We start from the raw sequence: 70,046 nt of genomic DNA, 5'->3' as shown, positions 1-70,046 counted from the left end.
GGGAGGCGGCGCCCGCGGCCCGCGCCGCTCCGCCCACACACGGCCCGGGAAGCGGAGGGGAGGACGGAAGGGGGACGGCAAAGGAACGGAGCGGGCAGAGGGGAAAGGGGAGAGAGGGGAAAGGGAGGGGGAGAAGTGAAGGGAGAAAGAAAAGGGACGTGGGGGAGAAAGTGGGCAGGAAAAGAGGGGAATGAAGGGGAGAAGGCCAAGTGTGTGAAGGAAGACAGGAAATAAAGGGAAAAGGACAGGGAACGAGATAGGAAAAATGAAGGGGAGGAGAAGGGGGGGGAAAAAAAGAGAAAGGGGCAGGAAAAGAATCAGAGGAAAGGACAGAGGGAAAAATAAAAAGGGGAAGTCCAGGCTCCTGAACTGGCAGCTCCAGCAGCGCCGGGTATGGGTATGACAGGACGCAGCGGACAGGCCCCGTTGTGGCGAGGCAGCAGCAGCAGCACGCTGGGGACTGCCTGTCCTGTCCCAGCCTGTCCCAGCACATCCCGTCCTGTCCCAGCATGGCGCCTCCGCGGCCCGGCCCGGCTGTGCCGCCCGTATGTGCCGGCAGCACAGAGGGACGCGGCGCCCACGGCCCGCGCAGCAGCAGCTGCACATGGAGGGGAAGCGACGCGCGGGCCGAGAGCCAGCGTGCGGCCGGGCTCCAGCGCACCCGGATTTCAGGAACACCCCCGCTGCTGTGAGCGCAGGGTCCCCGGGACCTGCTGAAATCATTTCCACCTGCATCATTATTTCCCTTTTTCACCACAACTTTCCCTCACATTCTACACTAGATCCTCATGGCAGAGCATCTTGCCTTCCCATTCCCACCTCATCCAACGTGCATCCAACTGTTACTGCTGTAGCAGTACTCCTGCTGGGGCTGAAAGGCAGGCAGTGATGGAGATGCCCACAGGCAGAGTTTAGCCCCGTGTCAAAACTATGGAAAAGTGGAATTGAGTCGTTTATACCCTGGAATAAGACGGACTCTTCCAGCTCACGTGGAAGCCAAGTCTCCAAATGGCCTCATGGCGGGAAGGTCACGGAGAGCCCTTTTCCCTCCGTTCCGCTGTGTCCAACTGTTTCACTGCTCCTACAGAGCGGGAGAAGGGGCTGTGCGCCTTGCTGTGGCTTTCTGCCACTTCCCGAGACTGGGAGTTACCAGGACAACAAAGCAGGGTAGGAGGGAAGTGCGGAGATGGGAGCTCTCCAGGGGCAGCCTCGCCAGTGCCCTCCCACGGGAACAGATTGGAAAGCGGCAGCAGTTCTAGGAAGGCCAGACATGGGTTTGAAACAGAATGTGCTGAAAACGCCACGCTGCCACGCTCTGTGCGTGCCTGCAGCCTCTGTGAAAGCATGCGCTGGGCTCCAAATGGCAGCTCCACAAGTACTTTTAACAAAAATAAAGGAAGAAAAATAAAAGCATAGCATAAGAAGTGGCCATTGCTATAGCAAAGCGAGGAAGCCATGGGGTGCTTGGATGGGATGCTAATATCGTGTATCATGTTTTCACGCTTGAGATTCCCTGTGATGAGGCCTATCTTGACAGAAGACAAGCTATCCTGGGCTTACAAATGAAATTTTTTTGCAGGGGAACTTTTATCTTAAAATAAAGCCAGGAAAGGAACAAGTATGGTCACAGCAACAGCCAGGGCTGGATGCAGAATACAGCCTCTCCCTAGCATGAGAATGGTGAACTGGGGCTGCAGAACTGCCTTAAAAGTTGAGATGTTAAAGCATGACAGAGTTCAGGACTGTTCCCCTCTCCTTCTGCAGTTTGACTCCTATTTTCAGTTATTTTCCACCATAAAAACTATGACTAGTTCTAGTTTTTAAATAGAAAAATGATTTCTCAAAAAAAGCTAAAAAAACAAACCAACCAGAAGATGAGCAACTCTGATTTCTGACAGCCCTTCAGTCATTCTGGTATCCGCTCTCTCTCTCTCCATATATAACTGCTCTTAAAACTAGGCTGTTGCAGGAGCCTTATAGAAATACATGACTAATTACTAATAATGGCAAACAACAGGCTAGTTAAATATTTAAACAGGAATGAATGAATTTTCATGCTGACTAGCTAAAAAGCTCTGAAGAGCAGAAATGCTCTCTCTGCTTGTTTAGACCTCCAAAGGGAAAGCACAGCAACAGAGCTGTCACGGGCTCCACTCCTTCTCCCTGCTGTGCATAAAGAAAAACCCAGGAATGCTCAAGGATGCTGTTCCCTGATTCTAGTAAAATGCATCTTCAGAATATATATATATATATATATTTCAGTGTATATATATTTCAAACTTCAATATATATTTCAAACTTCAAACAAGTTAGTAGCAGCTTTTAGATACGTTTCTTTTTACTGTAGAAATTTAAGGGTTATATCAAAGCTTTTTTTAAAAAATAAAAACATTTAAATTCATATGCATTAGTAAAAATGGCAGAATTACTTGAACTCTTTAAGTGAAGCATTTGGATTCTCATCCTGTAAATATGAACTTTGCTTAGGTAAGACCAGAAAGAGACACTGAAAAAGTATCTTTTGTCTACATTAGGATTATTTTTGTCTACATTAGGATATGTGTAAGGACCAATTTATATGATGTATTTGGCAGTATCTCCCTCAATGCTTGTAAAGATAAAAATATTGCAGTATTAAGAACATTTCCCCTTCTGTATTAAAGCAAGACTAAAAATGGCAAGCCCCAGTGTCTAATAATGAAAAAAAGAAAGGCAAACCGGTCCCTACAGCTTAATGGTGTTTAGACAGATTTTCTGTTATTGCTATGTCTACTGACTGTTCATATTTCTCTCAAAATCTTGAGGGAATCTGTTAAACTCAGAATCAAAACACTCCATTTCCAAACTCTCCAGCCAGAACATTAAATTCTTGTTTATCACCCACGTTCTTATTCATGTTACCAACACAAGATTAGGGATGACTACCTGTCCCTCTGGTATTTGGCTTCCTTTTAGAGCACATACTAAATAAGCACATTGTGAGAACAAAATAATGCTCGAGATGCAAGCTGACTTACCTCCACTTTAAGAGGTGCACAGCCTTTTAGGAACTCTTGAATATTACTGATGCAATCAGCTTCATTTTTAGGCTCCGGACAATACTGAAGAAACAAAATCCACCAAGATCCCCACGTTACCTCCTGTGGAGCCTCTGCTCAGAAGGCCTGCACGAATATTGACATGTGCGTTTTATACTGAGTTAGGGAAGCTTCTGAAGGGGGCGGATGGGGGTGGCAGGCAAGCTGTCGAACCAGGAAGAGCCGCCGAGGAAGTGATGCATCGATCGAAATGGTCGGCATCTTGTTTTGAATGTCAACAGATGACAATGTCCCAAGTGACAGGGAGGAACTGATAACTTTTAAGAACGCTCAGCTCCAAGCCATTAGATAAAAACAAGGGATAAGTAGCTAACAAAAGTGCCTTTTGCTTTTTAAATAAAGGCTATTTTACAGGGTGAAGAGCAATCTTTTTTTAATTAAAACATCTTCTGTGTTGCCATTTCCTATCTCTCAACATACTCCTTCCGCTTTCCCCCCCATTACTTCTCACTATTTTGAACCATCTGCATATATATGCAGAAAAAATCACAATACAAGTGCCTCGGATGGCTTTAAAGGCTTCAGTATGAATACACTTGCTGAGTCTGCCGTAGTTCAAACTGGCATGGATGCAAACTTCATTTATTCGAAACTGCACCTCGTTCCAGCAAGGTTTTTTACACTCAAGAATTCTGAATAGATTTAGACTCTTGCAATTTATTTACTTAAATACAGGCAAGCCACAAATCTATTTAAAAATAAGAGGGTTTTATTTGACCTCTGGTAGGCCCACCATTTCCTCTGCCACCCCAGGGCCTGCATAACTCGCCAAACTACTAGCTCTGGGGAACGTTCAAAAGAGAAAATCAAAACCCACAAGCTAGGATCCTAGTTTACCCTCCGTTAGAATTAACCAGTAACTTAAATTATTTGATACTCTTTACTCATGCTGCCTGCTGAAGACATGCATATCCTGAAACGACCAGTGCAGCGTTTTACCAAACCACATTCTAACTTCAGGCCAGGAAAACATATTTGAAAAGTTACCTTCTCTGCAGATCCCGGAAGAAGGCGATTAATGAGTTTACAGAGCACCGTTCCATCTTTCAGAGAAGTTTTCAGGAACTCCTCTGGATCCTCTACCACTTTCTTGGGAGAATTCAGAACTCCCAGTGCAATGAGCCACGTTACGGTTTGCTCCTCAGGATTCATGGCCAAGGGCTGTGCCTGCAGCCGCGCCGCCACGAGCAACTGCCTGGAACCCACATCCGTGATTGCATCTTCCTGCCCCTGCTCGCGCATGCAGAGCTCCACAGTGAAACCGCTTTTTTTTTTTTTCTTTTCACTAAGCACTGAAACACACCTAACTTTATGACCCAGAATTGCAATTATTCTAATGCAGGAAGTACCCTTGCATTATGGCAACTATTTTTTGCTAGCCCTTTTTTTAAAGGGTTATGATGAAAGCAAATTTGCTACTCATTTTCAGCATTCCTGAAAACAAGTATTCTATGTGGATACTTGCATTGTACCAAGGCCTCGATATTTAGAATAAAAAAATTGCATTTCACAGTGAAGATGATTTGGGGGAGAAGATGCCATGTAACTTTTCAATATAATCTAATTTTTAACTTCTTGTGCTAAAAAAAAATCAATTTAAAGTCACTGCCATTTTACAATACTTGCAAGATCTGATTGTGATTCTGATCGTGCATGTTAAAATCTTTTTTATTTTTTCAATTATTTTATAGAAGATATATGATCCAAAATGTTCTTTTTGCAAGTTTATAATCTGCCAAAGAAAATTTTCTTAGGCAACTCTGAAAACTTCATAAACCAAAATCAAGTCTTTTTAATATAAGGCAGAGTGAGAAATTGCAAATATTTTAGTTATCCCATTAAAGCATCCCTTTGTATCAGGTCTCCACAGGATCCACTACAGGAGTAGGGTTTGGGGTTTTTTTTTTGAGTTTTTCATCCTACTTTAGGGTAGAATTAGCCAGCTCTGAATTCTCTGAATGTTCTAAACTATAAATCCATTTGTGGACCTGTTCCTTGAAGTAGCTCATTTCAAGACCAGTTCTTTTGAACTGCTTTGGCTTAAACTTTGAGACATAGCAAGAAAGAGCAAAAGGAGAAGTTACATAAAATATATTTGCTTGTTTTTCTATGTCCACACTTGATTTGGAACACACCTAAGGTTCATTTTTAATAGCTACCCGTAAGACACAAATATCCTCAGCTTTTGGTCAGAGGATGTGAGGATGAGTTATGTTTTACATAATATAGTGTGTGTGTATGTGTATACATACATACATATATATATATATATATAAAAAATAGCAACACCAGCAGCTGCCAGAGCAAACAGTAACGCTGCGTGAAGCTACATCGCCAAACTCTTACTGCCATCTGGTGACGTCCATCTCTAGCTATCCATGTGTGCACAGAACAGTTACTCTTTCTAGTTCTCAAGAGCAGTGCAGGTGTATACTTGCAGTCTCCATTTCTACAGCTTGTCATTTGTCCAGCCTGTAGGAGGCAAAGTAATTGTTAATACTAATGATATACCGGGGGTCACCACTCACAAATGGAAGAAAACCACTACAGCACTCTTAATTAGCATCCATCAGTTTCTGAGGTAGAGCAAGAAAAGTACTTCAAAACAGGGAAAAGATTTGGAAAAAAAAGCAACAGTTTTTCTTGTTTTGTCTTTCCTTGGAAAAGTTCTCTAATTTTAGCTATTTGCTGACAGGGATAAATCAAATGTATTGTCAATCACCTCTTGCAGAATCAATCTTCATCATCAAGTTATCAATAAGCTTTTATTTGCAGCTTGGCTTCGGTAATGACTGATCTGACTACATTATAGAAAAATGGGTGTTATTCTACATCTGATCAGCAGGGTACACTGATGGTATATAGACTGTAACAGGAGAGAACTAGACTAACTTTGGGAAGAGTCTAGAATGCCTTCTGAAGACAAATTTGCTTCTAAACTAGGAACTTTCAAGCATGCAGTAAGTCAGTGCACAGGCTACTGGGAATGCAGCGTATTTCCCATTTTAGGCAGATATATTTTTTAATACAATAGCTCATGTACTGGGATTACATTTTAGACAGGATTATCTGGTGCAGCCTGAACATCTGCAAGACTATTAACTAGTGCTGAAAAGGTGTATTTTAACAGAACAGCATATTACTTATTAAGGCTGCTTTGTAAGAGTAAACTGCAATTACTATGTAATTATGGTGATTTTTTTTCTACCATGTAAGTGTAGCTAAGCAGCACATTTTTTTTAAACATGCCGCTAATACTTTTGTTTAACAATAAGTTTATTAGCTCTTGAAAACAATGCAGTTCTGCCCATCTACTTGACACATACAGGTAGCCTCACTCCTAGAGTCAGCAGTCTATAACTGAAGCTCCAAGTGATATTCTTATCCCAAACTCAGAGGCAGTTTTAAATCCTTTCTGTAAGAAATGCATTCTTCTAAGCTAATCCTTGTAGACTGTGTTGTTTAAATGAAATCAGTTTATGTCTACTGTACAAGAAGTCATTATCAACTTTATTAGCTAATACTGTGCAAGAATTTCCATCAATCAAAACTTAGTTTTCTACATGAAAGAAGTGACATCAGAGGATTACTCTTGTATTGGCATATCGACACACAGCAGGGCACCAATGCACCAGAACATCTTGTTTCTATGAACTGTAAACACATAAGAGGAGGCACTGTTGGCTGGCACTTTCTAAGGATGCCACTGTGGGGATTTATCACAAATGTGGTCTCGTCAATACTTCCTTCCTCTCATCAAAAAGGCTTAAACAATTACACCACCACTAATATAAAAACGCCAGACAACTTTTAGTAGTCTCTTCCTTTGTTAAGGGTACTATTTTCCTTTGTATTTTGGAGGGCTCAAACTCACTTCAATGTAACTTGCTCCTTTTTCAGCATACAGGGAAATCACGCTATGTGAAGACCAAGGCTGGAATGTTCCTCCACAATCCATTGATGCATGGATTGTGTATGAAAATAAAAGGAAAGGGGTTACTCTTAAACTCTTAACCACTTTGAAGTGCTTTGCTACAGTAACTGGTTTCCACTTAGATAAGAGCTTCTTCATCCAAGAGATTATTAGCCTTGCTTTCAAATGCAATTCCCGAATGAAATGCACCACTTCAAAACAAACACTGGTCAACATCACATTCAAAGCCCAGTTTTTATCAGTTGTGTTTTGTTATCCTTCCATTTCCAACACATATCCACAGCTTCATTGTATTCTTCCTGTCACCATAACTGAAAAAAGGAAAGTCAAGTTAGTTCACTCTAAGAACAACTAGACAGTAAAAAAGCCTCAATTATCTTTGGGTTGATCAGTTATATTTTACATATGCAATGCATAAATTTTAAATATATATGAAAATACTCCAATACTTAACTACAATAACCAAAATTTTGCTTGTATTACTCTTGCATAACAGTGACTCCAGGGTAAGCACCAAATAGAGGTTCTGAAATTCCAGTGAACATTCTGCCAAAACCTCCCATCCCGCTGGCACTCAGCCTTTTCAGGATGATATCCAGAAATCCCGTAACAAATTTATATCCATATACACACATCTGTAAATAGTGATGTGCTGGGATTTGAAATACAAATACAATTTTTACTTAAATCAACTTAAGATTAAGAAATTGAAAACAGCTTATTGAATCAATACAATGACATTCTTCTCTTTAGGACAGTATTAGCTTTCCTTTCATGCAGTTAGCTAAATATACATTGTCATTATTCCTGTTTGCAAGTTGCAAAGTAGGCTAAGGAATTGTGCTTTTACCTTGAGTATCTCTACCACAGTGTATTAAGTAATAGTCTGTAGTAAAGCAAATCTAATTTTCTAAAAAGAGAGAAGCTCTTTCACTTGCCAAGGGTAATTTATCCTCTGCTTCCCAGATGACATAGGGAATTGAGAGTTATTGTGGGACATATATTGAAAAGCTGAAAATATTCTGATAAAATATTAAGGGTGATTTGGCAAAACCAGTCACCAAAGGGTGATTTGGCAAAACCAGATGAAGCATATTAAAGACAATATCTCACTTTTTTAATTAGAATATTAATTATCTGGACCAGCCTCAAACTGCAAATTTGAGAGTTTACCAGTTGTTGGGGAAAGAGAAAGTTTCTTTATAGACATACCTTCTCTAATCCAGCATGGCATCAATACTATCGAAATCAATGATTTTTTAATGAAATCAAATTGCTATACAATTTATTCTTCAAAAAGACACTGCAGGTCAAGCTGCATCTTTTCTGGTAGTTTTTATGATTTTAATTCACAGTCATGCTGAAGAATAACAAGGAGGCACTTTTTTGGGTTGAAAATCTATCAATGCTAACAGAAAACAGAGAGTTGATCAGGTAGAAGATATTCTTTTAATGCATTTAGTTTGGTGCTTCCTCTAGCTTTTAGCAAGGAAATGCATATGGTGCTCCCATTGTTTTCTTAGGTAAAATCCAGAACCCTGAAATAAACACGTAACTTTTTCCTCTATGTCAAAGTAACAAGACTAATTTGTCAAGAATTCTCTGACAAAGAGCAATGCAGATATTTAGTTGCTGAGGCTTTAAATCAGAGAATTATCCGATTTAAGATAACTCTCTTTTAAATTACTAAGAATAATCCAAAATGGCAAGGCTGTATTAGATAATACAACCTATCCTCTTCACAATACAGAGTTTCCTAAAAATCAGTAACAGTGTATCAGACGAACACCTGTGAATCAGCTAAAGCTTTTTCTTTTTGCAATTTAAAAAGCTAGTGCTTAAAAGCAGAGCTTGAAATTAACAGCAAATTATGTTCTTGCATTTATAAAGTACTTTGAAAGCTGCTGTTACATAAAAAGACATAGTCTTGCAATACTTTTGTAGATGTACATTTTTTATCCAAATGCCTTGGAAGAGAGATTTGTCATTACCGTTATCTGTAAACTAATTCCTAACACACATTACACACACAAAAAGGTAATTTTGAATCTTTCTGTGACAGTTATTTGGTAGAAGAGTTTTCCAAAAAGTTTTATTAGCATGACAGCATCTACTGCCTTTTTTACTTTTTTTTCTTTCTGGTGAGTACCAGAGTACCAAAATCTGAATCACTCTTTATATAATAAACTCTGAAGACAGTTGTTCCTCTATCTGCTTGTCCCTGCAGTCACACAGAATACTAATGTGGTAATCTTCAAAGCCACGAAACACAGCTGACCTACAAAGCTTTCATTCATTTCTGAGTTGCTTGGAAATCTATTACTTATTCTAAAGAACTTTTTGAAGACGAGATACAAATCTTAATCAAAAACTACACTCCGTCATTTAATTTCACATTCTACCTACTTAATAAGACTGATTAAATATCTGTATAGATATTAACTATTCTAACTCAGATTTTCATTTTTCATTGTCTTACCACAGAATAAGATTCCTAGATTAAGCAAATTTCTGCAGCATGACTGAGATGCATTTGTAGTAATAACTTATAACCTGTAGCACCAAAACTGCATCTGCAGATGCGAAGTCTCAGTCTATCATTCTTAGCTTAATAATTAATAGCCCTGCTTTAGTCTTCTGCTCCTCCAGAATTTGCAGGCAAAAGACAATTAGACTTGAAACTAGAGATTATATCAGGAATTCCTACCCAGGTCTATTAACACACAACCTCCAGAAATCATCTAGTCAGTCAGTTAGTCTAGTTAGATGCTACTAACATGCGAATTACCTTCTATACTGGTATAGCTGTCATCCATCTCTGCCATTAACCCACAGGAGCTGATATCAGTTCAGAGGCTTCAAATCTTCAAATAAAATCAACCTGCAACTAAATAAGATAACAACAAACTGAAAACGGGCATGTTTCAGGGCAAGAGTCAATCTAGAATGTTCCCCCCCTTCCGAAAGAGTCACAAGTTTGGGTTTGCTGATTACTCTGTCGCAAGTTTTACTATTTCTCTTTTTAAGTGGTGGAAGTTTCACTGGCTTGGAATGGACTGGAATGGTTTAGTGATAAGTTGCATGGCTTATGGATTCTCATTCCTTTCCAATGGTGCACTGCCATCATAAATCCATAAGTTGAACGACAAAATTTTATTGAGGACTAAAAAGTAGTACAATGGTTTTGCGCTTTTTTATTTTGAGGTCTTCACGTCTACTACATTCAAGAGCATCTTTTGAACTTCATGGCTTTACCTGAGTCACGACAACTTGCCACAGGTTCTGCCACATGTACTGGAATATCCCTGCAACGGAGTGTCAAACTAAACAGTCAGGCATCCAACTAAACGTCAAGTTTGCAATGGCTTTGCTTCAAAATCCCAATAGTTGAGCTGATATTTGTCAATCTAAACCAATTCCTGATTTCACAAGGTTTTTGTTAAAATATACTACATGCAGCCTGTTTAAGCATCTTCACTGAAAGATTCTGAATACAAAACACCCCCTCCCAACCCTAGTTTGCCTTATTCTATCCACAGTGAGCTGCATTTTTGATGTCTCTAGTTTCAAAATTGGTGCCATAAATGCTTTTATCCAAGAAGAAATGTTGAATTTAGAGAAGTTTGAATGTACTGCAGCATTTTTTTAATCTAGACAGCATCTCCATTGCCATGACGTGCAGCTTGTCTTACTGTATTAGAGGATAACTTGAGTCAATTTTGACTTAGACTGAAAAACTAGTTTGCTTTGCTTACCATCTTTGCTGTTTCACAGGCATTGGATGCTTTAAATCAGTTGTGGAATGCTGAAAGATTCACTTGTTTTTATGAAGCCATAAGCCTTTGAGAGGTTGGAGAAAGACTTCTTTTGCTTATCTGATTTTCTCCTTTGGAATCAAAGCTGTTCCTTTAAAAGTGAGACACTACAGAGTTGCATAAATTTGAAACAGTATGAGTAAGCACCGTTTTGCAGCTTCTTTGATGGAATTGGTCAAACTTTTATTTTACAGTATGCTGTTGCTCACTTACACGTACATGGTTTTATTTGTTTGGGAGATCTTTCCAAACTCCCCAGCAAATAGTAGGAAGGCAAAGAACAGTATTATCCATTTGCTTTTTTCTTTTTGGGGTTAACTGACCAATATGCTGAATTCCTCTTTACACAGACATTTGAAGGCATTTGGTATTGGGGACACCATGTGACTTCATTATCTAGCCAAACTGAACTTCTAGAGTGGAACAGCCCCACCACCCTCCAACTCGCAAGCAACGGCTTTGTTTAAGAATGAGAAGCTGAACATGTAGAACATTCCATCTCCATGATAGATGGCTGGATATTGTGTGGAAGATCTTAAGAACTGCTTGTTCCATTCATGAGGAAAATCAGATGGGAAGTGTGCATTTCAGGGAAACTTTACTTGGAAAATTACAATACTAGTACACAGCTCAAGTTTTATACAATTAACATCTGCTTTTTGAAAGAAATGTTAACAAGTTTGAAATGAAATTAACATTGGTTTAACTTTTCCTCACAAAAGCATAAAAGTCATGGAGGGGAAAACTTAACAGGCAACAATAAAAAAAAAGGTAAAAACAACTTTTCCTTTTAGTAGTCCTCTGGTAGCAAAGATAGAACAACTTCCACTTTTTGTTTGTTTAAGAAGTAATCTGTCTTGGTCCAAAAGTTTAAGAATGTTTTTAGTATCTGCTTCTGCCTCCTCCTCTATCAGATCGGCTTCCACCACGGCCACCACCCCTGGGTGCTCCGCGGCTTGAACTACTGTATGAATCACGAGGAGGCGGGTAGCCCCTTTCCATGGATGGGGGAAGACCCCTGTCTTGTCTTCCAACACGATCACGGCCACTTGAGTAGACATCACTTCTGCTGCTTGAGTAACTTTCTCTGCTTCCATATCCATCTCGTGTGCTGCCGTAATCATCATATCGACTGCTTCCACCATATGATGGCGGGGGCCCTCGTGCAGGTGGAGCACTACGTGAGTTACCTGCAGGGTCAATGGTCAGGTAATATGGCAACACTATAAGTTATATATAACAATTTTCATCTGAATTTACAGAATTGCTGTATTAAGCGTTTACTGTTACTCTTTGATACGTATGGAGAATAATCTGTCACACTAGGGGCTTTTAAAGTGGGGGCTGCATATCAGGCAGTGAGTGGATTTAAAGACTTTGAAGGAATGAAGACGATGTTTATTCAGGCAGGCTCTTTACCGGGTACTCCAGAACAGCTTGTTATTTTAGAGAAGAAACTCAGCCATATTTTCCAGAAATAGTTGCAATTCTGAACTGTAGACTTTGCTTCTTTAGTTACAGCTTACGTGAAAAGATGATCAAATGATAACCAAAAAATGCACTTTCACTGTGGGAGGGGAAGAAAAGGTGTACCATTTTCCCTAAAACATGAGCATTCTAGTAAAAGATTCAGGATGACACCTGTACAAGTTACTACACAATTCTCAAAATGTAATTCTTACCATAGCTCTCATATGAATCTCTGTAGGAGCCTCCACTTGGGTGGTCCGAGTAGTCTCTGTCACGTCCGCCGCCGTATCCATCACGATCGCTGTAAGAGGAAAGGCTACTAAGACTTAGTACAAGTCAGTAGAATCAGAGCAAGAATAAATAATGAGAAAAAAATCCAATGGTAGATACCTATATCCTCTAGAGGGGTACTCATCACGCGAACTGGAATGACCATAATCACGATATGCATAGTCTCGGGGAGGGGGCGCATAGTCCCGTGTATCCCTGGAACTAGGGTAGTCTCTACTTGAGTAACTAGGAAGAAGAGACAGTTATTAGCTGTATGTCACACTAAAAACCACAGGCCTTACCCAGAGAATTACAAACATTAAGTCACACTAAAATGGTAGAAGAATTTACCCATCTTTAGTGCTATAGCCATCATCTCTTGGAGACATGTAGACATCTCTTCTGGATGGCATTGGCTCTCTGCGTGGAGGACCGCCATAGCTGTCTCTTCCACGAGACACAGGAGCTTAAAAGAAGCAGTTCCAATTAAGAAAGTTTATTGGCAACAACCACAGACTCCAAGCCATGTATTAATAGACCATTTACAGTTATTTCAAAACTTAACTACTGTAGTCTGTATTCTTGTTATTTTACAGTTCTGCATGTATGCTTTAAAGCGGCATCAGAGGAATGTGTTCGGCCAAATGAATTAAAATGACATTTTTATGGAGAATTAATAAAAACAACATATCCTCCCCATAGGACATTTAAAGTCATCAATAAATTCATTTGTGCCTAAAGCTAGATTACAGTACTACAAGACTGCAAGAAAATAATTCATCAAGTCCTTACCTCTTCCCCCCATACTACTGCTACGCACTGGTCCTGAAGGTGCAGATCTTTTAGGTGGTGGACCTCCACTTCGTGGAGGTGGACCTCTCTTCATAGGAAGTGGTCCTCGAGAAGATCCTAGGATAAGGTATGCACCAACTGATTACTTGTGATGTTCATTTGTAAGTCTCTAATCTGAACTGTGACAACCTGAAGTGCTGTATCATCACTATGATCAACTTCTAAAATCAGATCTCAAGATTTTTTTTTTTCGTTTGTATTTTGGTCACAGCTAGATGCTACAGGCACAACTGAGAGCATACCAGATTAACACAGTCTAAATTCCTGTCACCATCTGCCTTACACAACTGATCCAGAAAAGCACAGGCTGTGGCACAAAGGGAAAAAGACAACTGATGCTTGCAGATCAGTCACAGCTTAGATGCTCAACAAGTTACACTTCTCAGAAGACAGGAGCCACCTGGAAAGACGAACTACAGAAGATCCTGCCTTAAACAAGGGACAGAGGAACTACACAGTCTGTGGGACTTAGTACACGACTCTTCAAGAACAGAATTTTCAGCATTTCCAGGATTTTTCCACATTTAAACAGCTTTTGAAGTTAGCTTCAGGTGCTGCTCGCCTTTTATTGCATTTTGATACTGAAAAGTCTCTGAGAGAACAGATACATCTTAAAGGATATCCAGTATCAAGCATTGTACAGATCTTCCTACTTCAAAAAGCTTCAGCTCAACACACTATTTATTAAACAACAAGCAAGGCATGCTTCCCAAATTCCAACTAGGACCTGGAAGGATCAATCACTTAAAACTGCTACAATTTAATGAGGTTATCTCTCTTGCTAGTAAGAATGAAAGGCAGTCTCCTCTCCCTGGTAGCAGAATCACTTTTTCGACTTGAATACCAGAAAGCTTCCTTTCTCATGTGCAGGGCAGGAGTTTTGCTTTCCTTTCATAGCAAAAAGTCAAGTGGAGTGTTAGATGTAGAAGGGAATCTTCATATTTGAAAGCTTTTTCTTAAGGTGTGCTTGCCTAATCAAAAATTTGACACAACTGCCAGGATCATATTTCACCATTTAATAAAGAACATTGAGTGCACTATTCAGTTGTTTGATTTTTTTTTTCCAGTAGGATTGTCATCTTCCAATGAGATTGTCTTGTATGTTGTCCAAGTATATAATGAGATAGGTAAATACATACCCAAATGACTCCCTCTTGAAGGTGGTCCTCTCACGCCACTTCCGCCTCTTCCACCTCTAAGGCCCCTGGGAGGACCTCTGCTTCGTGGAGGGGGTGGCGGTCCACGCCTGCCACCACTTTCAAAGGATGGCTTGGTTGCTTGTTCCACTTTAATTGCTTTCCCATCTAATGACTAAAGAAGAAGCTGCTTTACTTATTGCTCAGTCATGTTTGTATTTCTTAAATCAAGCCCCTCTTGTTTATTATGGGGTTTCCATGTCATAAAGTTAGAGCAACTCTAGAACTGATTCAAGTCTTCAGTATTAGTCCCCATATACTCAGCAGCATTGTTGGGCCTAATTTCTATAGTACTTCATTCCTGTGGTATTGATGAAAAAATCTAGAGCAGCATCAGCAAGAACTTTCAGTCAAAACAAAAGTGTCCAGTGATTACGGCAGCCCCATGTCATTTATTTTGTAAATGAAATATGATTTATGATCTCCAATTTATTTTCAATTGCCATGGACTTTCATACCAAACTACGACTGTGCCAGTAGTTATAGGATTAAGCTGAAGATATCTTAGCTTCAGTTGGGGTTTGTGGCAATGGGGAGGCCGTTCAGTACATTTTCTTGATGTCCTGATAAAACGATGATCACTGAAGTATTTAAAAGTAATTTCAGCACCTACAAAGCAGACTGAATGAGTTCACATCTCTTTTCTACTGTTTCAAGTTGCGTATTCAAAAAAAGAGTGACTGCTGCATTTTATTCTACAACTTTTTTTTTTTTTTTTTTAAATCCCCCCAGAGCAGACTCCTGAAGCAGAAGTAAGGTGGAAGCAATAACAGGAACCGTGGTCACCTACTGTGTCTCATACATGAGCAGGTGGTGAGACATTTGGCAATGCAACTTAATCAAATTTCGGTGCAATCTGTCAGTCAACACACTTGTCAATTAGAACAGAGCCAAGATCACAAGCCCTACAGAACATCTGCCATTTAGGTTACTGTACTTCCATTATGGCAAACAATTTTATTTGCCTTTCAGAAAGTTGAATATAAAAATATAAATAAAACTCAATTGTAAAATGAACAAGAACATTACTGCTAGTCATGTCCAGTTACTCTGGACTGCTGGTAGCTGTTTAGAGCTTCTAACCTTTTTCCTTTTCCACTGAAACTCTTCTAAAAACAATTATGCACTTCAGTAGCTCAAGTAGGCTACCAGCACACATTGGACTAGCTATATATTAGAGAGAGAAAGAGAGAGAGAGAGAGGGAAAAAAAGCAACTGTGTATAAGCAGTGGTTCAACTCAATACACTGTGGGGTTGGAGGAAGGAAAAAAGCACTATCAAAGCTGTATTGTTTTTGACTTTGATAAAACAAAAATACTTATAAACCTAAGGTTCACCAAAGAGCCTTTGGCATAACTAGCTGAAATATTCCAGGAGTGAGCATTTGTACCTATAATCACTGGAACTTATTAAATCTATTTTGCCATCATCTCTCATCTTAGTAATCCTTCCCATAACATAAAAGCAATGGCCTGAAGCCTTGAGTTTTGCCATCATGACAACTACTGTCCACAATTTCATGGCAGATTCCTGACAGCTTGTCTGAATCTTGGATTTTTTTTTAAAACTATTTCAACTTCATTTTGCCTCACATTTAAGGTATTTTGCCTCAGTAAGGTGTTTTTTTATTCCTCTCAAAATTTGGTTTTGTTTTATATAAACAGTCTTAAAAGTTAATCTGCAGGTCTAAGACAACCTTTAGTTAGGTTCAAGGAAATCTCATTTTTCTTCCCCACTAAGTAGGAGAAAAAAAAATCAAGAAGTTTGTCCTATTTTAAAGCAGAGGGACAAATTCATTTCATAGTTTCTCAGAAAACAAAGAAGGTCTCTCTCCATGAAGAGGGAGAACTCAGACAAGCCATCTCACAGCAAGGAATTTTCTCGATGGGCCTAAAGCACCAGCTGTTGGTATAAACACTCACTTGCTGGCATTTACAACCGTGATTTAGCGTTACAGGAACATTTTCAATATGATCTAGGCACCATTCAGTTATATCAACTGGGTGCTAAAAATCAGGAAAGTCTACTATACATATCCATTTAAGGATAAGATATATCCTTATGGATAAGGATATGAATGGCAATCGTAGTTAAAACTCTAACGAGGAATGAACAATCGATACAACTTTGTAAGGGTGAACTGGGGAACCACAAACAATTTTAAAAAAGTATCCTGCACTCAGCTGATGTTAGAATTTAAAACAAAGTGTAAATACTCAGAGAGTTTTAGGGCTGAGGCAGAATTTAGGTCTCCAAAGAAAGAGTGAAAAGAAGCTGTTGAGAAGCTGCAGGCTGACACCACACAGGCCTCTCCTCTCCAACAGATCACTTCTTTGTTGATACTGTAATGACTCTGATTTCTGCATGCTTCTTGACTGCACAGTAAAAGGACTTGCATTCACCAAATAGATTCAAGAAATGAAGACTTATTTCAGGCTGAGCTTCTCCATGCTCATATGCTCCATATCACTTCTGGAAATTCTTTCCTGATGATTAGCAAAGGACAACCTTCTGTAGCATTGAATACATCCAAAATGAGTCTGAATTGTATTTGCTGCCAACTTCTAACACAGTCCAACTGGCTTGGCAAGCCTTGATTTGAATTAAACCTTTGGCTCATTCAAGATATCTCCTGTAAGGTCCTATTTCCTCTTTAGTTGTCCACTTTTATCCCAGGGGCTCAAAACCAAGAGACCATTAAACTGCTTAAGGCACAGATGTCCACTGCAGTACTCATGCTTCTGTCCAGGTACAGATTTGTAGTTCATGACATCAGGATGCAGGCTTGACTACTGTACAAGTTCTTCTTAAAGAATGCTAATATTTTGCTTTGTTTGAATAGTTCTAGTGCATCTTCTGAGCTGCTCAGTCAGGTTTAGTTAGACCCAATTCTGCAGAGAAGATAATTTAAGTGAAGGATCTCTGCTGCTGTCCCTCCCTCCCACGTCAAACATTTTCTCCTGACCTCTTTCTAGAGGACTGAAATAAATTCACAGCAAGCACACTTAAGACTGGTCTAGGCTTGCTACATTTTAGAATGAAATATTAATCCCCTTCATCTGCCCAGAAAAGACAAAACATGGGATATGCACTCTTCCTGAACATCTGCAGATTAAAAATGAGCTGCAGATTTACTCTCATGGCATTTATTCAAGTCAGTCTCCTCTTCTACTGGCTTCAGTTTTAAATTCCTTTAGAATGACTTGAGAAAACTGGAGACTGGCTATACAGAACTTTCCCCAGGTTGAACAGCTCAACTAACTACTTAAAATAAGCAGGTTGCTTAAATTGCCTGCACAGTGCTTCTTCTCCAAGTGACTGAAAATGCAGCACCTGAGTGCTTTTACTGATCACTTCAGAACACTCCCAAAATCCCAAATTCTGATTAGATGAATGTCTTCCAACATCATGCCTCAATCATCACTCCTCCTTCTGATGTGGGAAACAGAGTTCCACTACGGTACAAGCAGCATTTATTCTCCAGAAGGCTTTTTAAAGATGAGGACAAGAGACAATCTCACAATCATCTTCTAAGTCTTGGATATCCACAATTGAAACATGTTAAACCAATACAGAAACATACAACTGCACAAAGCTTTGGGTATTACGATTTAAATAGGTCATTCTTGGCCAAATCCTGAATAGGGAGGTTTTTTCCCCATACACTGTTTGATGCAAGTCCAGAGCAGATGAAGATATTTTTACATTGTAACTTTAAGATATAAACCATGGAGAATGATGGCCCACAATATAGTACTTTCTGGCAGTTCTTGAAGGTAGGGGTACATTCCACAACATGTAGACATTGCCTCAGACAAGGTTTAGATCTGATTCAACTCCTTTACGAGCCACTTCTCTCCTGAATGTTTCCGATGTGATCAAGCACATGCCAGAAGATTCAAGATCCAAACCAGATTGTCATTTATTTTCAGATCGATTTTCAGTTAAGTGCACTCCACACTTTTCTTGGGAATAGCAACTGAATCCTTACAGTCTGTCAAACAGTTGACAGTGCTTGAAATTACCTTACAAAAGGGTATGGCTGAATGATTACTTCAGAGTTATTGAAGGCTTAAGGACTGCCGCCAACACGTCTTCAGTACTGCAGAAGACTACACAATGGACGTAAATTCAAGTAGCAAGAGCACCTTTAACCACATTTAGACGAGTACTTCAGTTGTCACTGGACTTTCAGTTGTCACTCTCCATCTTCTCCAGAAATGATTAACTTGTTTAAAGAGACAACAAGTCTCCAAAAGAAGTAACACAAAATGTTTTAAGACACAGTTGTTCACAAACACCAAGTAAGCAAACACAGCTGCAAGGTTCAGCATTACATTAAACTCAAACCAGGAAATTCTTACAAGCAGTTAATGTTCAGTGCGAACATTTACAAAAAGCTCATTTTCTTATCCTCAAAGTGGAACTATTCACTGAGCTTATTTACTGACTCTACAGTGACTGACATTTTTCTTTCAACTCAATGTATTTTGTTAAAAAGACATAAGGCTATCAAGAGCCTGAGTTCTTCTTAACATAAACACTATCAGTAGAGGATTCTTCACCTTGTATGAGCATTTAGACCAATTCAGTATGATCTTAACACAGATGTTTAGATCATATAAAGAATAATCACAACCTAAAAATCAAATCTAAAGAGACATCACCTCAATTAAGTCAGCCAGCTGTTGACCAGTAAATTGCAGATTTGCATCTTGCTTTTCAAGCACATATCAAATGAGACCTGCTGAGACCTCCAGAGATCACAATAGCCTATAACTATCTATAGGCCATCTAAGGTTTTTCCTCAAAATTTATGCTCCAAGTGCTTTCAAAAACAACATGAAATGTTTTTCCACTTTAAATCACAGGGTTTCACTGTACAATGTAAACAAGCTAATTCCATTCCTGGTTAATGGCAAAGTCATTTCACAGTTAACTGGCAAGATACTTCTTATATATGTCAAGTAAGTAGGTGATGCAACTTGAATGTATGAAGGTACCTATGCACTAATAAATAGTATATCAACACTCAGCATAGTAGGCAGGTCACATGAAACTCTGAGGGAAGCATTAGTAATTTTGAGATGCTTCGCTTCCCACATTTGTGCCTTTTGGACAGTACTACAGTCAAACGCTATAGAACAAAAACATTAGAAGAGACATAAAAGAACAGAGAGCTGCCTACAAAGTTCTCCATCACCAACTGGGAAAAAGAAATTTAAGTGTAACCGATAACCAGACTTCTCTCAAATCCAGAATCAGAAGGTGATTCCAATTTCATTCAAATTAAGCAAGTAATAATTTCACTAGATTGTGAATTATCACTTATCTCCAGGATCTTTTAACTCAGTGTCTTTCCAACTTTTATTGATCTACACTACAGATTGATATCATTTATGAGCAGTAATGGCAACATATGATTGGCCGTAATTCCTACCTTTCCGTTCATGTCTCTGGCAGCATCTTTCGCATCTGCTGGACTCTCAAAGGTGACAAACGCAAATCCTCTAGATTTATTGGTTTCGCGATCTTTCATCAAAAGAACTGCAGATATAAAATTAGGTGTTACGCTTTTCTGGAGTTAGGCAAAACACTTAACCTTTACTTAACCTTTAGGCTCAGAACTTCTTAGAGGACATGAAAGCATCATCATTTCAGATGATCAACACAGCAAAATTCATCATGGCCCTTTTTTTCCTTCCCTTAAGCACTCTTACAAGTAGCCAGTAGTTCTTTTTATTTACCTTCCACAATGCGCCCATATTTGCTGAACACAGTCTCAAGGGCTTTTTCATTAGTCTCTGTGTTCAGGCCTCCAATGAACAATTTCCCAGGACGATCCGCTTCAACCATTTTGATTCCGTAATGACCTATTAAAAGCATAAGGTTGTTATTAACAAAGCATTGAACTACAACAGAGACTTCCAGACAACTCCACGGATTACAGCCTCTTCCCTCAAACATACAAGCAATTCTCTTGAACTAGATGTCCATAAAGAACTTTGAGGTATAAAGGACAAGCTAAGAAACAATTGTAAGACCTAAAAAAAAATGTACGAAATGGTACCTAGTTACTTCTCCACATTACATATTATTTCAAATACACTTGATTAACACTGAAAAGGGACACAAAGTAGACATGAAAACGGAAAACCTTTCACAGTTACTGTCATTTTGTGCTCAATAAAACGACTGGCATCCCCTCCTCCAAAGCTCTGCCGTAAATTAATATAGTTACGTCAAGACAAAACCAAATAATAAATTTAGAGTCAGCTGCTGCCAACATTTAAGCCTCTTTTGTGTCATTCAAAGCACCGTGACACCATGCACCAATCTCGGCCTACACGACGATCCAGCCTGGGGGCCGCCTCCCCATCGCGGCAGGGCCCGGGCCGCGGGGACCCCGCCGAGCACAAAGGGAGCCGAAGCCCGCAGCCCCTGGCACGGCGCCCGGCGCTCCCCGCTCGGCGCTGCCGACAAGGCGCGGAGCGGCGCTCGGGGGGGGCCGGGGCGCGGGGTGGGCCCGGCCATCGCGGGGGAGGCGCGCGCGGCCGCCACGCGCTCTCCGCGGCCCGGCAAGGCGCGCGCGCGGTGCGGGGAAGGGCAGCAGGGAGGGGGGCGTCAGACCCTCTGCAGCCTCCAGGCGCCTCCACAAAATGGCGGCCACCTTCGGCAGGGGCTCTCGCTGCCGACCCACCGGCGCTAAGCGCCCCCCGCGCCGCAGCCGCGCTCGGGGCTGCCCGCCCGGCGCCCCGGCCGAGGCCGCCGCCTCTTTGTCCTGCTCGCGGAGGAAGATGGGGCCCGCGCGACACGACTCCGCGGAGAACCCCTCGCACCTAAAATGGCGGCGAGCGCACCTCACGCGCGGGACCCCCCCGCGCCCCGCCACGGCCACGCGGCTCCCTCCGCCCGGCACGGGGAGCCGCAGCGCAGGCCGCGCCCGGAGCGCTGCGCGCCCAAAGCGCCGCTCCCTCGCTGCCCCCAGGCCGCACATCCCTCCCTGCCGCCGCGCCGCCGCCCAGCCCCGCTCAACCCCACGGGGCCCGCGCTGCCCACGGCGGCGGCCTGCGCGGCGCGCTCCGCGACACCCACCTCCGCTCCCGCCGAGCCGCAACTGCGCAATGAGGGCGAACAAAGGCGCGCCGGGCCTTTATAGCGCTGACGTCACGGGCGGCGAAGGCCCGGATGCTCCGCGCCGCCGCCTGCGGGCGCGCTCGGCCCGCGCGGGCTCCGGGCCCCGCGTGTCACCCGCCGTGCCCGCAGCCCGCGCCGGGCACGCCGCAATGTCCCCGGGCACGGTTTAGCCGGGGCACTGCGGGAAGCTCTGCTTGGTTTGGATTGAGGGGCCCGTCAGGGCTCCCTCACCGCCACTGAGAGCTAGGGGAAAAATGCTTAGCTAAACCAGGGCAAAACTTGGTGCTGTAAATAACGTATGGCACTACAAACCATCACGTTAAATACACGTGAAATTCAGTTGTGGCTGCTTTCTTTTATGGGCTAACCCCGATATCTCAAAATGGAAAAGTTGGGAGGAAATTATGGATATAGAAAATTCCCCCTTCAAGGTATATTTTAGCTGAGCTGGTCACTCACCAAGGCCCAGTTGAACCCAAACAAAATTTTAAGAGAATGGCTTTTCTCTGCAAGTGCATCTGTCTTCATTCTTCACAGAAGACCAATATGCAGTGTGCATTTGTCACTGAAAACTGCCAGCCAGAGCCTAAAATTAACACTCACTCCCATTCTTTGAAAACCCTTCAGGGTTAATCTCATTGAGATGCAAAGTGATAGGAATTGCAGGTTCCTAGAAGAGGTCAAGATTTAAAGCAGCTCCAGGTTCTCATGGCAAAGTCATGTTAAGACTTAGAAGGGAAGGTCATGTGCAGCCCTGGCCCAAGGTTTGGCTAAGCAGATGCCTGGGCCAGTCCCCATGCATTTTGGTGAGGCCTGAGGAGCTGTCTCTGCAGACACGTTCCTATCCTGCACCCAAAGCAGCTGCTCAGGTCACCAGGTAGCTTTTCCACAGCTTTTCCAAGTGCTACATACCCAGCAGTGCTGCCTGGCAGCTTTCCAGGCTCTCACCTGTACGTACTGGGGTATCAGGTATCATATCTGAGGCTATGAAGCCTCTAGGGCTGGCAGGGCTCCACAACTAACCAGCTGGAAAGCAATAAGAAAATATTACCTGCCCCAGCTGCACAGCGGAACAGTAGGAGGTGGGTTGGGTTCAAGCACTCCGAAATGCTGTCTCCGTTTCCCAAACCACATCGTCTTGTAAAGATCATAGGAGATAAAGAATATGGTCCATCAGCATATCACCTTATCCATGCATGGGACAGGCATTGCTTGATCCTTTACAATTTCTATTCTCCATCGTGATATTCTTCAGACTTTGCTTTCTGAGAGGTCACACAGAATTTGTAGCCTCAGTTTTTCTGCAGCTTTCACCTACGTCACTCTCTCAAACGAACTCTACGGCATTTAACAACAGTTGTATTTAAACTGCAAATCTACCCATATGAAGTGCAGAAATTTAGATGTCCTTCATACCTTGCTATTTTCATCAAGCATCTCACTCTTCTAGCAGGCTCAGTTCAAAAATAAATTGATTCATTCAGTTCAAAGATAAATACTTCCGTGACAGACTGCACAAAGACCCATTCTCTGGACAGTTACACATTCATAGATATTTATAGAAATTCAATACCTTTTGTGCACAAAACTCAGACAAGTAGATCAGAGCAGCACAAACCAATAGTTTCTGGCACAGATTTTGTCCACTTTTTCCACACTGCAGCTCCATGACCGTTTTTTCCCCAGTCATCCATTTGGGATTTAATTGTGGGAGTCTGTGGTTTAGCAATAGAGGATCGTAGCTCTTAGGACATAGCTGAGCTGCATGAAACGACTGCTCAGTTTTCTCTGGTTAGGCTGCAAAGATCTACAAGAATTACCATCCTCTCCTTCATTCACCTAATGCTGTCCTATGTAAAAGGCAATTCGTACCTGATTACCAAGTTGGGTAAAGAGTTTTGTGGGGTGGTTGTGCAGGGATAATGTCAACATAGCATCAGAGGCAGAAAACTGAGAGGCTGCAACTTCTGGATAGGAAACACGTAGAGGAAAGCAGAGGTGTTGCCAGCTCGGTGCTGATAGCGATGCCTTCACCACGGTGCCTCAACAGGAGTATGGGTCCTGCCAGGCCGCTCAGCTCGCAGCCATGGCTTGCACGTCACGTGGAGCCTCTCAAACAGGTTCTGCAGCCATCCCCGCGTGCTCCTGCCATCGGCACTGGAGCCGGCCAGCCCAGGGCCCCGGGAAACGACCCACGGGGCCTGGAGAGCTGCTGCGTGTGCCGCTGTTGGAGGCCCTCAGGCACACATAGAAAGTGGCTCTCATTGTAAGAAATAAAAGTCACTAGGCTTAATATAGGTGCAAAACAAAATCTTGGATTTCCCCTACTAATTTCTAAGCTGGAAACATCTTATTTAAGTTTTTCTCTGCCATCCTTGAGGGTAAAAACCAAAAAGCGGTTCTGGTAAAAGTCACCACTGCGGACTTTGAGGGGAAAAATACTATGAAAACGGAAAGCAATAGGGTATTACAGAGCGCAGGCGCGTGGAGCCGAGTGCGGGGTGAGAGCACAGGGGTAAGAGCCCTATGCCTAGGGGAAACAGCGAGGGCCGAGGTGACGGGCAATGCAGGGGACTGTCCCCTTAACGGCCGCCGCGGGAAGAAGCCGCCGCCCTCGCGCCTGAGGGCGCCCGGCCCCAAGATGGCGCGCGGAGCTTCGGGCCCGCGCGCAGGCGCAGCGCCCTCGTGACGCCGCCGCCGCCGCCAGCGGCCTCCGCCCGGGCCGCGGCCGCTCCGCCAGGCGCTGCGGGCGCCCATGCTGCCGCGCCCGCCCGCACCATGAGGCTGCCGGCGGCCGCCCTCCTGCTGGCGGCCCCTCTCTGCGCCGCCTTCTACCTGCCCGGCCTGGCGCCCGTCAGCTTCTGCGAGGAGGGCAAGGAGAGCGAGGGCTGCAAGGTGAGAGGCGGAGGCCCCGGCGCGCTCCCCTCCGCTCGCCGCGGGAGCCCTCGGAGCCTCCCCGGCTTCCGCGGTGAGGGGGGCTGCGCCGAGCGTCCCCCTGCCCGCGCGGCCGCTTCCCAGGGGCTGCGGGGAGCCCCCCGCCCCAGCTGCCCGCGCCTCGCAGCACCCCCAACCCCGGGACGGAAGGAAAAACAAAATAAAACCCGTCCGCACTCCCTACGTTGTTTTTCCGTTGAACTTTCCTGCGAGCGGGGCCGCCGCCGTGCGAGGCGGCCCCGGCACGGCCTGTCCGCGCTGCGGGGACCGCGGCGGGCGCCGAGGGGCTGTTCCTAACTTTAGTCCGTGTCCTCTGAGCCAGCGCTGCCTTCAGCGTTTGCACATCAGCGCTCGCCGTCTCATGGGCTTCTCTTTCCTCCCGCTTTCAGTCGCTGATCGAGCTCTTTGTGAACAGGCTGGACTCGGTGGAGTCGGTGCTGCCCTACGAGTACGATGCGTAAGTACCGTGCGAGGCATAAAACGCGTGTTTTCTGCCCACTTTGGGCAAGCAGCGGGCTGCCCACCTCGGCATGCCGTGTATATGTGTGTGTGTGTTATTGTGGGTGCGAGGACAGAAGGACGAACCCCGGCGCAGCAGCACCGAAATACCGGCGGGTGCAAAGGTTGGGGCTGCCGCACGTGTCTCCTGGCTGTCCTCGCTCTTCCCTCGCTCCTGGGGAGGAGGCAGCTCCGTGTGCTTCCGAGGAGGTGTTTATTGACCCCAGGTTTGGTGCAGGCTGCTGGGTTTCCAGGGCCTTCCAGCTCATCCATCCTGGGAAGGCAGGAGCTGTGTGTTCCCTCCCTTAACAAATAGAAGAAGCCAGAAGGAAAGTCTGTGTTAATTCCCTTTTCCTCACAGCTCTGTATATAATTCTTGAATGTTTTTTTCTTTTTCTTCTCGTTCATTAAAACTGTTACCTGCCTTTGGGGATAGTTCTAGCCTTACTAAGCAATCATATGTAATTATATATTATTATTATAGTGGTTCCTGAGGTTGAGCCTACAAAAGAGACACTTGCCGGTGTTGTAGCTCTTGCTGTGTGGCACATAGCAGTGACAACAGTAGCAGAAAGGCTGGGGAGTGGCTCAAAGCCAACACCGTCCCTGCTTGCATTAAACTTTATGGAAGACAATAATTGTTGGTCTGCACACTGAGAGAAGCTAGTTACTGCTGAACAGTGGACTTTTTTCATAACCTACTACTATGGGTGTGTAAATAATACCGGTCCAAAATGCTTACATTCTCCCATAGTCAGCTGTTTCAGAATGTAGATAGTAGAAAAGAATGAAAAGTATCTCGCTGTGTGGCATGATAATGTTAAAAGTGCTTTCCTGCTTTGGAACATATTCTTGTTAAAAGCTGCCTATAAAGACTCTGCTGAGAGAGGGAAATTAGGGGGGACTTTTCTTTTTCTGACAAGAAGAGGTAATTGTCTTTCATATTATTGTTTAAATTGTCAATTGAAAAGGATTCTTACATAATGTCATGGTTTCATTAAAAATACTTAAGCTATGATGCATCTCGGTTCAAACCGATACCAAAACAAACATGTTTCAGCACAGCAAACGCCAACCTTCTTTGCATAGGGAGTTTCTTTTTTCTTTTTTTTTTTTTTTTTTTAAACTGAAAATGGCCAATGCTATGGAAGAACCATGAAAAATGCGAAGTTAAGGATATAACTTGAGAAACTGATTTAGGTGAATGTTTATAGTTCTCTGTCAATTAGAGTTAAAGCAAATCTTTTTCACTTTTAAGGTAATCTTTTTCACATTTTTTTTTCTAGTTTTGACTTCTGTCAAGATACAGAAGAAAAAAGGCCGTCTGAAAATCTTGGACAAGTATTGTTTGGAGAGAGAATAGCATCATCTCCGTATAAGGTTATTTTTTTCTTGAATATGTGATCCTTTTCAAACTTGACAGCTGTGATTTTGTTTTCTTTAATCTTGTCTTAGATGATCATCAACTCTTCAGCTGCATCCTATCTCTGTAATAAAAAGAAAAACAACTCCACCCCAAGACATCTTATTACTAACCAATTAAAGTTAGGTAGCTGAGTCAGTAAACATACTTCCTTCTATTCCTCTGTGGTAGAGAAATCCAGCTAAACTCTGTGTGAAACAGTATTGATCAACTGAGCTTATTGCGTGGTGTGTTAGGTGATGTGAAATCATTATATTTTTAACAGTAATTGAAGAGGCTGCATGCTGGTAATTCAGGAAATGTTTCTTATGCAGATTGGTTGTGCAACTTCCAGGGTGGGAAGGGACAGGCAAATTGAGGTTCGCCTCCAACTTCTATCTGCTTGCTTGTAATTAGCTTCTGTTGCCTAACACTTAATTTTTCATTGTTGATGCTTATTACTTTTCTATAGAACAAAAATACAGAAGCATTTTATAAACCAGGTACAAAATAAAGATATAAAATATTCTTGCTTCTCACTGGTTGATTTTACCATAGTAGAATCTATCAAATACTGGCCAGTTGAAATCAATTTGTGGAAAATTGTTGCCTGTAATGGAAGTGCGGTCAGACTGTGGCTCATGAAATGCTTGGAAGCTGTATGCTGTTCAAGGGCAGTTTCCAGGTTAGGATTTGCTGGTGAAACAGAAAACTTGGCTGTGTTTGTGTGGGAGAGTTGCTAGATAATACAAATCTCTCTGAAGAAATGAGGCAGCAGAGTTTCTGAGTCTATTGCATCTGTTCATAGGGCTGTTAGGAAGCGATGCCTCTTACAGTGTGTAGACTGCTCCTAGAAGTCTCCTTCTCTCTGACTTTGAGCTAATTAAGCTTTAACTTTTCAGACTGTGGGCCACAAGACACCTTTAAGTATGTGGCATGAGTCACTGGATTAGATACCTCTTGAAAAGACTGATAAGTTATTGTAACAATTACTTCCTTGAAGTGGGTAACACTAATTAAAGATACTTTGTTATCGTTACCACTTAAAACATAAATGAAATTTCTAACATAGTCAAGGACAACGTTAACTTGCTAACAACTGAGCTTTAACCAGGTTTGAGTGCAAGTTTGACACACATATGTGAACAGCTTTGTGGTAGGAAGTTTCTGCACTTGAAACAGAGATGTTGTGCAACATGTTGCGTTTTGGCAGCACTAACAACTTAGTCATGATGGGGAAATGCAGCTAAAAATTAACAGGGGCCATTCAGAAACAGTACTGTTAAAAGCCTACTGTAGCACATGATGAAATTGTCAAAATGAATAGAAAACGCTTTTCTTTTACTAATTCCCAAGACTCGATCCTCAGGGTTTATGTGAATATAATTTATCTGGGCTGTTGTAGGTACCTTTTGCAGTGGAAAAGGGGAATACTAGTGCTGGCTATACAGAATTCTTGAAATTTAAGTTAAAATTGCATGAGAAATCCTGCATTCAGAATTTTTATAGCAAGGAAGTGAAGCTTCAGGGGTAAAAATAAATAAATAAAAATAAAATAGATTAACACTAAAAATAAATCTAAAAATATATTGTTGCAGCAAAAATTAATGTTTCTTTTTTTTGATTCACTTGTAATAGTTCACTTTTAATAAACCAGAAACATGCAAGAAAGTTTGTACAAGATCATATGACCCAGAAAACACTGCTGACAAAAATAAACTGGCTTTTTTGAAGAAAGGAATGCAGTTGAATTATCAACATCACTGGTAAGTTCTATGTTTGAACTTTTTTTCTTCTCTCTGCTGTTCAGCTGTTTACATCATGTTAATTATTTTCTAAGTGGTAACTTTCTTTTATCTGATAGTTATCCTTTACATAGCGTCCCATAGTCACTAACTAAAACTATGTGCATTACATGAGTATTTAAATGTCAGTATGAGACAAGGTAGGCCTTTTTCTGAGGACCTATTCTTTGACATTTTCTGTCCAGGATTATTGATAACATGCCTGTAACGTGGTGCTATGATGTAGAAGATGGACAAAAATACTGTAATCCAGGCTTTCCAATAGGATGTTTTGTTACTCCAGATGGTAGAGTTAAAGATGCCTGCGTTATAAATGTAAGTGGTGGAACTTTTTTCTTTTTTTCATTTAGTAGAGAAGATGCAATTTCGTTTTGAATTGTATTTTTCCTTTTTCGGGGGGGGGGGRGGGGGGAAGAGCAGGTATCTTTGTAAACATCACAACATGGACAATGCCAAAACCAAGTACTCCTGTAGGCAATTTCTCACTGCTACACCATATTTCTTTTCTGTGTTGTGTTTTGACTAATGTACTTGAAGCATCTGAATGTTTTTGGAAGGTTTGAGCTGTTGTTCTGAAATAGCAGTTCCTATTCTTACTCTCTGTACAACTAAGAGATATCTATGGACAAGACCTGTATTGTTTTAAGAGAAGCTTTCCAGTGAACATCTAGAAATAATCACTGCCTTCTAGTTGCAAAAGTTGTGTAGCACAGATCACAAGCCAAATTCCTTTGCATTTTGCCAGATGGCTGAAAAATATCAAACACAGCTGTGACAGGGAAAGAATTACATTGACAACCCTTTGACGTAGACACCTGGGTTTGTTGGGTGAACTAGTGTAGTATCATTTAACTGTGATGCTCCCAGGATGAGGGACTTATGCTCATCTCAGAGAGAGGAGCTGTTGCTTCTGCCATGCAACTTACCGCTCGTATGCAGTGCAGTTGGTTTGTTTGTATTCAGCAGGTCTGATGCTTCTTGGAAGTGCTGCGTTTATCATGCAGAGCAGTTAACAGCAAGTCTGCCTGCAGTTACTCCCTGTTTGACCACTTCTTGTTTTGCTAGAAAAGCAGCTACTGAAAATCGTTTGTGGTTGAATAACCTCTTTTAGTTGAGTGTTCAGCTAATAGTACTTTTTGTATGTGGTGTTACACTTGATGGCAATGGGGGAAAAGTGGTTTATAGATTAAACTGATACTGATATATTGTGGTAGAAGCTAAGTGATACATGGGAAACAGTTTCAGCAAAGTGAACAGCTAAGTTGAAAAGATTAATTCTTGTGAGGGTCTTCATATATAGCAATAGTTGAATTTTCTATTGATTGCTCAGAAAGTTTGTACTGGGTATCCATGAAGAGCTGTGCAAAAAATGCATGTTAGCTCTGCAGCTCTGCAGACTGCTCTGCCAGGTAGTTGTAATGCCCAGGATCAGTTTTTGTCTGTGTGTGAAATGAGAATGTTATGTGGCCCAGCTCTAGGGGAACAACTGGAACGTGGGCAAGAGAGAATGCCTCGCTCTGGATGTGAGGTTTCATCTCGGTGCTGGACTCGGAGGAGGCCGTCCTCTTCTGGAAGTGTACCCAAATACATAGTCCAGCAGAGAATTACAGCTTTAAAAAAGTGAGAGGAAAGGATTGTTACTGTACAGATGTGGCACTGCAGTACATGCTCGCATTTATGCAGCTAATGGATTGTGCTGCCTCCTGAACTGTTGCTTTTGAATTACAGAGAACAGGTCTCTGAAGACAGGGGTATAATGGAATCCAGATAATTTTAGCACAAGACTAATATTTTGGTGGAGGGCAGGCAGCAAGGTTATATGGCAATTTGAAACAGCTGATTTTGAAGATGAAGTATGTTTTCTTGAAGCAGACCCTGGTTTGTAAACTTCAGTAGTTGGAGTGTCTACCATGAAGTGTATATCATGAAGCAGGGAGCAGTTGTGAATCTGAGCTCATTGAATAATATATCTTTGAATCTGCTTTGGCAGCTTTTCATTGCAGTTTCACAAAAATGGTGTCAGATGCTTTTAAATCTACTGATAACACATGTAACATTTTAACTATTTTGATTGTTACACATGTGAATTTATTTTTATTAAAAAATAAGTAAAATATTTTCCCCTTCTTTCCTGTTCTTTTATGTGGCGAGTCTCATTTGTTCTTGTCCACATTGTTTTTCCATTTCTTGATATTTTTGTAGTCGGAGTTTAACAAGAAGAACACTTTCTACCTCTTCAACCATGTTGACATAACAATCATGTACCATAGTGGGAAGGATGAAAACTGGCCTGGTGCAAGACTGGTGATGGCACGTCTGAGACCTCAAAGGTAACCACGTATTACAGCAGCAGTAGTTACAGACTTAGACATGGACTCAGTGTGATGTGGCTTTCGATTTCTGAGGAGCTGGTTGTCTTTAAGCCTCAGAACACTGGTTCACAACTGGATTTATGTTTGCAAAGAAGAGTCTTCTGACCAAGGGACATTTGAGAAGCAAGGTAGTCTTACATTTACAGCGTCCCTCCTGATGAGGAACAGATGCTTGCGCAAAGTCTTACAATCTGATACAACTAATAGAAATTTTCTAATATTTAATAGTATTGCATCTGGTTAAAAACTCTTTAAAAAGACAACAAAACATCATTTGCAAAGATCCTTTAACTGTGTGATGGCTTTCTTGCATCATCTTGCTGCACTGTGTATTGACCATACTTTCTTTGTACAAATGTATGTTAGTTTGAATACTGAGGTGCAGATGAAATACCAAATTAATACAGCTAGTCAAAGAAGCTAAGCATCTCAGACTAATTTGCTTTCTTAAACCATAACTTTGTAATTAATTTCTGCATTGCTGTATTCATCAGAGAGGAGTTAAAAACCCTTCAGAGGTCAGAAACAGACTTAAGCAATTATTTTTGCCTTGCCCCTGATCTTACTGTTCATGCACTTATTTATATTCAAACATTGCAGTTCATTTATACGATTTCAAAGTAGATTGCTTTTTTTCTCCCAACCTAAACTTTTCCCTCTTGCCTATAGAGATTGCATTTTTAAATTACCAGACAGTAATTGTTAAAATCATATAGAAGTGCTGTATGCCACATAACTTAAGTGTAGCACCTTGGATTTTTTTTTCCTTTTTGTTTATTGTGTTTTTCAATTGTGGTGATATGGCATGTTTTCAGTGAATTAGACTTCTTATCTAATTTTGTTCCAGGTGGTGGCAAAAAGATTCTACCGACCTTCCTCATTTGAGCCCTTTGAGTTGCACACTGAAAGGCTGAAAAAATAGTGGGGATAAGTTGCTTGTTCACCGGGAGTGCAAACCACAAGGGGGCACGATTAGGTTGTGCATAAAACCTTGGGTTTTGTCCTTTTATGCCTTGATATCTTACTGTGGAAAATGAAGCTTTCCTGGTAGAATATTTGTACTTGGGAACCCTTTTGGTCTTTCATGAATCCACCAAAACACAAAACACCCTTCCCCATGCCCCTTGAGGGAAGGGGAGAACCCTTTGCACCTTTGAAAACTCATTAGAAATCCCTTATTGACAAACATGCTGAGGTTAAGCCTCTCCCTCATAACCCAATCTTGTTAGAGATGCAGAGCAAGATATGGTGGCAGAGAAGGTGTAGTATGTATTATAACTTGCTGCCTTAACAGCTAAGGATTTTCAAGCTTCATGACCTGGTTAACACAGCAGCATGTTAGCTTAGGACTTCTTTCTGATCGTGGTGGAAAAGTGAGTGGGGTTAAGCCATGTCCCATGACCTTTGAGTTCTGTTGTCTCCATCTTGCGTGCTCAGCAAACAATTTTATCTGTCGTGTTCTCACCTCCTCGGATGTCTGGGCATTTATTAACTGAGCTTAGAGGAGTGATCCAAGGCTGTAGTCCCAGGACACTTCCCATGTAATTTTTAGCTCTCGCCACAAGTGCTGATAAGGGCTGAAATTCACTTCTGGTGTAGCTCAAGGACTGTTACAGAAATTCTGAAGTGTGTGTGCTATACAGTCATATATGCAAGTCTTTTTTTTCCCTTAGTTACAAGCATACAGATGAGAACAACTTGAATTGTGAAGGTCCACCTATGGAGATTCCTGGAGAATTCAACAGTAAATTGAATTTGATCTACACTTACTCTGTGACATTTGAAGTAAGTATCTTTGATCTGTTATACAAATAGATAATTCCTCAATAGAATGAGCTGATTTGGTATTTGGTATATCCAGTCATATTTGGATTAAGGCAATATAAATTGCTTGAGGACTGTCTTGCAAAGCAGTTATGTCTCTTTTTTTTTTTTTTGCCACACCATTCAATATCTAGTACATTTCCGGTAGAAGTTTGTGACACTTGAAATTTGTATGTATATTACATACTGTGTATAATAAATGTATGCATATAATAAAAGGGAGTTCCATCTTAGCATGCAGTTGCAGACAGGACAGTATATATCCTTTTTCCCCTTTAACTTTAACAATGCTGACTTAGAAAATTCAACAGCAGTTTTCCATTGTCATTGTTATCATTCAAGATTCTTTTTGTCTAATGATATTTTCAAACTCTTCTTGAAACTACTGTCTTGGCTGTCTTGTTGAGAACCATCTCTTTCTTTTGGCATAAGAAAAGCAATAAAAGAATGTAGTTTGTCTATGTTATATATTACTAACATAATGCATAGTGAAGAGGAAATGTCTATGTAATACTAAAGACAGAAGTGTCTCCAGATAAAAATTTAGAATATGCATATTACAAGGCTGTTTTTCCAGTGGAGTTGTCTCATTCTGAAGTACTTCTATTTCAATCACTAGCTTTTTGAATAGATGGCTGTTTGCTGCTTAAAGGCTTCGTTCAGCCTATTATAACTCTAGGAAGGTAGACATCAGTCTTACTTGCAGCTGAGTCTTTACCTCAGCCTGGAAAGTCAGCCTACGGTCAGGTGAGAATAATTTGGGCTTGTGCTGCTTCAAACCTTGGTGTCATTTTTGTTCTGTAAGATGCCCATGCTCTAGGATCTGGCCTGAGACCACCAGCTCCTTTTGCATGGACAACCAAGCAGCTGTCATATGGTAACTAAGCTCTTGTTCTACCAAATTGAATTTGATTTGAACCAGTGACCTTGAGGTGCAAGGCTCTATATCCTGTTACTTTTCCCTTGAGACACCCAATCCTCCTTAGGCTCCCTAATTTTACTACATGAACGAGCCTCCCGTCTATTAATAGTAACGTTTAAATCTTGATGATATATAGCAATCCAGAATCACAATGTGAGCTTTATTCAGTTATTCATGAAATGTGTTAAGCGTTTGTACTGTCTGCTGCCTCTTCATTTGTAAAAAAGCCGTTCAGTTTTAATTGCTGCTGGTTCAGATGCTTCCAGGAGATGGCACTGTGTACATCTTAATCACTACATGTTTTAAAACTCATTCTCTTTTTCTGTTACCCTTATGTTTTCTTTTGAAATGAAAGCATACCTCGTGTGTTTTACTTTTCAGTAGTTTCAGAATAACTTAAGGGGGATAAGGACCAGCAAAAAATATTTTTAAAGGAAAAGGAAAGCCTTAATTTCAATAAGCTTGAATGTATAAACCAGTAAAAGGAATGATTGACTTATAGTCAACAGATGACTTTTGATGGGAAAGCTGTGTTGGTATTTAATTCAATGTAGCAGGCAAAGTATCCAGCCCTGAGTGCATGCAAAAATATAGAAAGTAGTGGCTCATTTAACAGAGAAACATACTGAGATGTGAGCAGTGTGAGATTCAAATAACAACTGCCAGCCACATTTCTGAAAATCTTTCCTAACAAGCTATGAACTACTGATCAAAATGGGCTGGTAACTTCAATGAGTAATTGTGGCAATTTCAGCCTCTTACCTGTGTTGGTGCAGTTCTTCAGTGAAATGTGTTTTTATTCCAGAATGCTAACTTTAAAATTATCAGCAATTGACGACATAATTTAAATTTGCAGAATTAACTAATGTCTGGTGAATAAACTAGGAAGCTCTACTGAGCTTCATTCCAGTCAGGAGATTTGATAGCAGGACAGAGAACACAGAGTCCATTAGAGAAGCTGATGGATGACAGGGTTTGAGGGTCCGAAAGAATTGGTGCTTGTACAACCCTCATGTGAAACTTTTGGAGGAGGAGCTACAAGAGGATAAAAGCCTCTTTTGAGGGTACAAGTTGCTGAATGATTTCTGGATGTTCTTGTGAAGGATTTAAATCAAAGTTGTGTACCAGCAACTGTAGTGCAAAGTAAGACTGTAATCTGGCACCTTTGTGGTTAAGGGTAAGGAACACGGTGCTAGTAGCATTAAAGGAGATGAGAGAAATTTTCAGGGAAACATATTTAACAGAACTGAAGTTGAAAGCTTTTTGTGGTAAGTTAGGAAAATCTTGCAGTGACAGCATGGTGTCTTTTCAGCCTGCATTTTGGAGCTGCAGGGATCTAGATACTGTATCATGGAGAGAAGAGGCTTAGAAAAACCCCCAGAGTGGCAGAGTTGAAGCTAGAAGACGTGGAGAGGAGACTTCAGCAAATTTGAGAAATTCTTTGAGAGGGTCAAGTTCTAAAAAAAGATTTAATGCAAGAGGGAAATTTAATGTCTAGGGCTGATACCAAGTTTACGCAGTAATGCTGAATAGAAGGTTTGTGGAAGAAGTGTTATATATTTATTCCCTCTTGGAGACTGCAACAAACTTGTACTTGTTTTTATTCATTTCTATTTATTTTTCTTTATAGGAAAAGAATAATATTAAATGGGCTTCCAGATGGGACTACATTTTAGAGTCCATGCCACATACCAATATCCAATGGTTTAGGTAAGACTTGCGTTTATTAAATGACTGACTTTTAAAAGGGAGCACAAAGATTTCTTATCTGTGCTTCTAGGGATATAGTAACTGCTGCTGTGGTAAAACAAAGTCTGTTAGTTTTCAGGCCAATAAACTTTCTTGTTTCCATATGTGGAATCACTTTTATCAGTCTTAGCTCTCTCGGGAGCAACTGTAGTATTGCATTTCACCAAAGGAATGTACTGTTAGTATCCAAAGGAAAGCAACCTCCAGGGTTTTACTTTTATCATCTCTATTCTGTAGAACTTTTGAGATGTTGCTGCTTTTCAGTGTTCTTATTGTTGCTGCCTGGATTCGCCAGCTACCAAGTGAGAGCTGCATATGTACACTGGCTGTTTTGTTCAGAGGCTACATACAGTAAAAAGAAGGGTTTCTTTTAAAAGCAAAAGATACATATATGTATCAAAAGCTCTTACTTGTATTCTTCTGTACCACACAAATGGTAAGTTTATGATTTGTTATGTAGAAGTTAAACTATTTAGCAACGTCGAGTGTTAGAAAAGGCTAATATGATTAAATATGTATCTACAAAATACTAAATGACATGGTGTAGATCTGTTTGATTCATAAGTATAAAAATCCAGTTGACAAAGTCTGCTTTGAGCATCTTAGCTTTCTCACTGGGGAAATTATTTTTGAGCTGCTTAAGGGGGCAAGTTACCCAAGTGTGTGGTTTTTGATAAATGGTAAATACAGGGGTGAAGAAACAGAAGAGTCTGGCTGTACTATGGTATTAGTTTCCTGAAGTTTCTCAACAAGCAGCTGTCTGGGTGTAACTACCATTCGGAGGCCAAATTCACTTCTAAGAACTACCTGAGCCTTTTTTGCCTATTTGTTTTTGTTATTTCCCTGTGCCGTGATAAGTGGCCCAGACTCGTGTGATTAGATCCATTTATGTTAAAAGCACTGTTTTTCTCAGAGTTTGCAAGCTTTGACTGTTTAACTTTCACTGCCAGTTGTGCTCTGTACTGTATATCACTGCGTTCATTCGAGGACTGTTCTGGAAGCTGGTGTTGTAGACAGCATTCAAAAATGATCATAAACGGAGCGTACAACCTAGCAGTCCTTGACATGGAAAATGAAGGCATGAAAATGTAGCTGTCTTCAGAATAAACAGTACATCATAATATTCTTTTTTCACTTGTCTATTCGAAACAAATCGTGTAGGTGCGTGGTAAAAGGTCTAATGGCTAACGTGAAATCTGAGTATCTAAGGCCTTTCCACAGACTTGAGCTGCACGTGTGGGATGAGCAGAAGCAGGTATTCCTACGACCTGAGAAAATGTGTTAAAGTTTGACTTTTTCTTTATCCACAGTATAATGAATTCCCTCGTAATTGTTCTCTTCTTATCTGGCATGGTGGCTATGATCATTCTGAGGACTCTTCATAAGGATATTGCAAGATACAACCAGATTGACTCCTCTGTGAGTAAAAGTTACAGCTTTTATATGGGGACTTTTTCTAGCAATAATGTTAGAATTCAAAATTAGCTTTGAATGTGATAAAAATATATATCATTCTTAAACTTGTTACATGTAAAAATACCTGCGAGTTAAAATAACCTTATTACTATTTTATCTTTTCTAATGGAAATATATGTCACAGTTCTTCAGCACAGGTTTTGAACTTATAATGTGGAATGGACGGACTTCAGGTTTACAAAATGTATGGGTGATTCACCAAGACCTCTTGAGAGTGAACAAACTTGTGTTTAAATGCAAAGGTCTTTGTTCCAAGGTCTCAAACAAGAAAAAGCTTTTTTCATATTTGCGTGGTATAACAATACAACAGCAAAGATGCACCACAGGCATTTGAAGTTTGAGGGAAAGAGTTCTGGTGGTGGTTCACCATCAGTATGTGACAGTAAAAATTGGCTCTATTTAATTGGTAAAAGTGGTATCTGCAAGCCAAAGATGAGAAATAAAGTCAGATACTACAAAGATTTGGATTTCTAATGGTATTTCTGGCAATCTAGTTAAAGAAATACTTTAAAAATGCACAAAACATGTTTCATGTTGAAGTTAAAACATCTGAAAGTGCTTTTATTCTTATGGTTTTTTTTTGAGTTTTAATATCCTTTGCTAATGCAAATCCAAACAGTAATTAAAATGGAAGAATTTTTGCATCCTTTAACTGATCATTTTTGTGAAGCTCCTTTTTGATCTCTCAAGTAAATGATGTTCACTACCTTAAACTGTTGTCTTTATTAGCTGGTCATTCTTAATGTAATAAATACCCTGACTAGTAGAAGCTTGATTAGTTCTTATGGGTAGGTGTGACTTCTTTCTAGTTTCTTACCAGTTGTAAGAGACTTAAGATCTACTGTAGTTAAAAGATTTTCATTTGCAAAGCTTGAAATAATTGTGTGAAAGAAGACCTATGTTGAGGAGGCTACATAGAAGCAAATTACTATCTCATACTTGGGAAAATGGTGTTTACGCTTTTTCATTTTTTTCGTAAATCTCTAATTATGACTTTGTAGGTGACTTAAGTCTTTAAAATATTTTGAGAGCTAGTCTAAATTAATGAATAAGTACTGCAAGTATGCAATAACTGCTGGGCAGTGGGTATTAGAAGTCTGGTACTTGCAGATACAAGAGTTCTATTATAAACAGTTCATTGACCCACCTACCTCTGTCAAAATTTCTGCTGCATCCTTTCTACTGTCTGAACTCAATAACTTTTTAATTTTCTGAAGTTGCTCTAACTGGTATCTTGTAGGAAAGTTGAGAGGCATTAGTTTGACATGCTTCTTAACAAGACATAGTTGTTCTTTTTTGGAAAGCGTGTGTGTTGGAATTAGTGTGGTCTCCAGATACCTAGATCTCTAGGACCAGTTCTATTGCAGGCGTATTTTTATCAAAGTGTTATCTCATGTTTAGGGGACAAATTGTACTGGAGTAGAGGGTACAAACTACTTTTTCAGTGTTGTCATTGAGACAGATATGTTTTCTAGTGGAAACCACAAAAGATAAGTGTTTGAACTAGATTGCAGTGCTATAATCCAAGTTAAATTAATGCTTTGTTTTAGTTTAAATTTAGAATTATGTTGCATGGTTTTGGTCTTGGCTAATTGTCTGTTTTCTTTCACTCTAAAAGCTGAGGATTTTCATGATAAATTTTGCCTTTTTCTTTCAGTGAACCATTAGGGGGTAGTAAAAATCAATGAGTGATGAATCAGTGCAATTAGGCAGTCTTTGGAAATAAAATGAAAGTTAATCAAACTTTTTAATATGTATTTCACATCTTGCTTGTATTAAATTACTAGAGCATTAAGTATCTTTGCTGATGACTCTGTTGATTTTATACAGGAAGATGCCCAAGAGGAATTTGGCTGGAAGCTGGTTCATGGAGATGTGTTTAGACCTCCAAGGAAGGGAATGTTACTGTCTGTCTTTTTGGGTCAAGGAACTCAAATTTTCATTATGACATTTATTACCTTATGTAAGTAACTCTAGCATATTAAGGCAATCTGTTTATACAGTAATAGTGTAAGAAAGATGCAATGTTGTGCAGGAGATGATAGAAGCTTTCTTTTGGAAGCAAAATCCTTTCTATAAAAAAGGAAAATGTTTATGCTGTTTCATAACAAGCATTTAGTTTCAATAATGCTTTGTATGTGATATATTTATAGCACAGCTCTCAATATTATATTATATGTAATATAACACATTATATATACATTATATGTATGTACATTATGTACATACATATATACAATACAAATATAATATAATTATATAAAATGTATATTATTTATATAAAAATAATATATATTAATGCGCCTTTTTTCAAATTCCAAAAGACGTACCCTTAAGATGGTTTATCTTCATTGATTTATACCGTAAAAATCAATGGTATTTTTTAGCTACAAGAAACGTTCTCCTTAAAAGATGATTTGGAAATAACATACTCCTTTTGAAGTAGACATTGAGGCTAAGGTTCATGTGATTCATAAACTCTCATATGTCCTGTATTTTCATCTGAATATTTGTCAGGGGAGGTGATAAACCACTGCATCAGTACTTGTTACAGGGTAGTTTGACATGTGCTGACAAGTGACTAAAATGACTTTTTGTACCTTCAGTTCTAGCTTGCCTTGGTTTTCTCTCTCCTGCCAACCGTGGTGCTTTGATGACCTGTGCAGTTGTCTTGTGGGTTTTGCTGGGAACTCCAGCTGGCTATGTCTCTGCTCGCATGTACAAGAGTAAGTATATTCATTTGTTTAATACCACACAGTGGGTTAAATTCAGACTTGTTGGGCTTAATATAAGACTCAGACTGGAGCTGATGTCTCAGATATCAAATCTGATGCTTTCTGTCTTGCTGTTAAACAATTGGAAAAAGTGCTCGGCTTGAAATTGTTTCTACTTTTTCCCTCAGCGTTTAGAGGCGAGAAATGGAAGACAAACGTTTTGCTAACAGCTCTGCTTTGCCCAGGGTTAGTATTGCTTCCTCTCTTTTTTTTCCTGTGTTTTTCAGTATGAATTAATATGAAATGAGAGGGAGAGGTAGAGAGTGAATTATTATGTTGCTTGTTTGTGGAGTTTATTAATTTCTCTCCAAACTACTGTTCCTTTCATGGGTAGCCTAACTTTTGAATATAAAATAAACCAGATTTTGAGGAATTTGAACTTAATCCTCTCGAACGTAGCTTCTTAGCATCCTGTCCACCACCCTTTTACTTAATTTGATACCACAGCACTGAATCTGCTCCAGACAATCATGTCTTAACTGTTAATAGAAAGGGTCAGTTCCTTAAGTAGTAGGTAGTTATGTGCTAATTTCAGCATGTCTGGGGTGCTTTTCTGTGAACAGGGAGATGTCCTATTCTCCAAGTTGGTCACAACATACCTAGAGCTGAGCCTGGGGACCAACATGGGAGATGTGAATTTACAGGAAATATCTAAACTGCAGATATTGTTGCTTAGCAGGATAATTTAGTTAGTGCTACACTCTGTTCTGTGTCTGTTACCGCTAAGGTAACAATATTTTAAAACTGCCCAGTCATTTTGACACTCTGGGCCCAGTTTTGGGGCACCTCTATACACTTTTATTTATGGATTCCTATAATATCTTTCAGAGCTTAAACCTTCTGACTTATGAGGCTACTTCAGTGGTAACTCAGAGTGTAAAGATAAGGAGGACAGGATGTTTCTTGCAGCTATCTCGTGTTTGGGAAGGGTTGATAGCTGCTCTTCTATTTTCTCGTAGATCTTGTTATGTTTCGTGCACCTGAGACCAGTATAGAAAGGGAAAGAAGCAGCTAATTTCTTGCTTGCAACCTTGTGTATGTGGAGTTATTCCTTTGCAAAGATTAGGGGAAAAATATAAAGCATTTTTAAGGTATTTCTGCCCCAAAATACAATGAATGAATAAGACGACCTACTTTAGAGTAAAGTAGAATTTGATCAAATGAAAGGTAATATATTTGATAACAACCGTGTTGTATTTCTGGATAGAAACCTCATTTCTACACAACACAAGCTTCAATCTCCCTGCTGTTATTTAGATACTTTCTCAAGAGTGAAGAAAATACTTATCTGTGGAAGAAAAATTGTGCTGATCTTTTAAGCTCACAAATAAATTTAGTTTCTCAGAGGGAGTAAAACGATTGGGGATGGTAAAATGGGAACAGATGTCTTGATTATACAGTGCCAATTCCATGCATTTGCATGGCATCGTAAACAATCAAAGGCAGTTATAGGCTCAGTTGACTGACAGGAATTCCTATTTGGAATGTTTTCCCTACCTTTCGAGGGGATAGTTGGGATCTGTATTACAGGCATGGGCAGATTATAAAGATCTGCAAGACTTTAAAAACTGAGTTGACTTATTTCTCGACAGAAAAGATGTTTGCCTGAGGAATAGCTTGAATGTGCCTATTTTGTAAGTTGGTCCCTGAAATAGTTATGACAGGTGGAATCTCTCCTGGGGGAGGAGGCTCCCATATTTATTTATTTGTTTATGTTGAATTAAATACAATGCAATATGTGTGTTCCCTTAAGACTTTCCTTGAGACTTCTTAAACCCCAAGGAGTGGGCAGGTTGGGTAGAGGCCTTTCTTAAGTCTGATTCCTTTCTATTGCATCTCCAAAGTCATGAATAATGGAAATTCAAGCAGGTTTCTGTATAAGGCTCCCGTGCTGTACATTTTGCTTTGCTCTCAGAATGGGATATTCAAAATCTTCCTTATATTTCTTGGAGCTGTTTTTAGTAGTTCCCAGGATGCTAGGAAACTAAGGAGGTACCCTTAGCTGGGGAGGAAAGAATTAGGCTGGAGACAGGCTGTAACAGACTGATAAATCATCAAGGTTTTAGGGGTGTGTGTGTGTATATATATATGTCTTGAATAACTTTTAGGAGAGTTTTACATGTTTGCATAGTGAATGGAACTGTGCAGGGATTCATTTGAAAGGCATGTGTACATTATTAGAATAAAGAAGACTTCAGATTTAAAAGACTACTCTTGAGGATTTAAGAATTGCTGAGCAGCCTGTGGCTCTTGTATGTTTTGAGAAGTGGAAATCTTCCTGCTGACTGAAGTCAGTAAATTCTGACCTAGAAATAGCTTAGGTTTGGCTTCACCAGGCACTTATTGCACAGTAACTGAATCAGTTTCTGCTGAAACTAGTGCAGTCTTTATTTAAACTTTCCAAAGGCACGGACTGCTCAAAATGCCTGAGGAGTTAATGTGATTCTTGGAAGCGCCTGTCCCTCTGGTGCCATCATACTATGACACGAGCCATAGTGTGGAATTATGTCATTATTTTTATTGTGAGACTGACTTGTGGGCTGCTAATACTAGATTTTGCTGTTACTGAATGTGTTTCACAGAAAGAATGCTCTGGTTAGAAAGCAACTATGTAAAGGAATTAAATGGCTCGCAGTAAGAAGACAGGTGATTCAGATTTTTTTTTTTTAAGCACACTTCTATATGCAATTTTAGAGTATATATTTTTTCTGTGACTTTTTGGTTTTATGTGTAGAGTCTTTATTTAACTAGTGGCCTTACCCTAGATTCTCAAGTAGGAGGCATTAGGCTTAGCAAGCATTTCTATGTTAGCTGCCTTGAGAGCACTTTACCTACCAAATAACTGCTGAAAATATCTAGGATTATTAGAGAATGAAAAAAACAGAAAGTTGTATTTTTCTGGATTCCTACTCTTTACAGATTCATGTTTTTAGTACTTTTTCTGAATATTCTAATATACTTTCTAATATCTTTTCAGGATTGTCTTTGCTGACTTCTTCATTATGAATCTTATTCTGTGGGTGAAAGGATCCTCTGCTGCCATCCCCTTTGGCACTTTGGTTGCTATCCTAGCCATGTGGTTTGGAATTTCAGTCCCATTAACCTTTGTTGGGGCATATTTTGGCTTCAAAGAGAAGGTAGGGCTTTTTGAAATACCCTTTTGAAATACACTTGTCCTCTGCAATTAAAACATTGAATCCATAAATGTATAAGAAATGATTTTAAAATGATATTTCAGTTTCTCCAGGTTTTGAACTGAGACTGAGTATAGTCTCATAATGTGATACTAAACCTTCTTCTGACCAGTCATTCAGAATACAAATTCAGTAGTTGTCTTGCACGTCTTGCTTGCTTTATTTGTACTTAAGTAGTAAAGCTAGACAACTTTTTAAAAACAAACAAACAAAAACCAGTTAGGGTAAGATTAGTTTTTTTCCTTCATATTTACTTAATGACCAACATTTGGAGTGTCTAAAATGTTTTTTCCTCGGTGATTGTTACCGGATTTTTAGTGTTTTAGCTTGATATATATTTTCTTTTTTTTTTCCCCCTCGTGATGGCTTATGGATGAAAATAACAGTGGAATCAGGCTTATCAGTCTCTGGGTACTAATATTTGGGAAAAGTAATTTTTGATGAAATATTTTTCTCTTCTAATCATACTAATTTCTTTCAAAGCCTATTGAGCATCCAGTTCGTACAAACCAGATTCCTCGCCAGATTCCGGAACAGTCCTTTTTCACAAAGCCATTGCCTGGCATCATCATGGGCGGCATCTTGCCCTTTGGCTGTATTTTTATTCAGCTTTTTTTCATTCTGAATAGCATTTGGTGAGTATCACGTTGTTGTTGTTCTAATTAGTCTGGCTTCATAATAAACATACAGTGAATTTGGACATCTCAAAACAGTGAATGTGAAACCAAAGTTTCTGGTCTTGCAGACTTTTGTAACACCTCCCAGATCTGTGGATTTGTTCCTATACTTTTGTGTTTTGTGTTGTGCTTAGGGGGAACCTAATCTGTTATGGAACTATATTATGTTTTATGAAATCACTATGATCTAGCTGCTTCAGTTATTAGATTGGGTCAAAGTTCTGGGATTCTGTGTTGTGCAGTACAACAAAACAGAATCCCCAAACACCTACAGCACTCCTGAATCTTGCTAACACCTACTCAAGCATGTGCTTTCAAAATTAAAATAAGGCAGTCTTTTATAACTTTCAAAATGCAAATAGGAAATGTGTAATATCCAGAATTTTGTTTAATCTATTTTCTCCAGAAGCATCTCTGGTAGAAACTATCCATAGCTATTCTCCATGAAAGCCTTATAAAAGTTAATTTATTGGGAAGTATAGCTGAGGAATTTTAACATTGAAGATGCACATTTACAGAGTCAATGCAGACAAGTACATTTTTCTTTTTCTGGAACCTTCCAGGAGTGGTGTAAACAAAGTCACACCCTGCTCTTTTAAATTATTATTACCTTATATTTTGGTCATGTAACACTGTATTTTTATTTTTAGGTCTCATCAGATGTACTACATGTTTGGTTTCCTGTTTCTAGTTTTTATAATTCTTCTAATTACCTGTTCTGAAGCCACAGTTTTGCTGTGCTACTTCCATCTGTGTGCTGAGGTAAAACATATAGCTGTGACAAAGATACCATGTTTAGTTGCAAGATATTAGAGATAAAAACAGCTGAGGTGTTCCCAGGAACTTCTTTGATAAACTGAACATTGTAAATAGGTTGTTTCATCAGTATTTATATATCTGATATATATTTATATATAACATATATATATATCAGTTTATATCCTTGACATGCTTTGCACTAGCCGCTCTTCTGAAACATACCTTTTATTTTAAAAAGTCCTTGCAGTTTGTCCCACTACTGCTACAGCCACCTGCATGAACTCTCTGCCCCTTGTTACGGTGCAGGAATTTCTATAGGTGGTTGCACCTCAGCATTAGCCCTGGGACAGTAGTGCTTATATTCCTAAAAAGCCCAAGGAAGGGAACTGCTGCGCGGACTTGTTTTATGCAAAGCCTCCAACTTTGCTTGCTGCAGTTATTTGATATGATGATAGAAAGCCACAAATGTGAAAGGGGGAAGATATTTCAAGTTGACTTTGTACATTTTATTTCTTACTCATTGTTTTGTGTTACCATTTTGATACTCCTGGGGCAGAGGGAGGCAAAACACGGTTTAACTTTTTTTTTTTTTGATGGGATCTTTTACTGAATGGCATATTATTTCTTTCAGGATTATCACTGGTGGTGGAGATCGTTCTTAACAAGCAGCTTTACAGCTGTTTATCTCTTTATCTATGCAGTTCATTACTTCTTCTCTAAACTCCAGATAACAGGCACTGCGAGCACCATTTTATACTTTGGCTATACGTTGATCATGGTCTTGATTTTTTTCCTTTTCACAGGTAAGTGCAGTGGTTGCTGTAAAAATGAACGCAGAGGTTTCAGTATTTGACCTCTGATTTTTAATATTTTGTAGCTGGAGTGAAATGAGAAATGTTAAGTGAAATGTAGAACAAATGAAACGTACAATTTAAGAGTTTTCTGGTGTAGTTATTCTTCTGGTTTGTGAAATTGCACATCACAGTAAAATATCATTTGAGTTTTTTGTCTAGCCTGAAATTACTTTTATAGTCTAATTCATTTTCCTTTATTGCATAGTACAGCAGAGGCGAATTCAAACAGTGGTGTGTTCAGATTTTCTATCCTGTTCATTTTGATTCTAGGGGCTCTTAACTTCATTCTGAATTTCATTATCAGTTCTGGAAGATCGGTGTTTAGAGCCATTGCACTGATGTGTGGAAAATAAACAAAGTTTTGAACCTTTGCTCATTATGAGGTGCAGCAGGACGTGCCTCTTTGCTTAGCAAACTCTAGCACTGTTGGAGGTGATCTTCACCCGCTGAATTGTGGTAGCACTTCTTAATGACAGCAATGTGTCAGAGCCAGGCTGTTTCCTGATGTTACTCAAGCAGGATAAACATCTTCTACATAACTTCTTCGGTGCTCATAAGCGTTTGGCTTAAACTGTAACTGTGAGGCTGATTAACTGGGAAATTGGTGTCAAATGTACCATGTAGAAGATGAAATTAGAAGCCCTTATGAATAGACGGGAGCATCTGTTTGTACCACTGCTATTGTGTGTGTAGTTTTGAGGCATGAAGTCAGATCTACTGTATATGATTTTTGTTTAATACCTGAAAAGTACTGCAGTGGTGGCAAGGCCTAGTGCACATATAATGGGTTGCACATAAAACTAATATTTACATTTATAACAAAGATCCATAATGAAGGATCTCCTTGAGGATAGCATAATGGTTCAGGATGTTGCTTCTTAATATTTTTTTACGTGATTCTTGAGACTTGCTGTAAATGTTTTTTATGATGGAATGCGTCATTTAGCAAACCTTTCTTTAGCTGCATCAAGGAGGTTAAAACAACCATAAAAACAAAGAACCTAGCATCAAACTTGCCAAGCTTGCTAGGTCAGCAGGGAGGGCTTCTTTCATCTTTTTGCAAAATTGAATCAACGCTTGAAGCAAAAAATAGCTTTGTTAACACTAAACTACCAAAGAATATTAATGCATGTGTTTGAGCACAGCCAATATTCTGTATTTTAGTTAGTAACAGGAAATAGCAGTTATTGATGAATTTTTATTTTTTTTTATTGTCTTTAGAACTGTGTGTCCCCCCAAAAAGGCGTTTTGGGCAGTTTTCATTGTTTTTAAAAATTGAAAAACCTGAAGGATTTAGTTCTTCTAATTTTTTAATTATTAGAAGACAAGCATGGATTTTGGCATTATGCCACTTAAACATGTGTGTTAATCCTGGCAAAGAGAACAAGCTCCAGATGTCCTCTATTATATATATCTATGCACACACATATATTTGTATATGTGTGTATGTAATTAATATGATCAATGTATATATTAAATCTACAATAAAATATTTTAATCACTTTAAAGCAATATATTACAGTGTGTTTTGGGTCTTAGCTGCAGAATAGCAGTTAGTCTATGCTATATTATGCTATTCTGCATGAATTCAGATTTCACTAACAAGATGCAAATTGGTAGAATTAAAAATACCTTTTCATATATAAAACAATAATTGACATTGTCATGGCAGCTTTTGAAATTATATTAAAAGCTTCAGATGTGCTGATTCTGGAGTTCTAGATGTAGAAGTTAGAGAACCCAAAAATGAAAATAATAAACTGTGCCTGATACTCTCTCCATTTTTCATAGAACCACACTGAGACGAGTTGTGCTTTACTTACGTATTTATAGTTCTTAAAGGAAGCTGCTCTATGGTCACCTTAATGTTTTTTAGTTTAATAAAATGTCTTCTACCTTTGCAGTAACTAGATAATGTGGAATGCTGTGATAAATTTAATTCCCATATTTAGTTTGGCTAAATGTCAAGATTTATGCTAAGATGTGAGCTACTGTAGATAATTCAAGCCAAGTTAGATATTTTCTGCTTTCTGTTGCACTATATTCTTAATAGCATTTGTTTGGAAAAGTAAGGGTTCAGTTCTTCAAGTTTATGGAGGTGAGGGAATTTGCTGTTGTAACTCCACGTACTGTGTGGTAGTAGTTTTCCTTCGGTGTGTGTATTCCCAAAACTGGGACCTTGATCTGTTCCAGTTAAGTTAGCAGTTGGTATTTTGTTTTGCTGTGTTCTTGCATAGTAGATCTCAGCAAATGTGACAGAGAAATATAAAGGGCAAAATTAATACCTCCTACACAGCAGTGTGTTGTGTTACTGGGGACACTACAAAAGAGATCATAATGAATAACTAAATAGGAGCTGAATGCTTTCATGGCAGCAGTGACAATAATATAATCTGACTGGTGAGATTTAACAATTAACACGCACACACAAATGAGACAACCTATTTTAATGCACAAAGTATAGCTCATTTTTCAGAAAGTCTGGTTGAATGAGGATAGTTACATGATTGCATGCATTTTGTGCTAGGAGACAAAAATTGCTGAATGTAGTCAAAGCATGTTGCTTTACAGTGACCTCTATTTTTGAACATCATTTTCACTTGTGAGTTAATGCCATTTTCAAAATTGAGTTTTGATCTTCTGGGTAGATTGTGTTTGGAATCCAAGATTCTGAAGCACCCACCACTGTGCAGTGATTGAAAGCAGTATGATACAGAGAGCTTTTAAGGTACATAAGAAGTATCAGCCAAGTGCAGAGTGCTTTTCTATTTGCTTTCTTACAATTTGTTCGTGCTTTGAATTCTTTTTTCTTCATTAAACAAGAAAGCTAGAAGAGATGAGTAGAACAGTCTACTTAAAGTGGTTTTGGTTTTACTCTATGATAATCTTTTTCTTAATATTGAATTCAAATTAAACTAGTAATAACTAATAACTTTTCCTTACCCAGTTAGATACTAGCCTATGATCTTCTTTCTGTGTACAAGAAAACTGTTGCTGGGTGGTATTATGTATTACAGAGCAGAGCATTCAAAAGTAGAGGAACTAGAGGACAAAAGATGTAGAAATAACTAAGAGGTCAGTGTCTTCCAAATAAGTTTTAAGGCCAGTATTAGATGTAAGTTGCTTTTTGACTAGAGAAATTACTCAAACACCTTGACTACCAGGTTCATGATATTTTTATTTTTCTAAATGCTCCCACAAAAGTGATCTTTCAGCTGTGCCTCTCTATAACGAGGATTGCTGTGCAGTGGGCTGCAATGCACCATGGTGGCATCAGTTTCCTAGGCTATTAGGGGTTATTTAGAGAGGCAGAATCTTAAAGTATTGCCCAGTTAGGAAAAATAAAGATTGGCTACTCTCTCCCCAGCAATTTTTAAAATGTAGGTACGTCAATAGCTCTTTCATACAACTCAAGCTGGTGGGTGGTTAGGACCAGTTAAAATAAACATTGCCCTAAAAATTCATTCATAATGTTGGATTAAAAAAATAACCAAATCAATCTTTACAGCTTCGCTGGGGCAATTGGCATCAGGCTTGATGTCTCTGTGCTTCTTTGTGCTCTGTTTGATAGGGATATGCATATTAAATCTCTGAAACCTTTATCAGGGAATGCAGCGTAGACTTTCAGAAAATAATTTTAGAGGTCAGTTTTTTTGTACCAGTGTTTTCTGAAAGCACTGTTAAAAATTGTTTAATGGGCTTTAGAAAAAGGTTTGGATGTTTCTTTTCTGTCTGTATTCATTACTGTGGATCAACGAAGGAGCAAGGCTAAGAGGTAGGTTCCTGGTGCATGGTGCCTCAAGGCTTTGGTTTCAGTTTGAGAGTTCAGAGAAACAAATACTGTGAGCAGCATGCTTGGGTGTTTACAACTTATCGAAGCACTGGCTTTTCTAAGGAGCTGGATGAATGATCCTTGCATTTGGAGCAAGGAAAAGTGCTCAAGACCTGAGCATGCGCTTCAAAAGCATATGCTTTGAGAATCATGTTGTTTCAGGTTAGTAGATGCTATTTTGAGTAGTGCAACTAGCAATGGCAATTTTAATGGGTAAAGCTCCACTTACAGAGTCTGTGGTCTATCCTTATCTATAATTAAAGACTGGCCTTAGAATAGTTAAAGCAAAGGAGGAATCTGAGAACCACCTGTGTACCTCAGCACTGGCTTAATATTCAGTGAAGCTGGGCATTGACTTGTGCATTCAGAGCTCTTAGTCTAAGGATTTGGCACCACTTTTAATATTTTCTTTTTTATTTTAAACTAATTGATTTGCTGTTATTAATTCTTAACTCTAGATTTCTGAGGTGGCTTATCAATCTAGGTGCAACTCTGCCAGCATCTTTCAAATCATTCTGATTTTTGAGTGGTGGATATAATATTTGATCAGATAATGGGATCCCTAGTTTGGTGCTTTCCCTCCCCAAACTTTCTAGTCTATAGAGCTGCCACATCCTGAATTAAGAGGACACATTCCTTTTTGGAAGGGAAAGAAGAAATTGCAGCACTGGTAAGCCCTAGCTGTAGATGTGTGAATAAAACACTGCCAAAGTAAAAATGGAAGGAAACTCTTCTGACAAAGATAGTGCCTGTATAAGGCTGTGCTGAACAGGCCCTTTTTAGGGGGAATGTTGAAAATCAATATTTTTGAAACCTGTGAAAATCTGTTTATAGATGAAATGCTCATTCAGAATCTGAAGCCTGCAGATTCTGCCATGAATGAGGCTACATAATAGAGAGCTGGTGTGTCAGAAAGATTCAGGGTGACAAGAATTGGAGGAAAATACTGTAGATTTAAAGTATATTCCTATATTAAGTTATAGCATGATCAGAAGACTGCTGTAAGTCTTATTCAGTTGCAATTTTTTTCTTATGATACTATGATTTTGTTCTGGAACAGGAGATAGGTTTTTAAGATAACCTCATCTGTTAAACATTGGGAAGAAACACTGTTTTCAAAGGCATAAAAGGCTCAAAGTGGCTATATTATAAAAACAACTAGAAAGCAGATGCTGAGAACCATTATTAGGAAAAAAACGTGAAGGTGAGGCTAAGAGTAACAATGCTGATATTGGAGTATTGGACACAGTAGGAAGGAGGGAGAATTGACCATAAACTGTAAAGACTTAGTGATGTCAAGCCTACAAAGGAATTAAATTCCTTCTGTGGCTGGTGTCTGATCTTCTATCAACAGCAGTAAATCTGCCATCTCCTACTGTTTCGGAGGATGATAACTGCAAACTCGGAGGGAAAGGGTAATCTGTGGCACATAATAGTAGGCTGTCAAAAAGCCTTTAGCCTCAAATATACATGGCAGCATGAAGGACATGAGAATTGGCATATAGATAATAAGCATCCCAAGACAGGTTCCTCAATTATCAAATGCATAGATGTTGTCTGGAGGACACAAAGTGTAACGAATGAAGAAAAGGTAAATGCTTAATAAAGAATCTTGCAATGAGAGAGGAGTGAAAAAAAAAAAAAAAAGTTGGAGTGGCTATTAAACATGGGCTGTGCAAACAGAAAACTATGGATGTAAATCTCATGGAGCTGAATGCATGATCTTGCAGGAGCTGGTGTTGCTGGCTGCCTGTACCTACCTCTTTGAGAGAGAATTCAGCCCAAACTGACACCTTTCTCTTTAAACTGGTCAGGCTTAATGTTTGTATCACAGTTTAGCCGTGGGTAGAAGCTCCTGTATTACTTGGTGATGTATCATTTGAAGTGGAGCCTCTGTAATTGTGTTTGGAGTTCTTCATTCATGAATTTGCTCAGATCTCTGGACCAGCAATATCTCTACTGACCTATGGCAAGAAAATCCACAACGTAAATATGCATTATGTGAGATGGATCATCTTGGATAGAGCCAGTGACAGCTGGTTTCGTGTGATGCTTGTTCTCAGCTGCCATGGTCCTCAGAGCATGGCTGTGGCAAAAGGAAGTAACAGGATATTCTGATTTAAAGTTGCTGGGTTTGAGTATTATGCCTAAATAAGTAGAAGAGCATGAACAGAAAAACAGGCCAGGTGACTTCTCTCCCAAAGTCATATTTGACAGCATAAATCATAGGTGGCTTTGCAAGGTGGTAGGTATAATAATCCTGAAGGATTTCAGGTAAATCTTGACTTTGTGTGTGTATTGAAAGTCCATTTCTTAATTGGTGCTTGTGGTGCTATAGCAGTGTATTTAATCATGACCTGGTTTAAATGTACACCATTTGGTCTGGTCCTAAAAGTCATTTTTGATCTAAATCAATAACTTAGCCTAGGGATGAATGTGTGTTGTTAAATTTAACAAGTGTTATTATTCTGGATAGTTAGCTGGATTACAATGCTATGTTCTGTCCTGCTGTGAAATGCTTAAGATTTTTCTCTCGGAGCAAATTGGAAGATAAAATAACCATTTTAACTTTCTTGTTTTAGGTACTATTGGATTTTTTGCCTGCTTCTGGTTTGTAAGTAAGATTTATAGTGTTGTGAAAGTGGACTGAAGAATTCCAAAGTGTCTTTTGAACGTATCTCCCTTGCTGTTTGATAATTTCTACCATGTATTGAGAAACATACTGTGTAATTATTCCAATTTGTAAAAGCTGAAGAGTCAGACTACAGCCTAAAATACATGTTTTTTTATGGAAGGAAGTGGCACCACTGGAAAAATGTTTACATCAGTATACGCATTGAACATGTAATTTAATCATTCTAGAAATTGTATCCAAAGTATGATTTAGAACAAATAAACATTCTGTAAGCTAGTTTATTTGAACAACGAGTGCATTATACAGCTCTCCAATTGAAATTTCTTACATTTGTTGTGATTTTTTTCCCTTTTTTTAATTTCTTCTGGTTACCAGTTATACCATCAAAACCTAGAACTCTAAAGAAAATCATATGTAAAATGTGAATTTTTTTAACTTAACTATGATTGTACATATTATCCTGCACCTTCTTTACAACTAGGTTATCTTCTTACAAATGTACATGCATTTAGCATAACGTAGACTTTATTAAAAATATTGACACTGGTTTTTGTTCCAATAAACCTGCAAAACTCCCACTGAGTCGTCTCCTTTCCTGTTAATTAGGCCTTTACTGGCCAATTGCACGAGTCTGGCTAGTTCAGCAGGAGCCAGCTGATAGCTCTCACGTCTCCTATCACTAATAGGCACTTTGGGTATGACTTCCATGTGTCTGGAAAGTGCCTGTGCTGCCACAGGCACCAGTTGCTGCTGGAATCCATGGCTACAGAACTGGCAAAAACCTTTTGAAACTACTACTGCTGTTACCTGTGTCTCAGCTGTGCACCCAAAGCTGGTTATCTGTAATTAGTTAATAATCAGTATTCTTTCTAAAATGTCGTCTTTGATATGATGTCAGAACTCACCTCTCTCTAGTAGCTCCTTCCAGCCTCCCGGTATGGGGATAGATGATGCAGCCAAGCTGAACAGGTCACTCCTGGACCGTGGTTGGAGTGAAGGGAGGTTCTAGTGCTGCTTGCTGCCAGGCAGGGTGCTGCAGGCTGAAGCAGAGAGCCCCTGTTCCACCATCTGATGGGCTTGTCAAACAGCAGACATGTGAAGTTCTGTTTTGACCATGGAAGCACTGAGGTGAGCATCACCAGAGCTGCAGTCGATAAGCCATGCCTATGCCATTTTTATTCTGCCCTCATGAATATATAAGTAGTATAGTTTAAAAGCACAAAATCTATTATATAAAGACTCAAGGAAGGCTGTAGAGCAATGAGAATCTTTGGTTTGCTTTTGTTATTAGTTTGAATTTATCTTAACATCTCTCTGCAAATTATTTCTTGCTTTATTTTTGAACTTGTATTTGTCTAAGGAATTTCTTTCAATGCCAGTGCTTGTAAAGTTGTTATTGAGACTTGTGAAGACCCGCATACTTCAGCTGACTCAGAGTGCAGGAGTGTGTGTATATTATATTTATATATATATCTTAGTAAGGGGGAGGAGGCTTGAGGGTGGGAGGATGTGGTCCAAGCAGAAACCTCATTGCTTGACAAACTGGGCAGCAAGTTAGCAGCATCTCTGCTAGCTGTTATCTTCAAGGTCAAAACTCAGCGTATGCATGGGGCGAATACATTTTACTCCATGTAATCATATGGAAAAACTAAATGTTACAATACAGTAAATATTCTTCCATGGAAGTCTGGGTTTAAACGACAAAAGAAGAAGAGCCAAGTATTTTATAGGCATTGTCTCAGGAGGAATTGGCAGCAGTTGTTTGGTGAGCTTCAGGTGAGGTTTTGATAACAACCTGGTTTCTCAAATGTTCTCTTCCCCTGTCACCAAAATCTTCATTTTTCTTCTGTTCTTCTCCGTTAGGGAAATCAGCTTATGACTGTCTGGTTATCCCAAGCCAACATTCAATCTAATGAATGCTTTATGTTCAAATTGAAATCAGTATTGCTCTATGAAAATGGTCCTTCCTATTAAATTTTGTATCTGATTTTTTTCATTGGAAGCTTAAAAAAAAATCTGTGGGAAGTGTTGGCTGAGACTGCCTTTGCATTTTACATGTTCAATAGGAAATGAATTCATGAGAAAAAATTTGGAGCTACACTTGGCATAAAATCCCAGCAGGAATTCTTTCCAGAATAATAAATATGCATTTCACAAGAGGCAAAATAAAATGAGTTGTAAAATTATATTCACGGTACTTTCTCTGCTTTTACTATGCATGCTGGTGGGTTAAAAAATAGAAACTGGGTTAAGCAAATTTCTGAAACTTGCGAGTAGATGAGAATCAAAACCATAAAGGGCAAATCCTTCTTGTATGCAGTTATTGTCAAAGGTCTCGTTAAAGGTTTCTGTAACAGCCCTATTCATGCATATCTGAGACTTCACAACTGAACAATCTGTGGTGAAGTCAATGTTATGAAGCAGAAGTGACTATTTAAAGCAATCATAAAAGACTTTAGTTCTGGTCACTTTTTTTTTTTCCAGAATAGATGGATGCTGTAATGAAGAAGGCAATTTCTCTGCTGTCAGTGTCTGCCTCAGGCTGAGTGTTGGAGTAAGTTTAATAGGAATTCTCGGGTGCTCTTTTTTGCAGGCTACAAAGACGATCTGGAATGGGCAGTATCATTGAGTGACTATGAGTGTCATGATCAACTACTATCTCCACTGTAGCTGTTAAAACTTGGGGGGGCAGATGGGACGGTTGCAGATAGATGTTTTAACTAGTTGATTTTCCCATCACTGCATAGCTGTGAAATTTGCTGGTGGCTTTCCCCTTCCCAGGAGGTGCTGCCCCTTGTCTCTTCAAGTCCACTCTAGTCAGAGCAATGGATGCAGAAAAGCTTTCCCTATCATTACAGATAACTTGAACCTTCCTCTCCTCTTTAAAACTAAAAAAACAGGCGAAGTTTTAGCTTTTCCTAAATGGATGTATAATCCACATGTCATCTTTGCAGTGCTTGCAGTAATGGACTTACGTAAAATGAAGCAAAGCAGCTGTTTGTGTGTTGTAAGAATCTTTCTGTACTAACCACCTCATTCTACTTGTGTAGAATGTCGTGTTTGTCTTATTTTAAGTAACTCTTGACAAGTTACAACAGGATCTCAAAGAAACAAGGAATTTCAGTCTGGGTGTTTTGCATTTAATTCTGCTTTGTCGGGTAGTGCTGAACAGATGCAGCTGGGTCTCCATTCCCAGGCTGGAGCGGGAATGCAGGGATGAGGCTATGCAGATACACAGTAAGTGTTAGAGCAGGGTCGAGAGAGGACAGGGCACCGTGGCCTTATCTGTTTAATTGTGCTGCTGGAGAGGAGCACAGTTCTTGGGGAGAAGGCAAGTGGCTGTTGAAATGGATGGAGCAAGGTTAGGTCAGGCTGATCACCGACTGCATGGAGAGGACGGCTGTTACACTTGTTTCTTCATGGAGATCGTCCTTGCTTGTGACAGCAGATGATCTGATGTTTAATTTCGTGCCCATGAGCTGTAGCACTGAAGCTACTGGAAATCACGGTGTAAGTAAAGTTCAGCACAGGCATAGCTATTTCTATGACTAGTCTTATGGTACTTTATATATGGGTCAGATCAGAATAAATTCATATCCCCTTGAATGCAGGAATGAAAACGCTGCATTCCTATAGAAACGGGGCTGCTGCTTTCAGACTTGAGAGCAGAAATGGAAGGCTGCTGTGCTCTTCAAGTGCTAAACTGACGTGCTTAATTCAACTAAACTCAGATCAAAACCAGCGTCTGCTGAACTCATGTCAGTGTGCTCAGTTATTTCGCTATTCCCATTTCTTATAAATATGAACCATGTGCAAACCGTAACAGGGATTTGAGCTGCAAAATGCGAAGGTTTTATGTATAGAAAATGCCTACTGACAGAAAAATGGAGAGTTCAATTTAATGATTATTTTGAGAAGACATACATTTCACCAGTAAGTGTATATGCTGATAAAACACACTAAGACCAATAAGAAAAAGCTTTATTAAAAATCTTCCAAGGAAAACCTTTCCTTCTATGCAATCTGCAATGTGGACAGTCCCATTATTTTTCACAAGGTCATTGCATTGATCAGCGGCACGTGCTTGGTTTAAAACACTGCCGAAGGTAGCTGCAAAACTGGGAGTTGGCTGCGATGTGATTCGCCTTGCAGGAAGCTTTTTGCTTCAGTGCTGGTGGCAAAGGGGCTAATGACATCCTGTGCTTTGGAGCTGGATATTGAACTAGCAATGCAACTTTCCTGCAGACATGGCACATTCCTCTTGGTGCGTTTTCTTTCCACCGTGGTGGGATGTCCGTGCCTGTGCCATGATAAAAGGAGGCTGCTTTCCATGCTGAGCACCTATACCTGTACCTCCAGGCCGCTGTCTACTTTGCTACTGAAAATAGCTACATTTCCAGAGTTCATACTGTGCTACTTCATCTTCCTAATCTACATGCCTCCTAGTTAGTCTCCACACGCTAATTAGCTTCACTCATACAAGACGGGAAAGCTTTAGACTTTCCTGGAAGTTATTAGTGCCAGGATTTTATAGATAACATTAGTGTTGGCAGAGTTTACCCAAGGTAATTTATGTTCTATTTGCAGCTGAAGGAAAACGCTTAGATGTTTGACATCATAAAACAGTAAAACCGGGAGATTTATTACGGGGGCAGAGAGAACAGGGCCCTCGAGCTGCTTTGTTTATCATTAAAAGTGGGGTTAATCGGAGGTGCACATGTGCCTCCCATATTTTTTGGTCTTGTTTTCAGCCTGTGCTGCTCCCTGGCAGGGTTTGCAGTGCATGGGAAGGCGGGGGAGCCGTGGTACAGGTTCCTGGGACTCCGGAAGAGGAAGAGGATTATTTTAGGATATTTCCCTCCTTCCTGAGCTACTGTTAATGAGAAAGAAGCATAGGCAGCTAAATGATTAGTGAAGCTAGATTTTTTTGTGGGATAGAACAATAAAGGATATTGCATTGGATGAGACCTGCAAGCAAAAAAAAAAAAAAAGATACATTAAGAAATTTTGGAAAGGGAAGGAAGAAATGGCGGAGTCCAAGTGGAGTGGGAGCCCCTTTGCTCCTTGGATGCAGGCTGGCATTGGAGAAGATCTGGGAGCAAACGTGGCCCTGGCAGGTGAGGGCAAGCCAGGCGTGTTTGCAGGCTCTCTGCAGGGGAAAATGCTCCTGTGACCTCCCCGAACCACCCAGAAACGTCTGGCTTGGTTTGGCCGGCAGATGCTGCTCGTGGCTTGTCGTTGGCGCCAAGGTGCCTGCCTTGGACAGGCCTCAAGGTTAACCTTAATCCAGATTAGGAGACAATCTGCCAAACTGTCGAGGACAGGTGTGCTGTGGGTGAGCAGCGAGTGTTTTATCGAACAAATTCCTCCCTGATGCTGGTCCTGGTCTTCGATGGGTCTTGTTTGTTTGGTGTCTGCTGGATGCACCAAGTAGATGCTCCCTGAGGGTCTCCTGAAGTTGTGTGTGTGCTGCTTGTCCAGGAGGGCACAGGAGCTGCTTGGATAAGGCAATGGCCTCTTCCTACCTTGTGGGCTGGGAGCTCTAAAGAGACCTGCAGTGCCTCAGCCCATGGGGACCGTCTGTCTGTCTGTCTGCAGTGGGGTGGCCAAGGGCAGGAGAGGGCTTTTGGGGTTCATTCTCAGTGGGGTCAGTGTGTGAGCGGCAGGGGAAGCACTGTGAGCATTAGGATGTAGGGGTTTTTTTTGTTGTTGTTGAAATGGTTGAAAACGGATGGGATGCATCTCCCTTGACGCTTGGTGTGTGTCAGGAAATATTGAGGGAATAATTAACCTGCCAGGCTGCTTAGAAACATCAGAGGAGGATTTCTTGTTATTAAATGCAAGGCCTGTTTCCTGCTTCTTTTCCTCCTTTTAGTTTAGGAAACGGGGCCGTGATGGGGAGAGCCAGACCCCAGTTTGCGTGTCCTTGGAGACCCCATCCATGGTGGGACCCGTGTCCAAGGGCCAGAGTCTGTGGTGCCGTGCCGGCACGGAGGCTCCCTGGCCCATGGGAAAGTGCTCTGAGGGCATCGGATGGACGGAGAGGAGTGTTCAGTGCAGCATCGTAGCGTCCCCAAACCAGACTTTTTGCCCTCGATAAGGTGCGCTTAATTTTTCCCTGGATTTCTTTTGTTCTTGGCTCGAGCTGTGAGAGAAGGCGGCTTTTATTCCAATGTGGTTTATTTTCAATAATTAAGAAGGATAATAAGACAATTACAGGCAAAGTACATTGCTTACAGCCTAAATATTCTTTGTTTTAAGGTTTTCCCCAGTGCCAGGGTTGTTCAGCGGCTCTCATTAGGAGACGTGGTGTGCACCCGTCTTTGAGATGTGGCAGCGAGCGCAACGCAGCCTAGTGGGAAAAGTCTAAAATATTTAAATATAAATTATTTACCTCCAAAGTTCGCTCTCTCTGAATTCTTCCTGCCACGGTACCTAACTAATTACCATGTTATCAAAGGAGTGTGCAAACCTGTAAGCCTCGGCGCTTGGAGTGGTTTGACAGATAAGCCTTTCTGAGTGAAATAGATGTAACTTTGCTATTATGACTCTGGTTCTCTTTTGAATTTTGAATTACTTTTTTTTTTTTCTTTTTAACTAATAGCCTGTTTTATGTAAACCTCTCAGAGATTAGGAGTTGATTTCAAAGATCATCCTCCATAAAGTCTCTTGATCATATTTTACGGCTCCTGTGACTCGTGGGTGTAATCTTGTATCCCTCGGATATTTATGACATGTTCGCGTAATTCCCCACGGTAGCTAATCTCAGTGCTGTACCTTAAAATATTAAGATATCTTTAAAGCAGGGCTGGTAAGAAGGCAACTTTTACAGCCAATCTTCAGCTCCAATTGCTCCTGCTGGGGAAGTCATAATGATGAATTTGTGACATAATTTCTGTGGCAACATGCTGGGATTTCATAAATGGGGATGGTGATTATAGAGCAGGATCAGGTGAAGCTGGATTGTGATGGAAAAAGCCCTGATTCAAATGCAAATTGTTCAATAATGGCGTAGGGGATACCAGAAATTACTGGCAATTTATTTTATTTGGGTTAAGCTCCTCGTTCAGTCGTCTACAGTTGGAAAGTCACTCTTTTAAGGAAGCGAGCAAAAGAAGTGACCAGGGAAGGAATCTTTCTCCTCTTCAGAGACTAAAATTGTTCTAATTTAATAATAACTAATCAGCTAGTGTAATTAATAACAAGATTTTATAGTTCTCCAGTTCCTCCCATTCAAGTTTTTCCAAGTGCGGGATCCAAGGGTCTGTAGCTTAGTGTTCCCTATAAGCAAAAATCCCACAATTTGCCCCACTTTCCAGAGCAGGGAAGGAGCGCGGGCCGGGCCGAGAGGTTAAGTGGTTTGCCCGGGTCAGAGGGGGAGCCCAAGTGAGGGCAGATTTGCATTTCAAAGATCAGCCTTGGCTTTTGGGGGCTGTTGGACCCTCCACGTGCTGCTGCCCAAATGCAGCCCCCACCACATGGGCCAGGTCCTCAGCTCAGGGCTTTGGAAACAGAGCGGGTCCAGCCGAATTGGCTGCTCCAGGGTTATTCTCACTGAAATTAGAAGCTAGTTTCTTTCCTTCTCTCTTCTTCCCCCTTTTCCTCCCCTCCTCCTCCTCCCAATAGCTTGGAATTTAAACTGTTTAGCTGGGGATTAAACTAATTGCTTGTGTAAAACACTGCTCCCGCTCCATCTCGTGTACATCTGCTGGGTGGGGAGGCAGTGCTGAGCCCGTGGCCAGATGGCCCCTTGGATTTGGGTGGCCGGGAGCCAAGTGGCGGCCGGTTGGGCAGTCACGCTACCAGCACGTGCCCCTCGCTTGCTGCTCTCCACCTTAATGAAGACACCGGCTAATGCCCTGAAGCGGCCGCGAGCCCCCTCCCCAGGAGCAGCCGAGGCTGTAAGGCTGAGCTGTGCGCCCGAAGGCGGCTTTCCCCGCGGCCCGTGTCCTCGGCACGCTATGTGTGCAAAGGCGCTTTCCCGGGCGAGCGGGTTGCGCGGGGCTGTGCCCGGGCTCACCCCGCAATGGGGAGAGGTGCTTAGGGCAAAGGCACCGTTTGAAAGCAGTTTCGCCTGTGCTGCTAGCCGCTGGAGAGGCCTCCTTGCTTGGCTTTGCTTATTGAATCCATAACACCTATCGGCTGGCATCACCGTGTGGCAGCAGGTCGAAAATTGTCAGCCAGACAGTTACATACCACATAAAAAAAGGCTATATGGTGTGTGTGTGTGTGTGTGTATATATCATATATGTGTGTATATATATCATATATATCATACATATATATATCATATATATAATCACATATATATACACACACATATATAATATATATCATACATATATATCATATTTTTTTTCCCAAAGAACTAGGAGCAAATACAGTCTTGGAGCACTATTTGTTTTTACAGGGAGTTTATTTACTGGGGAAGAGTAGGTTGATATAATGTGTGTTTTATACCAAATGCTGCAGCATAAATAACTGGATGCAGTGCAGTGAGCACTAAGTAATGACATTGCTGCTCTTCTGCGCTGACTTGAATGCAGGAATGTTCATGGCTCTGCCTGGGTGAAGCACTGGTCAGTAAAAATTACTGAGGAAAGCAATGGATGTGATGGAGAGGGTTACAAAATTGGTTACCAACAGCTCTTGAGAGCCAGGGCTTCACCTGGAGACTGTGCCAAGTTTGGTGTTTTGGTCAAGTTTGGCCTCTCCTTTGATAGAAGAGCATGTAGGGCTGCTTAGATTAGCACTGCAAGGATGTTGCCTTGGTACATCTGGAGAAACCTGGATGAAACCTGCTGCCTTCCACCCCCTCTTCAGGTCTGTGCTGCCTTCAGAAGCCGCCAGGCTGGCTCCAACAAGCTGATTCGATGGTGTGACCTCCGTGTGCCGTTTCGTGTTCCCCCGTGCCRCGTTCCCCAGCCTGGGAACAGCTCCCGGGCCGGGGCAGTGCCCGGAGCAGCGCGCGACGTGTGTGCAGCACGGCCGAGCGCTGGTGTCGGGGCTCTCTGCGCTGCGCGGTGCCCTTTGGGATCTTTCCAGAGCTCCTGGTACCACGAGGACTGGGATGCAGGAACTGCAAGGGCCCCTGTGTAGCCACAAGTAGCCACAGTGCCACGGAGCTGCCTTCTGGCTTGCTGGGCTGCGCTCAGGCTTCTCCGTGAGCCCCGGGGTGCCTCTTGCTAAGCATAAGAGTGGGTTGGGAAGAGGCCCCTCCGCGCGGGAGGTTGTGTGGGATGAGAATAGCACGTGTCTATATACGGAGATGTTTGCGTGGCAGTGCAAACCCGCGTCCTTTTGTTCCTGCTCTGCAGGAATGGGATGTTCCCTGCCAGAGCGGGGCTCTCCTGGGGCTGATACCTTGTGCCAGGAGCCCGGTGCCAGGAGCAGGCAGCTGCCTGCCCCGTCACGCTGCCATGGACAGACCAGGAGAGGACGGCAGCGATGTCCTCTCCTCTTGCTCCACCTTTGGTGTGAGAAATCTTCTGAGAAGCGTGTCCAGACTTTTAGAGTTTGGTAGGGGACCGGAGGAGGGAGGAATGGGGTCACTGGTGGGTTTCTGTAGGCTATTTTTTTCAGGGGCTGCTGTCGCTGTCTTCAAGCTGTTCTCGTCTTCCCCAACCCTGAGTGCCACGGAGCTGGTCTATGGACAACACTGCTGGTGAGTGTTGTGGGCTTCGTCCTCCCCRGCAGCCTGGGGATGGACCCTGCAGCTCCCGGCACCTCCCAGCTTGTGCAGGCAGCAGTGYGGCTGGAGGGTAAGGAGACAGAATATAATTTAAGAAAGGAGGCAACTGCCCAGTTCCTGGCCATGGGAAGTTGTGGAAGCCTTTCTGACCGATGCCTGCTGGGCTCCTGGGCTCGCTGCCTGCTGCTTTACCAGGCTGGACAGCACATGAGGATGCGATGCAGGTGTATGCTGCTGGAGAAGGGGCCAGTGAGCGGACTTGGAGGCAAGTTTTGCCYCCTGAGTGTTTTGACTTAATGCGGATAAGGACTTTGCTGAAATACCTGATGAATATAAAGTGGCGAATAGCGTGCTGACTTAAAGAGCATAAAAAAACAGTAAAGCAAAATGTGCCCTGAACAGGAGCCGTCAATAGTGCTGTGCTGCTGCTTGGATGTTCAAAGGGAAGGGCCCAGGGGCTAACCTTGAAGGAATATTAGCTATATCACTAAGTCAATACATGTGGATGCGCAAACTCCAACGCCGTCACCCTCTGACCTGCACATCCTCAGGAAAGAAGCCCGTGTGTTTTTGTCCTCAGAGGTATTCCTAAGAAATTAGGGATGAAAAGTGAGGCRAGTCTTTATTTTTTTTTTAAGGATGAATCAAAGAGATAAAGGCAAAGCAAGACGCTGAGAAGGTGCACATATGGAAGCAGCTCCTTTATTGAAATTACGGGCACACAAATCCAGAAAAGCCTTGTGGGTTGGGTGTAAGAAGCTTACCAAAATCAGCACCTAATCAGCATGATCCCTCCTTGCCCGGGCTCTGGGGAACTGACCTTCAAAACCCCGGGGCTGGGATGAGTGTGGCAATCCCCGAGGCCATGCCGCGCTGCTCGGGGGGGATGCGACACGCGGCAGAGACACCAAGGGAATGGGCAAGGCCTGAGCCGGAGCCTGAGCACTTGGGCTCCCAATTTCCCCAGATAAAGCTGAGCTGTGGTGTGTGCAAACCCTGCAAGAAGGCACCTTTGGAAATGACCAAAAGCAAAACATTTTCCTTTGATGCTTTCCTTACCTCTCTGCTGCATGGGTTTTTTTTTTTTTCATTCTCATCTTTTTGAGAAGTTTGGGGTAACTGAGGCCTTTTTGTGGAAGGGACCATGGCATGTTGCAAAACTGCCCAGCTTGGAAGCGTGGGCTGGTGCTGGGATGGTGTGTGGSTGCCCAGAGCTCTGCCACTGGTCCACACACCCAGGTCACTCATGTGCAAGGAAATGAGGGAGTTCATCACTCAAAACTCAGTGTCTGCCACGTAATGGGCTATCTTGGCTTTTCTCACTTCATTTGGAACATGTTTAGGGATCAAATGAGAAACGAAGCGGGATGAGAATTAGCCAAAGGGAAAATCCGATTTACATGTGTACACTGGAGACCATTTTTGGAGGGAGGAAGGAATGGAGAAATGCACATGTAGCAGAAAGTCTGCGCAAAGAACATGCCCTGAGAGCAATTCCAGCTCTGTCTCAAGGACGTGTCTTGCATTTTGCATAAAGTGAGTTCAGTCCAATATGCTCTGCATGTCAGAATATGGCTCCACGAGCACGTTCAAATGAGATACTAGTATTAGTAGGCACTCRCTCTTCAATTTATGCTAAAAGCCAACAGATGGGGGAAGAAAATGCCAGGAAACCAGGCCCGGATCAGGTGGCCTTAGCTGTGCTCATACTCTATTTAGACAATAGGCTGCATTACATATTTGGAGGCTGATCTTGTGAAAATGAAACCCTGCTGGTGCTAACCCACAGAGGCTTTGCACGCTGGGAAAATGGCCAAATTCCTCTGGAAAATGGTGAACCTCCAGCTGAGGGAATTAATGAAAATTCACTTTTGCCAAAATGCAGATTTTTTTTTTTTTTTTGGAAGACAAAGAATGGCTCTTGCTGGTGGAGATTCCCTCTCCTGCCTCCTGCTCTTGCACATGTGCGGGAGGAAGCCCATGGYTTTGCCTCCTGGAAGCCTCCATCACTGTGCTGTGTTCACAGCTGGACCTGGTTTGGTTTTGACCCATTGCTAGATCTTTCTCTTCCCCCAAAGTGAGATTAGGGTTTGCTCTTCATACCATCCGGGTAACCAGGACCTGCTGGCCCAGGCCGTCTTCAAGGAGACCAAATTCATGAGAACCGCGTGTGCGAGGTGGGATCTCCAGAGTGCAACAGCTCTTCAGCCCTCTATAGGTCGGGACTTTCAGGGAGTTTTAACCCAAATGACTTTCCTAGACTCCAGTTTCCTTAGACTCCAACTTCCCACATGTTCCAGAGCGAATGTGCATCCCCCCTGCGTTGGCATCACTCCTTCCCCAGCACAAACTGCAGGATTTGTGCTATTACCATGAGCAAGGTAACCAAGCAGCTTGTACAGATGCRGTGATCCAGGTGTGAGTTTTGTTTCTTGAGGTGCACTAAGGACATTTGAAGGCTCCTGCTCTCCCAGCAGAGGCGTCTGCCTGCTTCCAAGGAGAAACCCGATCAAAGCGCTCTTGTAAAGCCTCATGCTATTATTTTCTTCAGTAGCTCTGTGGTTAAGTTCCTTGACAATATCTCTTAGCTGAACTGGCTGGTAATCATAATGGGAGCGAGCGAGAAGGCTGGTTTATCTTCAAATGCAAWAATCGTGTGCGGAAGGAAAATAACTCAGCGTGATGCTGTGCCGTGTTTCGCTGCCCTGCTGAAGGGAGCTCGCGAGGGGCTGAGTGGCAGGATGGGTACAGGGCTACACTGCCAAAGAAGCCCGTTTTTCTCTCAAAATCTGGCCTTTGTTCTTGGCACTAGGTTTTAATCTGTGCTTACGGTGCAGGAGGGGAAAACTCAGGATCCTTGTGGTTTCTAATTTGAAAGGAGAAAACAATGATCTAGGGATTTCCTTTATTTTTTAAATGCTTGATCCCGTATCTGTCTGGAAGGAGCTACAATGGGTTGTGTCAAGAAAAATCGGCCTAATGCAAAAGATGAGGAGTATTTGGGCTTATAGATTGAGGAGGTTCCAAGTTTATTATGGTGGTCCGTGATAAATAACACACAGAACAATTTTTCTGCTTTGGGGACTAGCAGATGGCAGCGCAGTAGCCTTGAGATTCTGGAGTTCATATGCTCCTCAGTCAGGTGCCTGGGGATGGTGTGCTGGAGTTGTAGGGCTCCAACAGGTGAATTTAGCCTCTCTTCCCCTTCCCCTTCATCTGCTAAGCCTGACTCCTGCTTTGCAGGTCCTACTTTGCAGCCACGGTGCCGGTTTCAAGCATACCTTTAACACCACGGGCTGCAAGGAGAAATGAGAACATCTTTAACCATCCTGGGGAGATTTGCATCATGCTTATGACTTGAATATTTATTTGATGAACGGTGAATTGATGCATTTCCCTCCCGCYCCCTTCCCCCTTCCAGCCCTTGGGAACCACTTGTGAAATGAATAGCAATTGTTCACTGCTCAATTAGTCATATATAAGTGAATGCCTCGTGGTCGCAGTCCCCAGAATGGTGTGTAATTGATGCATTTAACTGATGGCTACACCAGAAGGATCTCACTTTCTTTGCGTGGCAAAGTGTGGTGAAAAGATACAATGACTGCTAAGTTGTCCTCGGCCTCTCGAGGGGAAGCGTGCAGCCGCTGTACGGGATGCTATTGAGGCGAGCGCCGTGCTCGTGAAACATATTGAGCTTATTAGGAGTGCATGTTGACTCCGGGCCTTCAGCCTGACTGCGTGGCAAAGCGGTTAGGCCAGCGAATATGTGATAATGTTTTTTATAAATGTGATAATTAGATAAAAGAAGGGGGAGTCGGAGTGTAGGCTCGAAGACACTAATTAAATTCACATTGACAAATCAACATATTGGTCTCATATGGATTAAAGCAGCCCTGAAATGCTTCTTTTGTTTAGATTACWCTAATTAAATTCACACTTTTTGCCAATCCACAACAGTTACCTTAAAACGCAGAAGGCAAAAGCTAAAGCTTTGAAATGCACTTCAATGAATGCAGCTAAATTGGAGCTAATAGCTGAGAATTTTAAGAAACTTGGGGGCTAATAATTTGTGAAAATTTCAAGCCCTTGTGACAAAACACTGTCAGAATGATGCATGCTTTTACTTAAACGCTGAGTGCTTAACTGAAGTTTTAAATTATGCTCAGTGATGAGGTAATAAAGTATTTCAGTAAATATGTCTCAGAGGAGAACTTGGGAAGGGAAAAAAACACATATATTCCCAGTAGCTGGACTGTTCAGGTCAGTATTTAAAAACCATAGGTCACGTGTCAGAGAATTATGGCCTGCTGCTGGCAATATTTTTGGAAGTTAGGACTTCATAAATACATCAAATACTCCGTGCCGGGCCTCCCACAGCAGCCACAGYGCAAAGGCCAGGGGATATTAGTTATAAGAAAAAATGAAGCGATATTTGTGTTCCCACAATGGTGAGTTTCTAGCGTTTTAAATCTTAAAAYACTGCGCTCCTTGATGCAGAAAGCAGAGGGGCAGCATCAAAGCGAGCCTGCCGCTGGGCTCAGCCCTGGCAGCCTGTGTTTGCAGGATGGGGGCATAGCTTTTAGGGTTGCCCTCTTTCTCCCTCCAGCTTTGAAGCCCTGGGCATTGCAGTGCTGCAGTTTTCACATGGTCTTCAGTGCAGAATCCCAGCGCTGGCATCACTGGGCGGTCCGGAAAGCACGAGGTGCGAGCCTGAGTCGTCACCATCTAGTCATTAGTGGAATATTCTATTTTCTGTCAGTAAACACAATTTAAGCACTTAGTGGTTAAGCTCCTTAAGATTCATAGCTGATGAGGGAGCAATTAGGATAGGATTTTAATGAATACACACCAACTCGGGGGTTCGCGCCAGGAGATGCTGGCCATGCGTGCTGGATTCAGAGCATCACACAGCCCAATGCATGGCAGCGAAACACAGTTCAACAGCAGCACTTTACCCTGGGATGATTTTAATCATCTTTGCCCCGTTATCTGTTTCAAATCCACCCATCCAAACCCCTCCAGCCGAGGGCTGCATCTGTAGCTTGGCAGGCCAGGTGAGTTTCATGTCTCTTCACATCCCTCTGAAGCCTGCAATGCTTCAACCACCTGTAGCAGCATTCACACATGCTCATTTGAAGAAACACTCTGCCTTACCCTTTGCAGCCTGTTGCATAGTACCTACAGGTACTCGTCATCTTCAATCTGCAGTTGTTAATTAATTAACAGCTTAACAATTAATTAATTAAATTGTTGCTCTAATTTGGTTGCTCTTCACCATGCAGGCTGCAGAGTGGTGTGAGATGCTGCTGGGTGCACGAGGTGAGGTCCAGCAACAGTGAGGGCTCCTTCCTGAGAATGCTTTGCTTTCTGCTCTTGGGGCTTTTATTTTTGTTTACTTGTTTTATGGGGAAAAATATAATTGAATTMATGTTTTTGCCAGTCTTACAAAATGTTTTCTCTCTGAAGTGAGGTTCTGGTTTGCTCCTGTTCCCCCTGGGCTCCTGGCTGGGATGTTCCATGGGACTGGAACAGACAGGCTCTGAGGACCCAGGGTCCCAATTCCTAGCAGGGGGTTAATGCTCAGCCCCTGGGGTGGATCCAGCAGGGCAGATTCCCACCAGTGGGATTCCCRCTTTGGCAGTGTGGGTGAAGCACTGGGAGCAGCCCTGTCCCTGCGCGCCGAGGGAGGGCTGCCGGGGCTGCAGTTCTTGCTCAGCTCTGCTGGTGACAGTGTCGCCCGATTGAAAATCCCCTGGCGACTCTGGAGGGGGTAGAGCGCTCGGTGCCGCTCGGGCAGCGGGATGGAGCCGCTGCTCCTGTCCCCGGGACTCGCGGGGCTGTGTACGTGGCCAGGGCAGGGGCTGGGGCTCTTGGGCTCACAAGACATGGCCAGGTTGGGTGCGGAGGGAGCAGGTGAAGAAGAATGAAGCACAGGAGGCTAAATGTTTGAATCTGTGATTTAGCTTTAGCTATTGGAGCTTCAGAGATCTGCTGTGTCAGAGAGCTGCTGAGATCTGTCTAAAATGTCCTTTGCTCTGGAGGGTGCTCAGGGCTTCAGCCCATGTCCAGTGGAGTCCCTGGGAGCCGGCTTGACTCAGCCCGTGGGTTGCAGTGACATGGAATTGCTCCAGGTGAGCCCTCTGAGACATCTCTATGGTCACAGGGAAGCGAAAGGGGCAACTGGTTGAGGAGTTGGAGGCCTGGAGATCTTGGACCATCAGACTTCTAGAGAGTCTGTTATGAACTGTTTATTGTTAGTTCATAGTAGGCAGARCCCTGTGCAAGACAAGATACTCAGATGAAGTTCTACATCTTTCTGATGCCTTGACCATGTACCTTAGCTGTGTAATTGCAGTTGAAGACCAACCCCTCTGCAAAATGTAGTGTCCACACACTGCAGTCTGTTTTCACTAGCCAGCTCCTGGAAATAAGCTGGGTTTTAGGCCGCTCGTGACCAGTGGTGCAGTGTCCTTTCATGGCAAAATGCTCAGCCATGTATAAGGTACACTGGGGAATTGCACAAGAAATGAAGCCATGTGGAAACTTCAATGAGAGCTGATTACTTGACGAACTAAGTAATTGCCCGCTGTCATTCTCCATTTGTGTAAGCGCCCTGAGTGGGTAATTCAGGTAATGACCAAACTGCTGTGTCTCGCCCTACCTGTCGGTGGGCTGCAGGACCAGAGGAGGCCCCGGGGCTTGGTTGGATGCTGGGGTATTTCCGACCACCAGTTTCACCCAGTGCTTCCTSCCCCAGGTATTTCTCCACAAAAAAACACTGCTCATTTTTCTGTACCATGTTCTCTGGCAAGTGCTGCCTCATGCTTGTTACCCCCCGGGTTGAAAGCGAAGTGAAAAGCCCCCTCTTTGTTCAACATGTTGATGAGAGGCTCTGTTTCCCCTCCAAGACCCTTGTCACCCTCAGCTAACAGCGTGAGTGCTGTGAGTAGACCCGAGCTCCCTTCCGTTCATGTAGGCACCAGGGCTGCACTTTACTGCCAACTCTTCTGGTCTATCTTGCCTTGGCCATGGCAGTGGAGCCATTGGAGACGGGCAACTGGAGCCCAGGTGCYAGCTGGTCCCCAGGGATGCTTCTGTTGGTGCGTTCTGACCCCAGCTGAGGGTAGCGAGGAGGTTGCTGTTGATCATAAACACTCAGAGCTACTCATTTCTTGTCACGTGAGCTCAGGGCATGCAAAGCTGATTTTTCTGGAGCTTTTGATCCGTGATAAAGGCTCTAAACACAAGTTTCTCTGGGCTAAAGGAGGCTGGCTGGTATCTTGTTTGCATTAGGGAGGCTGTTGTAACTTCTGAGGGCTTTTTGTAGGCTTCCAGTCCCAAAACTTCCTTTCTGTTTTTCAGCACAAAGTGTTTGCAAAACAAGAAGCAGGGGGGAGGAGAAAAAGCAACCAACATAATAATTTGCTTAAGACTCAGATTTGCAGTAGCAAGTAAGATATAATTGCACCCTTTGATCTTCAAAGATCTCATCCAGTGTCTGCTGAAGTCAGTGAAAGCCCCTCCATTTGACTTCAATGAACGCTTATAACACACAGCTCAGAAACATCCTCCCACTTCATCTATACATCTGATGCCACTTCAGTGGCAAACTTCGGTGTTTAAGTTTGGGTGGTTTAACATAATTTTACGTGACATGAAAGTGTTTCATATTTGAACATGAAAGGAGTAAAATTTGCTTGCCAAAAAAGAAAAGAAAAAGAAAACCTGCTACTAAAGAACCACGTGGCATCAAGCCCAGCTCACCTAATAGGAGTTTATCCAACACTTGTAGCTGCATCAGCATTGCAGAAACAAGTGCTCAGTTGCTAATGAGCTGCCTGCCTCGCCTGCCAGGCAGCTCTTGTGCCATCTGAAAACCTTTCTGTCACTTGCTATCCGCCTGTAAAAGGGATGTGTGATAGATGAGTCTGGAAAATTATCTTAATTATGGCAGATTAATTTTGCACATAGTCTGATGTTTTAGCTTACCATAAGACTGGATCTATCTTTATGCAAATACATTAAATAATTATCTGTGATTTGGCTCTGGGTAGAGGTTTGGTGCCTTCCATCCTCATAGCCATCCTCAGCAGCAAATGCTGTGGGGCTGCTCCGGAGGGGAAGGTTTTAGCAGCATGAGAATTTGTAATAGAAATCAAATATTAGTACAAGCAAGATGATATCTTGCTCAAATGAGATCTGATTACATTATTAATTTTGATAGTTATACATGATTTTGTGTGTGCATGATCTGAATGCTAGATTAAAGAGCTGGGGGAGGTGAGTCACCTAGATGATGCTATTTCTTGTGGAACCCACGCAGAAAGGTGCAGTCAACACAAAGGACATATCTATGGACTCTAGGGTGAGTTTGCAGGATTTCTTCCTGCTTGGAAGCCAAAGGAGGCTTCTTTGAATTTGGCATCACCTGATAAGACATAGTTTGGTGCAGAACCATCCCTGCAATTCCTTAATTTCTCTTTCTCCTGATCTTTCCTGTGCTTCACCTTGTTTCCTCTATTGTTATTACTTTGCATGGCTCCATATGCTGTCATTTTGGTCAAGGGAATGTTAGGATGAGACACCCTGCCCGGTGGCAAACCCTGCCGTGTGGATGTCAGGGACAACCTGACTCACCTTGGAGACCTCAGGCCCGCTGCAAACCTGGGCGGTGAAGTTTGGAGCATCTGCTGTGGTCAAGAGGTGTTCTCCTGGAAACACATGTGTATTCAGAGCCTGGCAGGCGATATCCCTGCCGCCTCAGGAGCAAATATCCTCCTACTTGGTCCAAATCTGTGACATCTGATACTTATTTTTTTTTTTCCCTCCTCTATTTTCCACTCTTTGTTACTTTTTGTTTTTGTATGAGAGTTCTA

At 41.6% G+C, this 70,046-nt stretch overlaps 3 protein-coding genes and 1 non-coding gene across 5 annotated transcripts in view; 1 reads left to right on the top strand and 3 right to left on the bottom strand.

Moving 5' to 3' along the window:
* ARHGEF6 (Rac/Cdc42 guanine nucleotide exchange factor 6) overlaps nucleotides 1–4,366 on the bottom strand; it is a 32,816-nt gene extending 28,450 nt beyond the window's left edge. The window contains exons 1-2 of the mRNA XM_026035951.1: nucleotides 4,086–4,366; nucleotides 3,018–3,101 (exon numbers count right to left, since the gene is read on the bottom strand). Of these exons, the coding sequence (XP_025891736.1) occupies nucleotides 3,018–3,101; nucleotides 4,086–4,340 (339 nt within the window). The 5' untranslated portion in view covers nucleotides 4,341–4,366. The remainder of the gene's footprint in view (nucleotides 1–3,017; nucleotides 3,102–4,085) is intronic.
* Nucleotides 4,367–10,169: 5,803 nt separating this feature from the next.
* On the bottom strand, nucleotides 10,170–20,508 carry RBMX (RNA binding motif protein X-linked). 2 transcript variants are annotated; one of them, XM_026036011.1, is made up of 8 exons: nucleotides 20,383–20,508; nucleotides 20,076–20,182; nucleotides 14,579–14,750; nucleotides 13,380–13,496; nucleotides 12,939–13,053; nucleotides 12,708–12,833; nucleotides 12,530–12,633; nucleotides 10,170–12,046 (listed from the first exon to the last, which is right to left on the bottom strand). In XM_026036011.1, the coding sequence occupies exons 1-8, from the start codon at nucleotides 20,489–20,491 to the stop codon at nucleotides 11,730–11,732; spliced, it is 1,167 nt and encodes a 388-aa protein (XP_025891796.1). In that variant the 5' UTR covers nucleotides 20,492–20,508; the 3' UTR covers nucleotides 10,170–11,729. The 2 variants fall into 2 exon arrangements, with proteins under 2 accessions (XP_025891796.1, XP_025891797.1); XM_026036012.1 differs by having other exon boundaries at nucleotides 11,100–12,037.
* On the bottom strand, nucleotides 20,253–20,325 carry LOC112944564. Its single transcript, XR_003248801.1, has one exon. It is a non-coding gene; the product is annotated as a small nucleolar RNA SNORD61 (small nucleolar RNA).
* Nucleotides 20,509–24,519: 4,011 nt separating the features above from the next.
* LOC112944493 (transmembrane 9 superfamily member 2-like) lies at nucleotides 24,520–52,054 on the top strand. Its single transcript, XM_026035942.1, has 17 exons — nucleotides 24,520–24,667; nucleotides 25,096–25,163; nucleotides 26,491–26,584; nucleotides 28,245–28,372; nucleotides 28,597–28,726; nucleotides 30,614–30,741; nucleotides 32,457–32,568; nucleotides 35,160–35,239; nucleotides 36,589–36,697; nucleotides 38,585–38,717; nucleotides 39,361–39,480; nucleotides 39,657–39,714; nucleotides 42,506–42,665; nucleotides 43,206–43,357; nucleotides 44,050–44,161; nucleotides 44,790–44,961; nucleotides 51,427–52,054. Exons 1-17 carry the CDS (start codon nucleotides 24,551–24,553, stop codon nucleotides 51,492–51,494), a joined length of 1,941 nt encoding a protein of 646 aa, XP_025891727.1. The 5' UTR covers nucleotides 24,520–24,550; the 3' UTR covers nucleotides 51,495–52,054.
* The last annotated feature ends 17,992 nt before the right edge of the window (nucleotides 52,055–70,046 follow it).

This window comes from Nothoprocta perdicaria, unplaced genomic scaffold, assembly GCF_003342845.1.
Source record: "Nothoprocta perdicaria isolate Ctin4 unplaced genomic scaffold, notPer1 scaffold_17, whole genome shotgun sequence".
NCBI classification, from domain to species: Eukaryota; Metazoa; Chordata; class Aves; order Tinamiformes; family Tinamidae; genus Nothoprocta; species Nothoprocta perdicaria.
The sequence above is the reverse complement of the archived record's forward strand: the minus strand, read 5'-3'. Positions and strand labels throughout refer to the sequence as shown.

Excerpts from the sequence above, each read along its gene's own strand:
- RBMX (XM_026036011.1), bottom strand. The coding sequence starts at position 20,491 with ATGGTTGAAGCGGATCGTCCTGGGAAATTGTTCATTGGAGGCCTGAAC. Across the intron at positions 14,751-20,075 it reads CCAGAGACATGAACGGAAAG|TCATTAGATGGGAAAGCAAT; the intron begins GTAGGAATTACG and ends CTTCTTCTTTAG. Across the intron at positions 12,834-12,938 it reads GGCTATAGCACTAAAGATGG|TTACTCAAGTAGAGACTACC; the intron begins GTAAATTCTTCT and ends TCTTCTTCCTAG.
- LOC112944493 (XM_026035942.1), top strand. The coding sequence starts at position 24,551 with ATGAGGCTGCCGGCGGCCGCCCTCCTGCTGGCGGCCCCTCTCTGCGCC. Across the intron at positions 24,668-25,095 it reads AGGAGAGCGAGGGCTGCAAG|TCGCTGATCGAGCTCTTTGT; the intron begins GTGAGAGGCGGA and ends TCCCGCTTTCAG. Across the intron at positions 44,162-44,789 it reads ACTTCCATCTGTGTGCTGAG|GATTATCACTGGTGGTGGAG; the intron begins GTAAAACATATA and ends TATTTCTTTCAG.